The sequence below is a fragment of the Trachemys scripta genome, chromosome 1 (assembly GCF_013100865.1).
Source record: "Trachemys scripta elegans isolate TJP31775 chromosome 1, CAS_Tse_1.0, whole genome shotgun sequence".
NCBI lineage: Eukaryota > Metazoa > Chordata > Testudines > Emydidae > Trachemys > Trachemys scripta.
This window is the reverse complement of record NC_048298.1, coordinates 101,055,589-101,117,868: the sequence shown is the minus strand read 5'-3', so window position 1 is coordinate 101,117,868 and position 62,280 is coordinate 101,055,589. Positions and strand designations below refer to the sequence as shown.

Genomic DNA, 62,280 nt, shown 5'->3' with positions numbered 1-62,280 from the left:
AGAAGAGGGTTCTCACCATATTGTTATCCAGTAGAACATCAAGTCGGGATCCCTTAATTGCATTGCTCGCATAGTTTTATACCATCAATAACCACTCAAGCCATGAGCTTATCCAGGAAATCACTATACTACTTAGTTGGTTCAAGGCACTCCTGGCTCATATCCCATCTGAGTTATGCAGGTTGCTTGGAAGAGCTGCGAACTTGTTGTGAGTTATTGGGTTACCTAGAAAAGAACTAGCAGTCATGCAATAGCAAGATAGAATTCCATTGATAAGAGCTCATATTTTGCCACCAAAGCGCCAGTGTAGGAATTTTCACCTTGCGTTAAATTATTGCTGCTCTTTTCATGACTCATGGATGCCCCATGATCTGTTCTTCTGCTTCTCTTGCCCTGAGACAGCCTCTCCTTTCACTTTTAAAATGGAATAAGAAGTTGTTGCTGAGCTCTATGATGTATTGTTTTGCAGCTGCCTTTTGTAAGAAGCACTTTTCCCAAATAAAAAACAAACAAACAATTAAACAAGAAGTCTGTTCTTTCTTTAAGCTGAGTCTCTGTAGATCTCAGCCTCTCTTTGTATGCCCTTAGTGTAAACTAGTCTGGTTACTACTAATTACTGAGTCCTGTGCAATGCCATAGTCATGTTGCAGCATTACACAATTGTATCTTGTCAACAGCCTTATGCAAAACAGGAAATTCTATAATATATATAGAGAGAGAACATTTTATGAACAAAGACAGCTGAGACCACCAAACTATGAAAGTGCTTGGGATTACCACTGAGTGAAACAGAGGTAGTTTTCCTTCTCAGAGTTGAGTTCTAAGACTGGTTCAATTCTGTCAGTTTGTTCTGGGCTGTACATTTTATAACATGCACATCAAATATTGCTTGTGGTGTCAGTGGGTAATCAACGCCTGCTATAATACTTTGTACTTAGTACTGTTTATCCAGAGAACTCAAAGCACTACTGTAGGCTAACTACTTCCTGGTAGACCACACCCTTCTTTACGGGCCACTGTGTATATTACATTGTAAACCGCCTTCGTCACTGGGAAACGGGAGATATTTAAGTAAACAGCTGTGAAAATGTTTTCAAACTGACTGTGGGGGCAGGGGTGAAGGAAGAGGTGAGTACTGTTGAAACTGGTCTTAGACCAGGGGTTCTCAGACTGGGGGTCAGGACCCCTCAGGGTCTCGAGGTCATTACATGAGGGGTCACGAGCTGTCAACCTCCATCCCAAACCCCGCTTGCCTCCAGCATTTATAATGATGTTTAAATATATTTTTAAAAGGGTGTTTAATTTATTGGGGGGGGGTCACACTCAGAGCTTGCGATGTGAAAGGGGTTGCCAGTAAAAAAACAAACAAACAAAAAAAAAAAGTTTGAGACCCATGGTCTTAGACTATCCAGATATCTTATCCTGCACACAGACATTATGAGGTGGCTAGTAGAATGCACAGATCCCGAATAGGGGGGAGAAATGTGGGGGTGGTAGAGGCCAGGCAGAGTAGGGGAAAAGGATACAGAGCTAGGTGGGGGAGATGAAAGCATAGGAGAAATATGGAAGGATGCAGCGAGAGAGTAACAACAGTTTTGGAAGGAAATGGGAGAGGAAGGAAAAAGGGTTTGATGAAGAGAAAGCAGAGCCAAACATGATGGACACAGGAGCGGTGCCAGGGTTTTTGCCGCCATAGGCGGCAGCGCTCCTCTGAGCATTCAGGAGGCCTGGGGTCTTCGGCAGCGGGGGGTCCTTCCGCTCCATGTCTTCGGGGCACTTCAGCAGCGGGTCCCGGAGCGAGTGAAGGACCCGCCGCCAAATTTCCGCCGAAGATCCGGAGCAGAAGGACCCCCCACCGCTGAATTTCCGCCGAGGGTGGCAAAATGCCGCCCCTCAAATCCTGCCGCCCTAAGCAACCGCCAGCCCTGGATGGACAAATTAACTTTCCTGTAGAAAGCTAGGTGCCAAATCATTTACAAATGTGCACATAATGTTAAATAACAAAAATATGGCTCTGTAGGATATTTTGTGGGAGAGGAGGAAGTGTTGAGAGGGAAGGCGGAGAGGTAGCAGACTTGGCTGTGCAAAGGAAAGGAAAAGGGAGCCCAATGTTCTCTGTAGGGGTTAGGGATAGAATAGTATGCTTTATCTTCATTGAGAATAAGCTGTGTGCACTGAAAGATGTTGATTTTGGCTTTTGAATACTCATGCACCATTTGTTTCTGCATCTCACATCAGATGCAATTGGGCATTTGGGTCAATTTGGGTGCTCATTCATTGGTATATCAACAGAATCTAACTGGCCACAGACAGGTTCTTCTAGTACAGAATTCCAGCTCAATACAAGGTAGGCACTTCCTTTCTCTGATTTTTTTCTTATGAAATGTTCCTAAATTTTTTAAAATGTAAGCGATTGTGCCTGTTTTATTTTCCCAAGGGGGGAGGTGCCTTCCTATATCATTGCACAGCCTTTCCACTTGAACTTGGCTGGCTATGGGTCTGATTATTAATAAATAACTAGACTTGTTTAATCAATTCTGATTCTGACTTAATTCTGATGGGGCTAGCAATGCAACAGATTAAATCTTAGAAGAGGATATGTGAGCAGTATACAAAAAATAAATGGTATAATCAATCATTGGCTTCTATGTACGCTTTCTCAGCATACAAGAGTAAGAGGAAGTTCAATAAGATTGAAAGGCAACAGATTTTGAAATAGTAAGCGGAAATGTTTGTAAACAAAATTGATCTGTGAAATGTGCTACTACAGTGGGTTTTTTTGGTTTGTTTTTTTCAAACTTTAGATTCTGAAATAGATGAGACTAATAACATCCACAGTAATTCAGGATAAAAATGTATAAAAGATGTATAAACTCTCATGCTTCAAGGCATAATCCTGCCAATGAAAACTTGGAATTAGAAAATCTTCTCTCACAGCCATGTTCCTTCTTCTGACATCTTGGATTAGCCCTTGCTAAATTTCACCTCTGCTAAAGAATTATGTGATGGAAATTTACATTGGTTCACTTGACTTTTGTATCTTGTGGTAGTGCAATGGGTCCCCACAACCCATCCCACGTAATATTAAGTTGTTCATATGTGCTCACACAACACTCCTTCAGCTGTTGCATTGTGGGTAAATATTCCAGCATAGGTCCTGGTGCAGTGTTCCCTCTAATTTTTTACATCCATATGAGGAAGGAATTTTGTTATGTCCATCAATATGGAGGTGATGTGTGGTGGGGGTGGGGTTTGGAGTACAGGAAGGGGCTCAGGGCTAGGGCAGAGGGTGGGGTGTGGGGGGATGAGGGCTCTGGAATAGGATGCAGGCTCTGTGGTGGGGCTGGGGATGAAGGGTTCGGGGTGTGGGAGGGGGCTCAGGGCTGGGGCAGAGGGTTGGGGTGGGGGTGTGTGGCTAGGGATGAGGGGCTTGGGGTGCAGGCTGCGGCAGGGGGAGAGAACTCCCCCCAGCCCTCTCTCGCCGCAGCAGCTCGAGGCCGTGTGAGAGGCGCCTCTCCCAGCTGCGGCAGCTCCAGCAGGGCTGCACTGCGCTTGGCTGGGCCAGGGAAGGGGTTCCTCTCCCCAGCCGTGGCAGCTCTGGTGGGGCGGGGCTCCTCACCCCGGCAGCTCTGGTGGGATGGGGCTGGGTTGGGCCAGGGGTGGGGGGCGCTTCTCCCGCCTGCATGGCCCTTGCTAGCCTGCTGGCTGTGTGGCCACGCAGCTTACAGGGAATTTAGATCCTGGGAGCAGGATTATTTGCCACAGTGGGACAGGTGCTATATATTTTTTTAAATAGCATTTTAACATGTTAACTTATCATGCATTTTGTAAAATGAAAGGATACTGCATAGCAATATCCTTTTCTTTTTAAGCAATAATCCTTAAATGGGCATGAGTTTTATAAGTAGCAATGCATACATACAATGACCAGCACTGCAATAGCTCAAACCTGGAAAAATCAGAATGGGAGTTAAGGCAAAGAGTAGTGACTCCAGAGATTGCTGGAGCCTTGTGGGATTGTGCTGTAAGGACCACTTGCAACTGCAATGCCCGTTCTTTCAGACTAATTGCATAAGAATGGTGTAGTGACCTCAAGCATGGACATAATTGTGGTGAATCTTCTTCCAAGCAAGTAAAATTGCAACAGGTATGGCACAGCTTTTGTGTGAACATGAGCTGAATCACGCTCAATTCCTGGAATACTCTGCAGTAAACTAATCTTAATTCTGGGCCAAGGTCCCTAGATTTTTTTTGGACGCTTTTGGTGTGGCAGATGAAATTATATGGCAGCGATATTTAAATTTAAAAAAAACCCCACTGATTTATTAAATAAAATTGACAATGCAGTCACTAGAGCCTTGGCTTGCTGAACATAGCTTGTCCTTTGCAGTCAACCTGGGTTCGGTGTCCAATTAATAATGGTTCAGTTTCATACTACAGCCAACATTGATGCAGGCAGGTGTAATGTAGTACAACCTTAACTAGAGCTACCTTGTAAACACTTCTTCCAGGAAGTGGTCAATATTGCTATTTTAAATCTCATTATAGGTAGTGTTTACTCTGTTTATATCGTGTTTTAGAAAAAACATATTACTGCCTAGTAATGCAAGATTAAAATATTGATTTCCAGTGAGATTTAGGCTCCTAAATTCCTTTTGGAAAGGGAATTAAGATTCTAACTCACTTAAGTGCCTTTAAAAGAATGGACCCTTAGGCTCTCCTAAGGGGAACTTTCTACCCAGTTTTAAACCAGTTCAGTTAAAACAGAGCAGTTATATAGAACTGGGTTTTGGTGGCCTAACCTGTTTGTACTGAAAATCTCAAGATCGATGATGCTCTATGCTACAGGTGTAACCAGTTTGTTAATTTCCCCGTGTAAACAGACCCTAAAAGCTCGAGGCCCCTGTCTATATGGGGATATAGAATTGTTTGTCATCATTCCACGTAGAACCTTTCTCGGTAACATTTGAACTCTCCTGTTGACTGGTCTTACCTGACTCTTGCAGTTGGAAGAACAGTTGGTGTTTCTTGTAATATTTTATGTTTGACAGCCCCAGTTCCTACAGAGATTACATGAGACTCTAACTTTCATTCTAAACCCCACCTCTTTCCCCACCTCAAAATAAGTTCTGTCCCTCATTGTTGTGGAAAAAAATCTTGAAAACATAAGTGTACCCTAAACATTCAAAAGCCAAAAGGCAAGTAAAACCCCCCCACATTTAATACTTGTGGCTTTTAAGCCAATCATATTTTGAGGCCCTGACTCATTTTTAAATGTTCAGCATTGGCCATACTGCAGTTGATCTGTTACGGACACCACTGATAACCATAGGCTTGTCTCAAACAGTCTCAGCTGACACCAGTGTAAAGGTCTGATGTTAGTGAGTGTAACAGCTATTTGAAACTAGTTTTATGGTATTTTAAAGGTGTTTTTTAGCAAAAATAAGCTCCGTCCATCTTTTCAGTAGCTAAGAGGGCTTTTAACTGGAGGACATGAAATACCAGCAAGCTTGTGAAATGGCACCATGAATGTCTAGCCTCATTTTCTACCCGCTTCTTAATGGAGATGTTAACCAGATTTACAGCTGGTAGGAGTGGGAAGTGGAACAAATACAAAAAATCCTAGAGCAGTTTAAAAGAAAAATCACCTTGCCTTGGCCCAGGCTATATACCCCTGTGCTTTTTAGGGAGATGTGCTAAATAGAGTTAAGTTGTTCAAATTTGGCAGATAGGTATTTTTCTTCTGGTGGCTGCCATTTTGTGTCCCAGAATCTAAGCTTCCATTTTCAATAGTTTCTCACTGTTATTGCTTAATTTACACTGGAAAATACTCTGTAATCATTAATATTGCCTAGGATACTAGAGCTTGTGCATTAGCACTCCTATTGCACTTTTCTGTGCATTCACACACAGGAATGTAGCAAAGTGTTGTTAAACACATTGCCCCTTGGGCTCTGACCCAGCATGATTACTTTATTTAAGGGCTTGGGAGAGATTTCAAAAGGGAGTCTATGAGTGGGGGTTCAGTGGAATTGTGGGAGATTGGGATTAAACTCCTAGAAGTCCCAGGGAAGAGTAGCCTTTTTCTTCATATCATCCCAAAATGGAGGCTAAGCTGAATCCTCAGTGGTAGGATTATCTGCTTGAGCTACTGAAGAGTTGCCAAGAGTCCCCCAGCAAGAGTTGGCAGGCACTCACTGCATGCAAAAAGGCTCCGCTCCCTCCTCTACGAGGTAGAGGGAAGGGGACCTGTGCCAGGTGAAGCAACAACTGCAGACCAGTGAGTGTTCTTCACATGGAACAATGCTGCAGAACCTCTTGATGAGAAGAGAGACCACCCTTGACAGCTTTATTGCCTCAAGCAAAGCAAGTAGCAGTAGCCCTGGGGAAGCTACCTACACTGGACAATTACTGGTTAGTGGAATATCAGGTTGGGGAAGTCACAGTAGGTCCAGTAGTACTGGAGGTATGCAGGGACATGTAATTAACCTAGCAAATGGACTGACAAGCATTGAGGGGCTTCTCTAACAGTCCTGCAGCCTTTGGTGGTAGGTACCCAGGCTCCAGCCACTCTATCAGCACGAGAAGTATTAGGAAAGGCTACTTATGGTAACTTTTGTGGACTGGCTTATCAGTCTTGGCTATCTAAACAAATAGGCCAGCTAACATGCACAAAGGTAAATGGTTTTTGGTTGTTTGTATTTTATTAAGGCTGTTTTAGGAGGGAAAGTTACTTTCAAGCAGGGATGATATAATTGGATGCTCACATAAGTGGGACTTGGTTTGCATGCAGAGCATGGGGGAATGCTTTAATTAAAAACAAAACACCCACCTCCAGTCCCTGCCTTTACACTGTTAAGTAATGTCAGATGAGCAAGCATCAATCACTGTACCAGCCCAAAAACTCAAGTGATTTTTGGATTGTTAAAACCAGGGCTTTGGAGCAGAGCCCAGAGCTGCAGGTTTTTGCCTGGAGCTGGAGCGAAGCACAGCTCCACAGCCATGGTTAAAATGCCACATTACAGCAGAGGGAGCAGCACTACCTCTCTGTTCAACTAAGTCTGCATTTGATCCTAGGCCCCTAGTCACCAAGAAGTTAAATAGGAGGGAATGGAAAAGAGGAATAAGTGACTAAAGGGGCTGGATAGACTGAAGGCACATGTTTGGTGTAACCAAGTGACAACCAACATAGGCTATAACTTTCCATTAGGCATATCTAGCCAGGGGGCATAGAAGTACGCAGACAAGTATTGGGCTGACAAGGTAAATGTAGGCTAAATAGCATGTGGTAAATGTGAGTGCCCTGGCTGTAGCCAGTAGTGGGACTCCCCCATTACTTCAGCTCTTAGTTCATAGAGCAGCATGGCAGATAAACATAGCTGTTAACGTGCCTAATGTTAAACACGAGAAGAAACTGGGCCAGAGGAAGTTTCGTTGTGTTTAAATATATGCCCAACGAACCACAAGCCTTCAATCTAAAAGTCAATGTTTAACATTCTTTATGAAAAGGCTTGTCTGATCAAGCACAAAAGAGATTCTACCACCTGTTATTCAAAAGCAGAGGGAAAAAATGTGATCCTTAAGATACCAAAGGCAGTTTACCAAACCTACCACACCTACTTCTAGGGCTCCTGTGCATTATGACCAGGTCTGTATTTTATTGTAATAAAGTGGGAATTCTAGCTTGTAATTCACCGGTGACAGCATAACTAAAGAGGCATTTGAGTAGAGTACAGAGGGACACAGCCAAGGTTTTTTAGGGCCATGCTTTGAGTATCCCTCAGGCAATCTCCTCAGAAAGGGTTAAACTGGTATTGTCTCACCTCCCCCAACCACTAGTTTGATATTATGGAGTTAAAGGAACAGCTTCCTGGAGCCTTCCAATAAACTGAGTAGAAGACCTATGCAAGCAGAAGCTTTTGTCAGGAATGGTAAAAATGTGTCCACTGTTAACACAACTGCCCATTTTAACAGCTCTCCCCTCAAATTTCTCATTAGAAATCTCCCAAAGCAGTGAAGAAATTCTGGATTTGCAGAGAATACTTTTGAAAGGTCATGACAGGAAAAACACGCCCCCTTGCTAAAGATAAGCTTCACAATACAAAAGTTTGATTGAAACCAGTATTGGGGCCAGCTTTTGGTGGCCAATGTCTTACTGAAAAATGCAACCCAATAGCAGCACTAAGGGCATCCCCATCCTGTTTCATTACTGAAAATCAATTACCGGTACTTAGAGAGCCATTCTACCTGTCTAAGCAGCTGTACAGCAGCCTGAAAGCTATCTCTGAGTTCTAAGACTAAACTATGGTGTCATTTCCACAACCTGAACAGCAACTGTTTTAGATAGGCTTTTGACTAAAAATCATCCCTTCGGTTTAAGCAAGGGATTAGTAAGAAATAATAGGGAGTCTCATCTCTCATTTGAATTCTGGCCATTACTATTGGCTTGGAAGGGGTTTCACTAGAGAGTCTATATCACAACAGCAACCACCAAAATGTGGCCCTGGTACCAGTCAGTGTCAGCAGAAAGACCAAAGAAGAAGACTGAAGGCAGTTCTCACCCACTGAAGTTGGGAAAAAAGTCCTGGGGGTACCCCTAGGCCCACTGGCATACCAGTCAGATTGTTCTGGCTGCTATGCAAGCAATAGGGATGGAAGCTAAGTTGTCTGGCAAAGGGAGGAAGATAGATGTGGCAGCATTGTCTACTTGATTACAATACCAGTAGTAAGTTATGGCGTGGTATCTGCAACAGATCTGCCATCAGCATCTCCCTGAATGGAAATCTGAACACTGGAGTAATGCAAGCCAAACGGCCATGAACAAAAAAGTGTAAGTACACGTGTCACACATTGTAAAGCTATTTATGAAGACCAAAGAATTTGACCTACAGCAGGTTGTGTATCCTGACCTAAAGGAAACATTCAGCACAAAACCTGGTTACAGTCAGCCTCTGGCACAGCCAGAAGACTCTATTCAGAGAGTTTATCCAAAGGCAGTTGCTTCCATTTAGGAGTAAGAGTCTTCACAGTTCTTTGCAGGCTAGCAGCGCCTAGTCTTCTCCTCTCAGCTCCAAGTCTTTGCTTAAGTACCAACAGCTGCCATGTTCAAGGCAAGCCAGCACTTTTGACCATTGCAACATCTATCTCCTGGAGAGAGTTACAGGTCAAAACAGCAAGGCAGTGATACATTAGAATGATGGTTGAGGCCAAACAGGAAACGTATGAAGTCATCAGCCACACCTTCACAGCTCTTATGATTGAGACATCTCATCAGCAAGAGCACTGGGACTTCTCTACATTTGGACTAACAATCACTGGCCTGGAGTCCAGATAGATGCTGTTTGGAGGATGCCCTCCATGAAGCTGCAAGGTGTTGCGGGCTATCAGCTCCTTTGCCATTAATGTAAACACCTCATCTACATTCTGGGCCTCTTTGGCTGAAGTCTCCAACACAGCCAATAGCCCATGCTTCTCTGCCAGTGTACAGGCATCTTCAAAAAGGACTTGGCGGTTCTCCGCTACATCCGATTTGTTCCCTTTAAATAAAAAAAAGCTTCCATTAATGGTCTGCATTCTAATGTATGAATGCAAACAATGCAATTGGTTAGTTTCCCCAATGTTTTTTTAATATTTATTTTTAAAGGGATTTTGTGCCAAGGAATAAAATTATGCCAAACAAGATTTCTAGTGAGCAGAACACTAAAACCAAGAAAGTTTCATGCATGGAAACTACAGCAACTTTTTGGGGCCTGTGGTGAAGGTTACCAAATTCATGCTGCAAATTGTTAATACATTTTCTTGCTTCTAGACTTGCTGAAGGGAAATGGTGCAGGAGCACTGACTTGGAAAGAATTAGATTCACCTACCACTTTGTAACTTCTTAGAGGTTTGCTGAGTTAGAGAATTCAGTTCAATATAGGTGTTATTTCTAATGTGGCTATTTTTTCTTTCTAGGTAGGTTAGCTGTTAAAGGGATATCACACACAAAATGCCAAGAGGACCTTGTGCACAATATAGCTCCTTATAAAACATGTTTCCATATGTTCCAAATATCTGTGTTAATTTTCTCACCAGTATCAAACATCCATTCAGAAAACTATTAATGGAAGCCATATATATTCTGGTACTACCAAATTAATTTGGCCTATATCTTTAGGTGGATGCTGAGATCTCAACAATACTGGGATATTGCTGGACTAATTCAGGTCTCCTAGGGGAAAATAGAAACATTTATAGCCTCAGCCTGTGGTAAGGGAATACCTTCCCAGCTTTGGATATTAACAAGATCCAGTATTACAATTAAGGAGTTTTGGGGTAAAGTCAGAAGGTACATGAAACCTATCACTGTTGGCCAGCTTTATATAGGCTACAATTTAAATATAAATAAGCAGCAACTTTGCATATGCAAATAGAACTGTTATGCAGTCAATTAGTATAAATCAAAATCTAGTCCAAAACCAGAAGGCACCTCTAGCTAATAATAGTGTCATTAAACATCAATTTCACTGTACACACACAAACCAATGAAAAATGTTTCCATTGATAATAGAAATCAAAGTAGGAAAAACACTGCTTGAGAAATTAGAGTTTGAGTTAAGGCTATTTAATTTATTTTTATATATAATGTGTGTTTTAATGGTTATAAAGTTGCATATCCATCTTATAAAACAGGTTTTCTTCCCCTGCCTGAACTTCCATATTCTCCTGGCATGTACGATATTTTACTAGTGATAACTTTCAAATTGCTCAAGGATGTTGAAACTTGTCTTTTCAGCAAATTCAAAATGTATACTGTCAGGAGTCAATCTTTTTCTAGAGGGGCTTTATAAAAAAACCTACACCCCAGCTTTATAGTGTATCTGTTTATTTTCTTACATCTCTCCTCTCTGTCCCCCCTCCCCCCCTATTTCAAATGTTAAAGGGTAGGAATCAAATTATTTTGCATTAAAAATTTACACCAGAATGAATTAATATATAACTGAATAGATGGGAAAGATTCAGTAGACAGTCTGAGTAGCAAGTAAAAGCTAAGCAGTACCAACCTTTCAAATACAGTCAATGTTTTATTCTGAGACACTGAATCTATACTGGACATTTTCTAAAGAGTTTAGGGCTTTCTTCATTTGTTTGTTGAGCATAATAGATTGTGTTTCCATTTCAGGAAAGAAATAATAAACAGACTAAGGGCTATAGAGTTCAAGTGATGCCTATTCCCTTGTTCACACCAAGATCTACAACTCCATGCAAGTCAGAACTTGTTTTTCACGTCATGTCTTCAGAAGACTACTAGGAAGGACTTACCTAATTCTTCATAAATAGGAGTATAGTATTTTAAAGTGTGTTAGCACAGGCTCAGACCCCACAGCTACCAGGCTTGGGGGTCCAGCCTTGCCAAGGTATGGGGCCAAGTCAGTTTGTTGTTCTGCAGCTTGTATAAATATGCCGCTCTCAGCACAGTGCTGATAACAGAACAGGCAAAAGCGGCAGGCTCTCACTTTGCCAGCTCAACCCTCTTTCCTGTGGCTGAGAGCAACAATAACTACAACTTCTGATTGCAGGAGGGAGGGACGGGAGGAATAACCCAGCTTCCCATCAACCACTCTCCTTGTCTGTGAGGAAAGAAAGGGAGAGACACAGGCAGCAGCCTTCCTGCTCTGGAAGAGGGTCCCCATTGCTAACCTGTTTCCACTTAGGATCAGCCGCCCTGGGCAGTAGAAGCAAGTGCACGTCAGTAGAACGGACACAAGAAGGCGAACATATGGAATATCAAAGAGGGGTTTGAGATGGGTGCATTTTTGCCCATTGACAACTTGTTATGCTCGTGCGTATTGGAACCATTGGGCCAAATTCATCATTTCTGAAAGTGAGCCCATATCCGGTGACCTCAAGAGAGTTGCAGTAAGCTTTTTCTATTATAATGGGGCAAAAACAAGGAATAGGATATGAATACTTGATATTGCTTGGTTCTGCAGTATAGACAGGAATGGGACATTTTCTTTCAAAAACATATAGCTCAAGTTACTACACTCATTCTGTTCTCTGTATTTTGAAAAATTCATGTAACTAGAGTCTGAGATGAAGTGTGGGGAAGGGGGGGGAGGTTAAGGTTATGTATCAAAAATAAGCTAAAATAGAAAAAAAGTTTGACTTACCAATTAACATCAGGACTAAGTTAGCAGCTCCATATTTTTCAATTTCATTAATCCAATGAGGAATAGATTCAAATGTGGACCTCCTGGTAAGGTCATAAGCAAGGATGGCACCATGGGCACTGCGATAGTAACTCTGAGTTATCGTCCGGAAGCGCTCCTGGCCCGCTGTGTCCCACACCTGGATCTGCAGAAGAAAAAGAAAAAAGTAGTAATGCCAGTGAAGTCTAGTGAATGCCACTTCAGAGTTTGCACTGGAATTTAAGGTGCCACCGGACTCGTTGTTGTTTTTGTGGATACAGACTAACACGGCTACCCTCTGATACTTGACATTGGAATTTATGATATTCAATACTACTAGGCCTTATCTACACTCAGGGTATGGCCACCCTAGAGATCTTCTAGCAGCGCAGCTCCACCGATGCAGCTACAACGTTGTAAGCTCTGTAGTGCAGATGCTCTAGGCTGATGGGAGAGCTCTCTCCCGTCGACTTAATTAATCCACCCCCCCAATGAACAGCAGCAGTTATGTCCGTGGGAGAAGCTCCCCTGCCAACATAGTGCTGCGCACACCGGTGCTTAGGTCAGTGTAATTGGGTCACTCAGGGCGTTGGCTTATTTACACCCTGAGCGACATAAGTTTTGATGATATATATGGGAGTGTAGACATAGCCTAAGGCTACAGCCACTTTAGTGAACCTACTGACAAGATGGTTTGGTTTTGCCTGTGTAGATGTGACAAACTATGTTATAACCAAGGTGCAGCATAGTTATAACACAATTCAGGCTGGTCTATGCAGACAGAACCAAACCATGCTATAATGTGGCTTGGACATTATTCTGGAGGAATTATTTTCCCTAACTGGTTTGTAACTGTATTATAGAGAGGGCGAACATGTTGTGTCCTTAGGAGTGGGAGGGAAGAAAAGAGACAGTATCTTGTGCAACCAAGGTATGGAAAAGGATGAAATCCATCAGTCTATTCTATCACCAAATACTCGGAGCGGAGCTGGGAGGAAGCTCAAAATATGCGCTAGCTAAGTTTTTCTATTGTGCCAATCATCACAGTATCCCAGTTCTTCAGCTTTCCTCAGAGTTGAGTGCGCTGCCATTCAAGGAATTGCAGATCTTGGGGAGAGCAAAGACCCAAATTCATGTCTCCCACTTGATCACTGGATTCAGCTTCTAGGGTGCTATCCTCTTCACCACAGAAGTTAGGGGGAGAGGCCCACGCCCAAACCAGCCTTCAAATAGCTCATCTATTTCCATCAGGGGTTAATCCTCAAGATTATAATTTTTTTTAAATGTACATACAAGTCAAAATACATGCGCAAATAATGCAGACAGACAGCACTCAGGTTTTACCCTGCTGTTCCTTTGGAGCACACTAGAATACTATATTTACATCTAGGGGGGCAAGTTCTTCCCTGGTCTTCAGCAGAATTACTAAGGATGAGTCCAGCTCATTTTACCAGGCACACAAGGCATAATGAGCAATTTGGAGGCCAAGGGGAAATCTGGGCAGAGATGGGAACAAAACCCATGTGTATGTAGCCTGTGCTTGAACTAGGAGACACAGTTTCCCCCATCCATGGCGGTTGACAGGAACAGGGATGGCCCACCCCACCTGCAAGTTAGCACTCACTTGTTGTGACCTGGCTCAGAGGGCATAAGCGGTATTCGAGCTGTAGCCCTCCAGAGGGGGTATCTTCTCATCACAAGAGGAGCCCACCCGTGGGTTCAAGAGGCAGCGTGCACTCAGCTTTGCCCAGGGCTGGAACAACAGGCAGGGCTTGCTGCAGGTAAGTTTCGGGCAGGTGCGGGGGGGGGGGGGGGGGGGGGGGGGTCCCTTGCAGCACAGCGCAGATCCACCGCGGGCTACAACATCGCTCAGTTTCCTAGTCATTGCAACCTATTTCTTCCTGCCCCGTCCTCGGGTGCAGGCAGCTAGTTTGTCCCGCGCAGGGCACATGAGCAGAGGGAGGACTCGTCTCCTCCCCGCCCCCCCCGTGCTGATCAGGATGTTTAGTCCGAACTGTCCCCTGCTCTGGGTCACCACCGAGCCTGCGACAGCCACTAACCTTCACCTTCTTGCCATCGATCTCCAGCGAGCGCACGGTGAAGTCCACCCCGATGGTGTTCTGCTGCTTCTCGTGGTACTGCCCCGACTTGAAGCGGTGCACCACGCAGGTCTTCCCCACGTTGGAGTCTCCGATCAGGATGATCTTGAACAAGTAGTCGAAGGCTTCCTCCGACCCGGAGCTGGAGAAGGGCATCATCCTCCTCCCCCCCTTAGCTCAGCCTCTCCCCCCTGGGAGGGAGAACAGAGACGGCATTCAAAGCCCCGGAGCATGGCCACCCGTGTTGCACGCGGGTCGAGAATTGCTGCGTGCGGCCTCCCACACAGGTCATATAAGCCGCAGAGCGCTTGGGCAGCGGGCAGATGCAGAGCCGCTGGCACGTGCGGGCCACTCCTCTCCCCCAGAGCAAGGAGCCGCCTTGCGGATGAGCAGCCTTTCCCTCTCCCTCTCCTCCCCGCCAAAGGCTTCTGCCTCCTCTTTCGGGAGTCACTTTGGGGGAGAGTTTAATTAGAGCTGCGTGCCCTTGTAGACAAGCGAAAAAACACTCGCCTGGCCTCCCCTCCCACTGCATTGCAAAGTGGCTTAAACACGAAGAAAGAAAGACAGACAAACAACCCCACACTCTTTCCGGAAGGCGCAGCTTCACCTCCAAATCAGAGTGTGCTGAAGCCACGTGTCTCCCCTGCACCCTTTCCTTCATTGAATTGAGTCCATCTTAGCTTGTTTGCTTTCACAACTTCTACACGGCTTTAGCGCCGGCCGGCCGCTCTGCCTTCTCCAAGGGGACCAAGCGCGGCTGAGAGTTACCGAGGCAGTTAGCCTCACGCAGCCATAAGCGCCCAAGCCAAATGCGCCGCGCCTCCCTTCCCCCGCCTAGGTTTACTCACCTGTTACTCACCTCTGTCTCGTACCTGTGTGAACAGGTATCGCTAGCTCTCTTTGTACCCTCGCCCGCCCCTTCTGGCCTTTTCCTCACTGGCTGCTGGGAAACGTAGTTCGGAGACAGGGAGAGCTACTTAATGCCGCGTCTCTAGCCACCCCCTAACGCTCCCTTAGAAACGTGCTAAGTGCCAGAGCAGTGGTAGCTAGCAACCCAGTGTGGAAGCGGGCCCCCTGCCCAGTCTCCCCCTCCCCCGGAATATTTCTTTGTGGACTAGGGGCAGGACCGCCTCCAGGTTTTTTGCCACCCCCAAAAAAATAAAAAAAAGCGGAGTGACGCTCCCGCAACAAAACAAAAAAAGGGCCAGAGTGCTGCCTCAAAGGGCCGGAGTGCCGCCCCTTGAAAAGTGCTGCCCCAAGCACATGCTTGGGACGCTGGTGCCTAGAGCCGGCCCTGACTACGGGAAGAATAATTGGAAATGAGCTCAGTAAATGCTCATAAAACAGCCCCTATTTGCTTCCGTTGGAGATCTCTTATCTCCCTCCAGAATGCATCAGAGTCTTCTTAAATAACCAGGGTGTCTCCACGTGGAGGGGTCAATGAAATCATTAGCTCAGAGGGTCGCCGGGGTGGTGTGTTTATTACAAGAGGGGCCACGGTAAAAGAGGAAAACTCCGGGTGGCATGTAGACCCGGCGGGACGTGCTGAGCAGCAGAAGGGCGCCGGGGGTTGATGGTGCAGAATGGGAACCCGGGCTTCGCCTGTGCCTGGGAACGGGCTCGATGGGGCTGCCAGGGGCGCACGTTGTTACTTGGCTAGCTGTTTCTGCGGTGCCTGGCCCTGAAGTTGTCTCTCACATGATGTCATTATCCTCTGGAAACTGGCTTGGGGCTTCCCCTTTCCCCCCCACAGCTGCCAGCTGGGAAGCTAATGTGCGCAGATCTCCCGTGGCAATAGTTATTGTGTCACATTAACTGGGTTTCCCTTGAACCTGCCCCCGGAAGTTTGTCCAGCTAGCAGCCCTCCCAGTCTACAGTGGTCCTGGGGTTTTATCATCCCTCCCTTACCCTGTGTAAGTACTTTGGGGGACCCCCAAAACCTGCCCCTGCTTTCTAAAAAGCTCCACAGGGGTCCAGTGTTAGGAGAAGGACTAAAAATAACAGTCCCATGGGTGACAGGTTTCAGAGTGGTAGCCGTGTTAGTCTGTATCAGCAAAAAGAACAAGGAGTCCTTGTGGCACCTTAGAGACTAACAAATTTATTTGAGCATAAGTTTTCGTGGGCTAAAACCCACTTCATCTGATGCAAATACAGTAGGAAGATACACAGAGGACATGAAAAAATGGGTGTTGCCATACCAATTATAATGAGAGTGCTCAGTTAAGGTGAGCTATTATCAGCAGGAGAAAAACACCCTTTTGTAGTGATAATCAGGATGGCCCATTTCCAACAGTTGTCAAGAAGGTGTAAGTAACAATAGGGGGAATATTAACATGGGGAAATAGTTTTACTTTGTGTAGGTTTCAGAGTAGCAGCCGTGTTAGTCTGTAGCCGCAAAAAGAACAGGAGTACTTGTGGCACCTTAGAGACTAACAAATTTATTAGAACATAAGCTTTCATGGACTACTTCTTATCAAACTGTCTGTACTGGGCTATCTTGATTATCACTTCAAAAATTTTTTTTCTCTTACTTAATTGGCCTCTCAGAGTTGGTAAGACAATTCCCACCTGTTCATGCTCTCTGTATGTGTGTATATATATCTCCTCAATATTTATTCCACTCTATATGCATCTGAAGAAGTGGGCTGTAGTCCACAAAAGTTTATGCTCTAATAAATTTGTTAGTCTCTAAGGTGCCACAAGTACTCCTGTTCTTTTTACTTTGTGTAATTACCCATCCACTCCCAGTCTTAATTAATGGAGATATCCCATCTCCTAGAACTGGAAGGGACCTTGAAAGGTCATCGAGTCCAGCCCCCTGCCTTCACTAGCAGGACCAAGTACTGATTTTGCCCCCAGATACCCAAGTGGCCCCCTCAAGGATTGAACTCACAACCCTGGGTTTAGCAGGCTAATACTCAAACCACTGAGCTATTCAAGCCTAATTTAATGACGTCCAGTTTGCAAATTAATTCCAATTCAGCAGTTTCTCATTGGAGTCTGTTTTTGAAGTTTTTTTGTTGGAGTGTTGCGACTTTGAGATCTGTAATCGAGTGACATGGGAGCTTGAAGTGTTCTCTGGCTGCTTTTTGAATGTTACAATTCTTGACGTCTGATGGGTGTGCACGGTGCGGGACGTGGGAGTGGCACTGGGAAGAAAATGCAGCAGCCGCCACAGCTCGCGGGCAGCGCGGCAACTCGCTAGCGTGACCGCTACGCTATTGCCCCAGTGCGGGGGGAACTCAGCCGGGCGGAGAGCGATTGAGCTGGACAAGGACTACAATTCCCAGCATGCACTAGCGAGGCGCGGGCGGCCTTCCCTCCCGGAAGAGGCGGGATCACGTGACTTCCTGTAGCTGGCCTGGGGATGCTGGCAGGTGAGCTGCGTTGACGTGGAAGGAGTCGGTGGGAAGCTTCTCAGCCCCTAAAAAGGGAGGTGAGCGCCGGGCTTGGCCTTGTGCCTGGGAAGGGAAGGGGGAGAGGTTCGCCCCTCCCCCGTTTCACTGCACTCAGGGAGTGGGTTGGGGGCGATCTGCCTGCAGCTGCCATGTGGCCCCTCTGCTTCCACCCGGGGCTGAGCCTCACTCGCTCTAGTAATGGACTTCTTTGCCCAGGCTGGGGGTATTGCCAGCTTTTCTCCCAGGTGCCATCTGGGAGCTACTAGCTCTTCTGCTACTCCAGAGACGTGGTCTCCTTTGTCTTCTCTTCAGCCAGAAGATCCTTGCTGTTTTTGTTAATATCAGTTGGGCTCCCCCTTGTTTCCTCGTGTGGGGTTTAGGGTCTGTATGGATCAGGAGTTGTCACTGTTTTCAGGCCTGGAAGAGTGGGTTTGGGGTCCTTGATTGGAAACAAAACTTGCATGTAGTCAGTAGTGTTTGCCATCTGAGAATTTCGAAATGCTTTGCGAACTGTAATGCTTCACGAGACCTCTCTGAGGTGTGGTGTTTTTTTTTTTTTTTTTTTAAAGGGCAATACTCCTGCTCCTAATGCACACGTTCAGAACCTTTGTGTGCAGAAATGCAGGCCCCCCGCTGCAGGTGTGAAACCAGAGGCAATTCAGTATCCTTTGGAATTTAGGCTAATAACCTCAGTGTTCTGCAGCAGACTGCTTTAACAGGAATAGTGCCACTGCTAGATGGTTATAGCTTATTGAAAAAGTTAATGAAATGGCAAGTAATGATGCTATGCAAATACTGGTAATCAAACTCAACAATCACTTTTTACTAAAATTCCTTAGCATTGGCTCTTTCAATTAAGATTTTTTTTCCAGTAAACTCATTTGTTAAAATAGTCAAGAAGAGTGAACACAATCAAAAGAAAGTGTTCAAATTTTTGAGTGAATTCACTGACTCTGTAGCATTTATTCTTCTCTACTTAAGAGTCAGTGTTGATATGTGAAGAAATCTCTCCCTTTGGAATAACAGTTAAAGCAATTAGAAAATTTGGATGTGTTAAAAATTGAAAATAGTCTGGCTTTAGAGCTGACCTGCAAATGGCTTTAGAGAGATCTGCTCTTGTACCCTTTTTTGTTCTTTATAATGTGGAGAGAGAGTCTGAAAAGAGGATTTTTTTTAAGCTTTTCTTCTAGTTTTTCACCTTAAAAATATCAAGAATATTAATTTGGGTCTTCCCTAGCTGGTTTGGAGGATCACTGGCTGGTATGAGGAATGTTTATGAGCTCTTAATACCTTAATTGAAGTGGGGGAGGAGGGTGTTGAGCCTTTAACAAAGGCTTATTCAGAATGTTAATTGGTTGAAGTTAAATAGGTATAAACAAACTGACAAGACAGTTTTAAACAGTCTTAACTAAGACCTTCCCCTCTTAAAGGCTTAACTTTCACTTATTGGGTTCCTGTCACTTCATTTGTTCTCTTGTCGTCACAGTATCTTCTAGCCTAGACAGGGCATTAATTCCTAATGTGTAAAAGTCAGGGGAAAAATTGTTTTAAAAATAAACAAAAAAAAAACAAAAAAAAACTCAGGCTTCTTTTATAAAGCATAAAATATGTTTTCCTTGCCATATCCCTGCAGGTCACCTTCAGGAAATGTAGCTGGGATTGAAAAGCTTCAGAGAAAGGCACCTTAGATACAATAAAGATATGTGCTCTATAAATACTGTAGAGGCCATAGGGTCAAAACTGTGGCTAGATATTGAAAAGGGTGGGGCAACTCTCACAAGTAAGATTTGCATTGGTGTATGCTAAAGCAGTGTCAAGTAACGCTCATGTTTCAGACTGTAAGCTGGAGTAGTCAATAGATGGACTTGGGGCCAAATCTGGTCCGCCAGATGCTTTTGAATGGACCCTGAAATCTTTTTATTTACTTATTGTTATGTTGTTTTTTATTTTCTCTGAAGTCTGGATCTTGATTATACATTGACCAAGAAATTTGGACCTTGACAAAAAAATAGACTATCCCTGTAAGCTGATCACATCCGGAGGGATTTTTTTTCCCCCTCTCGGTACCATTGGCAGATTGCCTTATGGGGTGCTTAGGTTTCCTCTAAAGAACTGGGTATTTTTCATTGCTTGGTGGCTAGGGAGGGGTGGATGGACAAAGATGTCAGGATATCTAATTTGATGCAGCAATCATTTGATTCTGTATAGCAAATCATATGCTCCTATAGTTGTGTTGAGGGAGGCAGCAGGATCCAGTGGATAGGGTGCTGAACGGGGACTCAGAGCCAAGACTAGAAACCAAGTCTCCAGTCACTGAGACCTTGGGCTAGTAGCTTCCTCTGTGCCTCTGTTTCCCCATCTGTAAAATGGGGCCAATGATACGGACTTCCCTTGTAAAGTGCTTTGAGATGTGCTGATAAATGAAATATAAGAACTAGCAACTATATAATTTATTCCCAGTGTACTGGGAAGCAGGAAACCTGTTTTTTTTGCCCATCAGTAAAATGAGGATAATACTGCTTAACTGTCACAGAAATGCTGAGTCTTAAATCATTAATGTTTGAACACTTTTTGAGATCCTTGAGGGAAGGGACTGTAACAGTGTAAATGCTGTTATAACTAAGGCTGGCCAGAAAATAAGACTTGTTTCATGAAACACTTCAAGGTTTCAATATTTGTCTTTGTTACAATATGGAATGAACACCTATTGAATGATTTTGTGAAAAAATGAGAGACCAAGACTCGCCCAATAGTCTGGTTTGAACCAGAGTCTCACATTCTAGGTGAGTGCTCTCACTGTCAGGCTAATGGCTATTCTGAGGTACATGTACACTCTGTATCCTTCCATGTCCCCAACCAGCCCTAGTTATAACCCGTAGCTAGATTTGCAGTCAAAAGATGGTTGTCCCTGTTTATTTCTCTTCTTCTACTATTCCCAGGGTAGGTGCTTTGCCTATTTAAAGAAACGAACCAACCCTGGAACACTTTGCCACTTAACATTCATCAGCAGTTAGTGGTGTGACAGACCCAGACCAGTGGGGTACAGGAGTCTGGTAGAGGGCAAATATACTGGTCACTGGATGAGTAGTTTTCTGTTCCCTGACTGACCAGAGAAGGGGCTGCACTAGAGTGATCAGGAACCTGCTAGAACCAGTTAAGGCAGGTAGGCTAATTAGGACACCTGGAGCCAATTAAGAAGAAGCTGCTAGAATCAATTAAGGCAGGCTAATCAGGGCACCTGGGTTTTAAAAGGAGCTCACTTCAGTTTGTAGTGTGAAAGTGTGAGGAGCTGGGAGCAAGAGGCGCAAGGAGCTGAGAGTGAGAGGGTGTGCTGCTGGAGGACTGAGGAGCACAAGCGTTATCAGACACCAGGAGGAAGGTCCTGTGGTGAGAATAAGGAAGGTATTTGGAGGAAGCCATGGGGAAGTAGCCCAGGGAGTTGTAGCTGTCATGCAGCTGTTACAGGAGGCACTATAGACAGCTGCAGTCCACAGGGCCCTGGGCTGGAACCCGGAGTAGAGGGCGGGCCCGGGTTCCCCCTCAAACCTCCCAATTGACCTGGACTGTGGGTTCTTCCAGAGGGAAAGGTCTCTGGGCTGTTCCCCAACTCACATGGTGAATCTCTGAGGCAAGAAACTCCGCCAATAAGTGCAGGACCCACCAAGATAGAGGAGGAACTTTGTCACACTGGTGTCAGGAGTGGGATCGTGGGGTGCACAGCACGGCAGAAGAAGGAGGGTGATTTAAAAAAAAAAAAAAGGAAGAGGGTTTATTTTGTTTCACCACCATGGATGACATAGTGCGGGCACTGATACAAGCTACGGCGGCCCAGCAGGAGGCTACCCGTGTCCAGGCAGCTGCCCAACAGGAGGCAGTGTGGCTGCAGCAAGAGACTAATCACCTGCTGATGGACTAGGCTGCTCAAGACCGAGCTATGTTGTGGGAACTGGTGAACCAGGTAAAGTCCCTTACAGAGCTGAATCATGGCCATGGTGGGACGCGGCTCATACGGGCCAGCCATTGGCTGCAGAAAATGACATGGGAGGATGATGTAGAGGCATACCTTCTGGCCTTTGAGAGGACAGCCCTATGGGAGGCCTGGCCTTGAGATCAGTGGTCTGGTATCCTTGCCCCATTCCTGTGTGGGGAGGCCCAGAAGGCCTCCCATGATCTGCGTGAAGAGGCTGCGGCAGACTACCCCCAGCTGAAAGCAGAGATCCTGGCCAGATCTGGGGTAACGACAGCAGTGCGGGCCCAGCAGTATCACGGGCCCACCAGGAAGACAAAACCCCACGGTCCCAATTGTATGACCTCATCCATCTCGCACGAAAGTGGTTGCAAACAGAGTTCCGGAGTCCGGAAGAGATACTAGCGGTTCTGGTCATCGACTGATACATGAAGGGACTCCCACCAGACCTTCATGCCTGGGTAAGCCAGAACGAACCCTCCACCTATGATGAGGTTGTCGCCCTGGTAGAGAGGTGAAGGACAGCGAGGGAGCTGACCCGACCAGTTAAGGAAGAAGCACCCCGGGTTAAACTAGCAGCACCAAACCCTAAAGTCCGGGTGGTTGGGCCACCAGGAGGGCCCAGGTGGAAAAAGAGAGAGGCTGAAGGCCCATCAGAGGCCACAAAGAGTCGGAGCACTGAGGGAGAAGAGGATCGTGATGTTAGACTGCCCAAACCAAGATACCGGGGAACGCCTAGGGCTTCATACAGATGTTATGCCTGCGGGGAGTGGGGACACATAGCTGCACAGTGTCCCAATGCTGAGGAGCCTATGCAGTGTAACTTGGGGAGCTGGGCAGATCCATGCTCCCTAATCCACCTTGTGGGGGGTCTCACTAACCCCACATATGTATACCAGACCAGTGAAACTAAATGGGGTAGGGACCACGGCACTGGTTGATTCGGGGAGTGCTATCACGCTTATCTCAGGGAAGCTCCTGAAGCGTAGATAGCTGCTACAGGCTAAACATACAGGGATAACGTGTCCATGTGACAGTTAGCTACTACCCCACCATCCCAGTAAAAATTGAGATCCAAGGGAACACTACTGAGGTAGCAGCAGCTGTAGACCCTAAACTCCGATCCCCGGTGCTCATAGGGAGGGACTTCCCAGGGTTTGGAAACTTACTCCCAGTAGGGGGATTGGAGAAAGATGGGGGCGCAAAAATTGGTGAGGCATCCACAGCAGACTGTCAACCCCCAATCTTCTCTGAAATATCCCCAGATTTGTTCTCCACTCCCAGACAGGGTAGAAAGACAAAAAGGGAAAGAAGGGCAGCTAAGGCCTTGGGAACCCGAATACTGGCCCAAAGCCAGAGGGTCACTCTTGTAGGTAGGCGGATCCGCGCAGCTGAAAAGGAGGCCACACAGGAGGGAGAAGCACCTGAGTCTGACTCCCACCCTAATGCTTCTGAACCAGTAGAGGCAACAGAGACTGGGCCCCTAGATCTTGGGCAGATTAGCCCCGGGAGAGGAAATTTTGGACAGGACCAGGCAGAAGACCCAAGGTATGACAACATTAGGAAGGAGGTGACTGAAATAGATGGGGTCCCCGTGGAAGGAAAAACCCAGGGACGAGGACCCTACTTCATAATGAAGAAGGATCTCTTATACCGGGTTGCACCAGTACAGGGGCAGAAGGTACAGCAGATCCTAGTACCTCAAAAACACCAGAACGCTGTATTAAGTCTTGCTCATAGTCATCTTTTTGGGGGGCATTTGGGGGTAGAGAAGACCCTGGTACGAGTCCTACGATGGTTCTTCTGGCCCGGAGTACATGAAGTGCGGCGGTACTGTGCCTCCACAGAAGAACCTGTGGAGTAACCATGGGATGGGGGTTCCCATAAACATTTTGCTTTTCTGCCTTAGGGTTCAATTGAGAAGCAATGCAGCAGCCAGTAACCCAGAGAAGAGGGAGGGAGAGAACACTCACCACCCAGTCTAAGTGCCCCAAATTGAATTGTGTGGCTGAAAATTTGAGATGTGTCCACTTTATTTTAGTCCTGTCAAACATGCGAAGCATCACAAAGGCATCTGCACATGTGAAGGGAGACAGAGGAATTCTGTTTCTCCTGTCCCGCTAAGCTCTCTTTGGTAAACTGGCTCATGGCCCGAAGGAGGAATGTTTCCATAACTGGAATTCAGAATGTCTGCTGGGTTTCAGGGCTGTTTAGAAAACCATTCAGTAGGAGCAGTGTTACAAATTTGATTTGGCTAGCCAGTGTTGACAGTCACAAGTCTCCCCACCCATGCAGTGTTTTAAATGTTTGTATAGCACAGTGTACTGACACTTTTTTTTTTTACTTGCATAAAATACACTGTGGGAGGGCAAGGGAGTGTTAACTAGCTGGAAATTGGCTGGTAATACCAGTAGCTAGTGATAATATTCCCAGAGCCAACTGTATAGCAGGATCCAGGCTATGCTCTTTAGGGAACAGTTCAGCCCTGGTGGGGCGGAGGGGATGTATTAGAGTAGTAGTTGCCGACTGGTCAATCCCGGAGACTCTCCCAGTTGATCATGATCTCCGGCTGCTAAAAGTAAAAGCCCTGCTGTGCTGCTGCTAAGGCAAGCTCCCTGTCTATCCTGGCCCCACGCCTTTCCTGGAAGCGGCCAGCAGGTCCCCGCGGCCCAGGGGGTAGGGGCAGGGATCTCTGTGTGCTGCTCCTGCCTGCAAGCACCACCCCTGCAGCTTCCATTGGGCGAGAATGGGGAACTGTGGCTAATGGGAGCTGTTGGGGGGGGGGGCCTGCAGAGGGGCAGCGTGCAGAGCCACATGCTCCTCCCCCACGGGATGCAGGGATGCGTTGGCCCCTTCCAGGGGTGGTATGGGGCAGGCAGGGAGCCTGCCTTCAGCCCACTGCGCCGCCGGGAGCTGACTGAGGTATATGCTGCCTGGTGGGAGCCCGCACCCCAGCCCTGAGCCCCCTCCAAGACCCAGCACCCCGTACCCCCTCCTGCAACCCATACCCCCTCCTGCACTCCAATACTCTGCCCTGCACCCAAACTCCCTCCCAGAGCTTGTACCCTCACCTCCTCCTGCACCCCCAACCTCCTGCCCTAGGCTCAGCCTGGAGCCCCCTCCCATACTCAAAATCCTTCGGCCTCAGCCCAGAGCCTGCTCCCGAACCCCAACCCCAGCCTGGTGAAAGTGAGTGAGGGTCAGGGAGAACAAGGGAGGGAGGGAGGGAGGATGGAGTGAGCAGGGCGGGGCTTTGGGGAAGGGGTGGGGTAGATCCTGGGTTGCACTTAAATTCAAAAAGTGATCTTGTGCATAAAAAGGTTGGAGACCACTGTGTTAGAGCTAGTAGATGTTAATTAACAATAACTTCATGGTTGACTTTGCAGCTGGGAGTAAAGGGGGTCTTACACTAGGGAGTCTGTCTCACCCTTCATAGCTTCTAGAGACCAAGCACCAGGGGCTCCTTGCATTCTTCTATTCCCAACCCCCAGCTCCCTGTGCCCCACCTTCCCATCCCCTCTATTTCATGTGCCCCTCGCAACTTCCTCACTGGCAGCAGCTCTGTGTGCGCACCCCTTCCCTCCCTGTGCTAGGTGCTTTGTGTGACCCCCTTGGCCCACACCAAGTTCCCCCATGAAGGAGTTGTATGTCCCATTGTTTTCCCCATTACAGGATTCCCACAGGCTCATCTGTCAGAGGGGATGTCTCCTCTGTAGTGCCTCCTGCTGGCCTAGCAAGGTCCTGCAGACATATTTTCCTTAATTTCCTCCACTGGGGCTTTCAGAAATAACCCATTCGCCTCCAGAAGCTTTCCACAATATACAGTATATCTCTTGGGTTTGGTTTATACAGCTTTCCCCAAAAGCACCCCTTTCGTGTCAGGGGTCTTCCCAGCCTTCCTCCTAGGGACTGGGGTTTTCCATCAGACAGTGCCCTGTGTTTCTTACCTCAGGACAGCTATGACTTTCCAGCGGCTCCTTCAGCTGGTCCCGGTCTCTAAGTAGCCCACCATGGTTCAGCGAGTAGACTGCCTCCTCCTGCTGGTGTCTGAGCTGAGTCAGGATGTATACATACAGCCCTCTTTCCCAGAGCTGGCCCTTGGTTGCTTGGGAGAAAGGGGAGCTGTCTTGCCCCCTTAAAGGAATAACAGTACAGATTTTCCCCAAACACAAACTGTTCCCCCAGGACCACTGCCCCCTTCCCAACACCTGCCTTTGTCATTTTCCTAGACCCTTCTGTTCTAAACCTTAAAGGGACACATTACAGGATGGGTGGGATGACCCTTAGGCTCTACTGTCCTTAAGGGTTCAGATCCCACATCACACAGGTCCAGGGCAGGGGCTCTGTGTGTGCCCTGCGTCCCTTTCTTTTCTCCCATTCCAAGGTCACCTAATCTCTCTACTTGCCAAGGGTGCCCTGTGCCCCATTCCCCCTCCATTCCCACTTTCTTCCCCATGCCAGGGCCTCTGTGTAGCCCCTATTCTAGAGTCCCCCATTCTTCCCATGGCATGTGTTCTGTGTCCCCCATTCCTCCTCTCTGCATAATAGGGTCCCTTATTCTCCCCCAAGGTAAGGGCTCTATGTGAACCATCTTTTCCCTCCCCCCATTTGCCCTGCCTCCGTACCAGGTCCCCCAGTCTCTCCCTTGACAGCTCTGGCTGCCCCATTCACATCTTCACCCCCATAACAGGGGCTGTGTACATGCTCCCCCTCCTTATTCTTCTCGGTGAGATAAATCAGGGTATCAGCATGTTAAAACTCTTTTGGGAGAATGGGGGGGTGTTATGCAAGAAGCCGTTGGAGGGTGCCATTAAGCAGTTTTTTGATCTAAAGATAATGGCAGAGGTGCTTGAAGCTGTGGCTGTGCTAATCAAATGGCAGGGGCTCCAAGCTTGGCCAGTGACAAGGTTGGAAGGAACCTCTTGAGTCTAGCCCAGTGGTTTTCAAACTTTTTTTCTGGGAACCCAGTTGAAGAAAATTGTTGATGCCCATGACCCAATAGAGCTGGGGATGAGGGGTTTGGGGCGTCGAGGGGCTCAGGGCTGGGGCAGAAGGTTGGGGTGAGGGCTGCACAGTGGGTCCAGGAATGAGGGGTTCAGGGTGTAGGAGGGGGCTCTGGGCTGGTGCACGGGGTTGGGATATGGGAGGAGGTCAGTGCTCTGGGCTGGGGGTGCAGGCTCTGGGGTGGGGCCAGGGATGAGGGGTTTGGGGTGCAGGAAGCGGTTCCAGGTTTCGGGGGGTTCAGGGCTGCGGCAGGGGATTGGGGCGCGGACTTACCTCTGGCGGTTCCCAGTCAGCAGCGCAGCCGGGGTGCAGAGGCAGGCTTCCTGCCTGTCCTGGCATCACAGACTGCGCTGCACCCCGGAAGCGGCCAGCAGCTGGTCCGGTTCCTAGGCAGAGGCATGCAAGTGGCTTTGCGCGACTATCTCCCACAGGCACCGCCACCCCAGTTCCCATTGGCCGGTTCCCAGCCAATGGGAGTGTATAGCCAGTGCTCGGGGCGGGGGCAGCGCGCGGAGCCCTGTGGCTCCCCTGCCTAGAGGGCAGCGCAGTGTTGGAAAAGGGGCGCAGCGCAGTGTTGGAAAAGGTAGGCACTAGCCTGCCTTAGCTGGGTAGCACTGCTGACGGGACTTTTAACAGCCCGGTCAGCGGTGCTGACTAGAGCAAGGCGACCCAGTACTGGGTCACGACCCACAGTTTGAAAAACATTGGTCTAGTCCATTCCCCTGGTTTTTAGCAAGCACTGCATACTCCTTTCTTGCTGTGGTTTTGCTGATCTAGCTGTAAGTCTCTAAATAAAATGTTACACTTTTTGACTTGACCTTAGTGTCAGAACCCTTTCACTAACAATACCTTACATTGATAGAAGGTTGGGCAGGTCTGAACATCCGTCTACAGATGGGGATGGTGAGGTGCAGAGAAGTTAAGTGGCTTGCTCCATGTCATACATCATGATAGGGGCCAAGATGGGACTAGAATATAGGGCACAGGACTAGTAGGCAGGAGGCCCATCTACTGGATCTCATCACCCCATAATTTCTAAGCTAAGGTTCCCCTTTTCCAGCTGTTTCCCCCCCTTTTCCAACTACGTCCACTCTCTTTTGTATATGATCTCTTGTTAACATCTTATTGGCAAAGGAAGAGACATTTAAATTAAAAATCTCACACTTGACTCCAGCAGATGCTGGCAAGAGACAGATACGTGAATGTGAACTATTGCTTTAAGATCACCGTGTGTGTCAGCCATATAACAGTAGCAAGTAAGACTCTTATGATCAGTCTGTATGGTGCAAAGAGTGTTCATTCACTGAGCATTTTGCAAGCTAAGTTGGACAAATATGAATAGGGGATGGATGACAATTCAGGGAGTGGGGAGAGACCCCCTGGGGAGTTTGTCCGCTGATGGGCCCCCTTTAAGAACCTAGACAGACAGACGACATAGGAAGGGCATGTGAAAGAAGTGGGACTATGAAGGTGCTTGGTGCATGAGAGAGACTATTCCAGGCATTACTGGTGCCAGGAAAGGAGAAGCTGATGAGATGGGCACAGAGATGTGCAGAACGTTGAAGGTGAGGTTAGAGACTTGAACTTCACTGGGAACAAGTGGAATAGCATTGTACCCCTTGCTGTGTTCCAGCTACTTGCTGAACATTGTTTTATAAATGAGCTTTTCTTCAAAATTTCCCCCCCTTTTTTCCTTTTAAGTGAGAAGAAATATGACCTAAACTAACTTCCAGCCTTTGAGGCCAAGGGCCGGAAGGAGGGCGAGGCCAGAAGTATGGCTGTGCCTAGGAATTTGCGAAGGCAGCCTGCGGATGGGTCCCTTGTGTCCCATTGCACTCATCACCACATTGCTGTGTTCCTGCTTACCTTCTTCAGGTAGGTTGGCCGCTCCTGGATCTGCGTGACATTCATCCAGTTGAATTTGGGGGGTGGAGGGAAAGGAAGGGAGGATAATGAGAAGATCTGACCATTGGTTTTATAAAAGGCCAAGTAGTAATAGTGATGTGTGGAGGGAGGGAGGCACAGTATCAGTAATGTTGTGCCGGGGTTTCCTGTGCATTCAAATAACAAAATGCATATTCCCTGTGTGAATACTGACATAAATCAGTGGTTTTCAGCCTATGGTCCATGGACCCTGGAAGGACTGCAGGCTATATCTAAGGGATCCACAGAAGGTTGTTTTTACCATAGAGTAGTGGTCTTCAGGCCCAGCTAAGACCCTATTTTTTGGTGGAAGTTGAAATACCTTAATGTGCAGTTAGATACTCTGGTTGTTAGTGTGGAGAGGAATGCGGCTGTGATCTGTGGACCCTGGAGGTCTGCAGACTTATGTCTAGGATTTTCAAAGGGGACTGCAGCTCCATTCAATTTATTAGGGTTCCGCAAATGGAAAAAAAGTTGAAAACCACTGACATAAATAGTACTCGTGATGAAGGACTTCATCGACCTGTCCATCTGCCTGCATGCAGAGTTATACTACGGAAGAGTGGAAGCAAGTGGAGCCTTCCAAAACCAGAGGAAAATAAAAAATCCCAACAATGAGCACACCGTGCTGTTGGTAGCTTCTTTCGCTTCTCTGCATTCTACACACAGTGATTCATGCAGAGTTCTGGAGGAGAGAGGATATCTGATGTGTCTTTAGATGAGAACCTATGGTGGTGATTAGCTGGGCAAGTGTTTTCGTGTGTGTGTGTGTGTGTGTGTGTGTGTTAAGTGTATAACCATTGGTGGACATTTCATCTCCCTCCAAATTGAGATGTCGATCACACTCCTAGGCCTGGCATTCCTCCCCACACTAACAACAATCAGAGTATGTAACTGCAAATTAGGGTGCTTCCACTCCCACCAAAAAATAAAGAATAGGTTCTTGGCTTGGCCCTGAGGCAAACTGTGTATGGAATTTTGGGTCCCTTTCGCTTTCTACTCCAGTGAAGATCTGTCAAACCTATGTGTGTTCACTCTCTGTCTTGCAGTTACTCCCTGCTCCATGCTTCCAGAAAGACATTCAGCAATGTCAAGGTCAGCATTTCCAGCCAATGGACTCCTTCCGACATAAATACCACGGCCCTGGAGCTCCAGCCGTATGAGGTGAGAACAGTCAGGACTATCAACCTAGCTGGCAAGTTTTAATACAGACACACGAATGCTAGTTCATGAATGGCCCAACTCAGACACTGGTGCGAGAGAGATTATTTTTTGCCAGAGATACCGCTTGCTACTTGAGTACTTGGATAGGTGGGAGTCTCAGGTGACTTAAAACAGTAGATCCCACACTATAGTCTCTGGACCACCAGTGGTCAGCAGAGCCTTTCGTAGTCAGCCACAGAGTGAAACTTTCTGAGAAGCTGGGGAGTCATGGTGTTGGGATGGAACTGGGTCCACAGAAACATCTGTGTATGGTAATCAGCAGAATGCAAAAGATGGAAAAACCACTGACTGTAGCTTCAGGTGCCTGTGTGTGAAATGAGTAATGAGCAATGGAGGGAATTGCATCTCAGAAGCAGAGGTGTTAGTAACATCATGGATATGGTTTTGTCAATGGTAGTGCTTTTATCTTCTTCTGGAAAGGACGGCTGACGTGGGAGGGAAGAAAACTGCTACAATCCAAGCTCATTATGTGTAGCGGCCAAGATATTCCTAACAGGATGCCTAAAACTAGGCTGATATGTCCACATTTAAACACTTGAGTAAGTGACTGGATTTTCAGAAATGCAGACCTGTCAACAGCTCCCACTGCCTTTAAAATCCCAGTTCCTTTGTCGTGAATGAGAGTGTAGTCTTGTGGTCAGTAGGACCAGGATTTGACCTTATGGAAGTCAATGTATTGTACTTGCTTACATACAGTTGTACTGGATTTCCACGAGGGGTAAATGAGCACAGAACATGGCCTATTCTACAAGGCCTACCTGAGTGTGAGGAGGTAGCCCTGAGCCAGCTAAATATTTACTATGATAGGTGTGGGGTTTTTAGAGCAGCTGGCTGGTTAGGCCAGCAGAGAGAGGAATTTCAACTCTCTTCTTCCTCAGATTGCACATTTCCTAGGCTCCTATTTTGAGAATCCCGCATTGGAAAAAAAATACTTGTTTTCCCTTCCTTACTAACAAGTAATTCCCATTAAAGCGCAACACAAGTGGGATAGATCTACTTGTATTGGGAATGCAAGAACTGCCCTATTGGATTGGACCCGTGGTCCATCTGGTCCAGTATCCTGTCTCCAACAGTGGCCAGCACCAGATACTTTAGAGGAAGGTGCAAGAAGCCTTGTATATAACCTGCACAAAAGGAAAACTTCTTCTTAGCCCCATGAGTTAGAGTTTGGATATTACCCTTCCAAACCTCTTGGGTGGTGTTGTTTCTTTAAATCCTTGCTACTGTAACTCTGAATGTTCTTGTTATCCATAGGAATGTCTGTTCCTTTGTTGAATTCTTGGCTAACGGATAAATCATAAAAATCATAGAAATATAGGACTGGAAGGGACGTCAATAGGTATCTAGTCCAGTCCGCTGCACTGAGGCTGGACTAAGTATTATCTAGACCTGTGGTTTTCAACCTTATTTCATTTGCGGACTCTTAAAAAATTTCAAATGGAGGTGCAGCCCCTTTGGAAATCTTAGATATAATTTGCAGACCCTCGGGGCTCTGCGGACCATAGGTTGAAAACCACTGATTTAGACCATCCCTGACAGATGATTGTCTAACGTGTACTTAACCTCCAATGATGGAGATTACACAACCATCTTAGGTACTTTGTTCCAGTGATTAACTACCCTGACAAGAAGTTTTTCCCAATGTCTAACCTAAATCTGCCTTGCTGCAATTTAATTTCATTACTACTTGTCCTTTCCTCAGAAATTAAGGAAAACAATGTATCACCCTCCTCTTTATAACAACCTTTTATATACTTAAATATGTATATATATTATGTCCCCCCCCCCCCCCTCAGTCTTCTCTTCTCCAGACTTAACAAACCCAGTTTTTTCAATCTTTCCTAGTAGATCATGTTTTCTAGACCTTTAATGATTTTTGTTGCTCTCCTCTATACTTTTTCCAATTTGTCTACATCTTTCCCAAAGTGTGGTGTTCAGAACTGGACACAGTATTCCAGCTGAGGCCTTATCAGTGCTGAGTTGAGTGGAAGAATTCCTTCTCGTGTCTTGCTTACAACAATTCCAGGTGCAATCCAGACCCCTGAGGGGTTGTCACCTCCTGCCGTGCAACCTTGGGTGCCTCACAATGCTTTGCTGTTGTGGCTTCCAACCGGGACCACTCTCAAACAACTAAACAGCATTCAGGTCACACCCTAAGTGTGTGTATAGCTACAGCCCTGGTCCAGCAACTCTGACCCCAGTAGCCTGTCAGCAACACACCAGCCACACTCAGGCTTCTACGAGCCTTGGTTTATATGTGCAGGGTGACCTCAACACCCTCCCAGTCCTGAATTTTCCCAAAAACTTGTGTTCTGCACTGTCCAGCCCTCTCCTGGGCAGTTCAGAAATTAGAGGTTTGTTGCACCTGTAAGGGGTCATTATACAACAGTTTGCTACTTTAACTGGAGTTCCTGAAACAGTTCAGTTTACACACAGCACTGGATTAGTTTTGATTTAAAAAAATAAAACACGTTTGTTTAACTACAAAGAGAGAGATTTTAAGTGAGTACAGATATAGGGTATTAAAGTCAGAAATGGTTACAAAAAAAATAAAGATAAAATGCTTCCTAGTAGCTAAGACTTAACAAACTAGACTTGGCTCCAGGTAAAATCTTTACCACGTGTTCCAAGCAACATAACTGACCAAATTCTCAAGGCAGGGTTTGCTCCCACACTCCAAAGGGGTGGCTCCTTTGTCATCTTAGGTGAAAGAGTGCAAGAGAGAAAGAAAGATAGAATCCCTGGGGTGTTTTTGTCCCTCACTTTTGTAGCCCAGTCACCCTTTGAAATGTATTTTCATGAGAGTTACCCTAGATAAAGTTCCTTCCCCCTTTGAAGACCGAGACATGGAATCTTGTGGTGAAAAAGGTTCCATGTTGTTTGTTAAAATGCAGATCAATCTTTTCCTGCCCCCCTTCGTTGCCAAAGAATGGCCACTTGACCAGTGATTGCCAATCAGCTTTGATGACACCCGGCTAGAGCTGTCAGCTTGTCCTTTGTCATTGAGAAACAGGATTTTCCCAGACTTGTCTGGTAAATGGATTTCAGTCATAATTTCAGTTTATGTCCATAACTCTTAATATACACATTTTATAGATATACATTTCAACATGATACTATTGACCCATGAGTTACTACTTTTCAAATATCATCTCATGAGGAATATTGTATACAAAGATTATTACAGTGGTGTGAATATAGGGGTTCATTCAGTCACATCATCTCAGACTGATGTTCCAGTGTTTTTGCAACAGTATTATAATTTTGACTCATATTTAGTTTGTGATCTCCTATAACCCTTAGATCCTTTTCTGCAATACTCCTTCCTAGGCAATCATTTCCCATTTTGTATTTATGCGATTGATTGTTCCTTCCTAAGTGTAGTATTTTGCATTTGTCCTTATTGAATTTCATCCTGTTTATTTCAGACCATTTCTCCAGTTTAAGATCATTTTGAATTCTAATCTTGTCCTCCAAAGCACTTGCAACCCCTCCAGCTTGGATACCTTTGTGTAATAAGTGTAAAATGTAAAGCATAAAATTTTGGAGTGTAATCTGTCTGGATCGGGACCTTAGGTTTTTATTATGTTATAGTAAAGGGTCTAGCACACCTGTGGGTGATGTAAAATGAAGTATTGTGGATGTATATTCTACCTATAAATTGGTATTTATTTAACCACTTATTCCCAATATGCTCAGCATTCTGAGCTAGCAATATAGTTTATTAATAGACTGACAGATGGATACTACTGACCTCTAGTGGCAGCAATAATTTTCTTCAGTGGCTTTACCTTTATTATTGCATCTCTTTTTTACACACTGCATTTTTTGGAAAACATAACTAAATAGAAGCCACATCTGTCAGCTGCTGCCTGGTCAGCTGAATAAGGCTAGCTGTGACGAGTACTTGGGTAGAAGGCACTCCAAATACAGCCAGGCCTGTCCTGACTGTAGGCAGTGAGATGTGTGGAAGCACAGCTATCATTTACTATTACAATAGTGCTTAAGGGCCCCAATCATAAATCAGAGCACCATTTTGCAAATGCATAATTTAAAGGTGGTCCCTACCTTGAAGAACTTGATCTATGGCAAAAACTAAAATGGAGTTGATGAAAGTTGAGCATAGGAAATGTCACCTTTAAGGTTGATTTCTCCCCCACCCCCCCCCTTTATTAATTCCTTCTACTCTTCCTTCAAATCCATCCTCAAAGCTTGCTACTTTCAGCTCGTGTTCTGTCACTAATCTCATCTCTGGGACTACTGATTCTCTCCCTGTGTCAGATGACTGAAAATAAAATTGAACTCCAGTTTAAACATAAAATTGGAACAAAATAAGTGATCTGAATTCTCTGTAAATATCACTCCCAAGAACAGTGTATCTTTTCCCCCTGATTCCTCTGTTCTCCTGGTCATTTCCTGTTATGTTATCCATTTTATGTAGATGGCAAGATCCTGAGAGCACAGGCATTATATATAAAGCAGCATGTAGATCAGCAACATTGTTACCATAAATATTAATTGCAGTGTTTCTCACTCCTGGTGTGCTAGAAGTTAGTTGAGGTCTCTAGCAGGAAAAAAGTGCTTTTCATAGAATTTGAAGTCAAAGTTGATCCTGACTCAATCAATTAGCTAAAGCATGTCAGGGATGGGATGTTACTAGAGCCAGGTATTTCTTGAGTATTGTAGATGAGATCTGTCTCTTTGGAAGACTCATGATGCAATTGCTTCTCTTTGTAGCTCTGGAACAGTAGCCATTTATTTCCCAATGCAGAAGAAGCCACTCTTTTCCTGGGGATGTTGGACACTATCTTTCTCTTTTCCTATGCCGTGGTGAGTAAAACTTAATCACAGCTGCCAAAGTTTGGGTGGGAAGGATGGTGAGGATAACCCATCATGTTTGAGGGTGGAGGGACGGGATCTGCTCTCTGCTCCTGGCTAACACTAAGGGTTTGGGAAGTGAACAGATTCCCTTTGGCTACATTATTTTTGCCCTCACACCATACTGGATATGTTACATCTTTTAAGGGGTCTGCAAATAGGTTTAAGAGAGATCCATCTACTTCAGAATTACATGCTGAATGCTCCAAATAGCAATGGTGAAAGGCTGTCAGCATATAATCTGCTTTTAATTTACCCTCTCTGTCCTCACAACCTCTTTCAGGTCTCCTAGAATCCATTACAGTCTCCAACACCATACATTAGCGGCATGTCACATCCACCACAAAGTCTGACATAACAAGGAGCCAGACAATAGAGGAATTTGTGGAGGAGGGCTGTAGGATCAAATAAATGCCTTTTGTACTGGTATGTTGCACAGATTTAGGGAGGCTTTTTCAAGTGGTTTTGTATCATGCAGGGTAACAAACACTCTGCAAAAGACACTTATTGGGCACTTCCCCTAATACTCTGGCTCCTTACTGAAGTCTGCTGTAGTAATGATATGACATCATCTGCATGTGGGTACATCATAGAATATCAGGGTTGGAAGGGACCTCAGAGAGGTCATCTAGTCCAACCCCCTGCTCAAATTCCCCTGCTGGAATGTCTCACAGGTGCATGGCAATTTGCACTTCAGGAGGCTTGAAAGGACTGTGGAAGATAGGGAGCCTATATTTAAAGTAGAATATTTGCTGGTACATTTACCCTTGCTGTTTGGGACACTTATTAGATCACTCTAAAGTGGATGGCACTTTCTTAACCTTTTAAGTCATATTTCTAAAATTAGGCAAATTTCTTTGCCTGTGTTATTAGTAACACCTTAGATTATTAAAGCTGAATTTTTAGAAATCTAAGCTTTCACTATTCTGTTTGCTTTGTGTTTATCTACAGTTGAACACCAAAAACAGACTTGTAATTTTTGCTTCTGTTCATAGTCCAATCAGTGTCACTTTCTGGATCTAGTACACTAGCACAATGTTGCCATGTTTGCATTGCAAATGTAGCAGGAGAGCCTCTGTCGAAACAAAGTCATTGTGATTGAAATTTCAGGAGCATAAGTTAATGGAAACACTTCTGTTTGTATTAGATCTTGTAAAAACAAACACCGCCACCAGACTTCTACACACCTGCACTTGGGGTCAGATTTGAGCTCCCAGCATTCCTTCAACTCTTCTTACAGATCATGTTGAAAACAAATGTAAACTATGTGGCTTTGCTTAACATACTCATCTGTGTTCTTAGGGTCTCTTTGTCAGTGGCATAGTTGGGGATCGCCTGAATTTACGATGGGTCTTGTCTTTCGGCATGTGCTCCTCTGCTTTAGTGGTAAGTTGAAAAATGTCTGTTTTGGTGAAGCGTGATTACTGTGATTTAGAAACTCTCCTTCCCTCTAAAACACTTGGTTCTTGTTTTTGTTTAGAGTAGAATGGCAGAATTTATCTGACCCTAGCCTGTGGGTGCAGGGGTTGGCATAATAATAATACTTGCTCTACACCCCAGTGCTTCCTAAGTAGTGTTATTAGGGGAGTGCCATGCTAAGCTGTTCAGAATGCCTCATTTTTATTTTATTTTTTGAACTTTGTGGCAAAAATAGTTTGTTTATGGAGTTTGGCATTGGGCCAGACTTACTGTTTTGTATCATGACTAGAGTCTGAGGCCTACAGAAGAGCACTTCCAACCCCCCTAAAGCCTCTGTGGCAGTATTCATTTGTATAAGGCTAGTGGAGACGTTTCTTCAAACATAGATGTTGTGATCTACTAAGATATGAACAAGATTTGCTTGATTTGGAGGAGCCCAAATCTGGGCCTACACATTCTCTTCTTCAGTCTGTTTTCTGTGTGTATCAGGACTGTTTTTTAAAAATGGCTTTCCTTCCAAATCCTTCCTTTCATTTCTCTTACAAGAAAACACTAACATTAATAAACTAGTATTAACTTACATGATTTTGCAGCTGGTGGTGGGCGAAATAAATCAGAAGGGAATATCTGTAAGGAAAGATTTCTTCAGTTTCAAGCTTCCATGGATAAACACTGAATGTATTTTATCTTATTGGGTTTTTAATCATTAACATTACATGGCTATGCCCATACCTTAATTCATCACAATGACTGGGAGACCTATTGGTGGATTATTACATTTCGCGAATATGGATAAAAACACCTGCATAAATCAAGTATATTGCATCACAAAGCATGCTTTGTTTATCCTGGATAGTGTAGGTTAGGGCTAAAGTTTTTGTCAGTCCCACATGATATTCTTATAAGCAAACTAGGGAAATACGGTTTTGATTAAATTATTGTAAGATGGGTGCACAACTGGTTGAAAAATCATATTCAGAGAATAGTTATCAGTGGTTCACTGTCAAACTGGTTCCCTGTCCAGAGGGAGCAACAAAAGTGGTGTAGAAAACATGGCCTATGAGGAAAGGTTGAAAGAACTTGGCATGTTTAGGGCATGTCTACACTACAAGTGCTACAGCAGCAGCTACGCTGTTGTGGTATAGATTCTTGCTACAGCGATGGAAGGGGTTTTTCCATTGCTGCAGTTAATCCACTCCCTCAAGAGGTCAACAGAAGAATTCTTCCATTGACCCAGTGATACCAGTACTGGGGCTAGGGTCATCTTAACTGTGTGTCTCAGGGGTCTGAATTTTTCACATCCATGAGCCGCGTAGCTAAATCGACCTAAGATTTAGGTACAGACCAGACCTTAATCTAGAGAAGACTGGGGGTCTGAGAGGGACTGTTAGGCCTAGTCCACACTAACCCCCCCCACTTCGAACTAAGATACGCAACTTCAGCTATGTGAATAACGTAGCTGAAGTCGAAGTACCTTAGTTCGAACTTACCGTGGGTCCAGATGCAGCAGGCAGGCTCCCCCGTTGATGCCGCATACTCCTGTCGCTGAGCAGGAGTACCGGCGTCGACGGCGAGCACTTCCGGGATCGATTTATCGCGTCTAGACAAGACGCGATAAATCGATCCCAGAAGATCGATTGCTTACCGCTGGACCCAGAGGTAAGTATAGACCTACCCTAAATCTTCAAATATGTAAAAGTAGTTATAAAGAGGACAGCGATCAATTTTTGTTCTTCATGTTCATTGAGGGCAGGACAAGAAGTAATCCGTTTACTTTACAGCAAGGGGGATTTAGGGTAGATATTAGGAAAAACTTTCTAACTAAAAGGATAGTTAAGATCTGGAATAGATTACCTGGGGAGGCTTTTGAGAACAGGTGAACCAAGCACCTTAATCCTGCCGCAGTGTGGGAGGATAGAGGTTCCTTTCAGCTGTACACTGCTGAGATTCTATGCTTATGCTCCCTAGTGTTCTAGTAAAAGTACAGTCATCATCTGTTATATTGGTGACAATTTTGTAATTCGAGACCTGACTATAGCATTCTTTGCTATTAAGTGTTTGCTGATAAAGACCGTGAAACCACTGTAGGTTTTTTTTGCAGGGGTTTATGCATCAGTAAAGTGGGAATTAGTGAGACTTTCCTGTATTTCAATATTGTTGCATATTTAATTTGACAGGTGTTTTGTCCATCAATCTTTGATTCAAGTTTTATTTTTGTAAATTAATGGCAACCACTACTTCTAGGGTGGGCTGTAACTAAGCTGGGTACCACACGTGGGAGGGAGGCATGTTTAGATGCTGCAGGACATGCTGTTGGTGACTCAGCAGGTGGTGCTGTTACCTCTGAGTCATTACTGAACATTGGCTGAGCATGGTATTAGGAACACCTGAGCTTTTAGAGATGCTGTCACTTGAATGAAATGTAAAACATAGGCCTTGAACCTCTTCCTCTCGTTCTTTTTTTTTTCCTTTCAATTTTGCATTGACACTTCTGGTCAGTCTGGAAGATTTGTAGCAGGATCACAATTTTCCTCTTTCCCCACAGGAGTTTGTATTCGGCACTCTCACAGAATGGCTGCATTTCTACAACAAATGGTTCTACTGCTGCCTCTGGGTTGTGAATGGCTTGCTGCAGTCCACTGGCTGGCCCTGTGTTGTTGCCATCATGGGCAACTGGTTTGGAAAAGCTGGGTACTTGGTATTTCTCCTTGGTTTAGTAGCTTATCTGTGATGCAGAACAGCAGTCTTGACTGAATTCCCAAACCAAAACAATTCTCTGGCAAATCCTGCTAAATGATAAAATACTTACCTATTGTAACCTGAGCATTGACAAGCAGTAAATGAATAGTGAATGACAGAAATCTTACCCGTCCCAAATAAACAATAAACAAACTACTCTTATCAGATATAAAATACAGTAATGCATATTTCTTCACTACATAACAGCTTTAACTCTGACAAAATAGTTTTCATTTTGGGTCAGATTAAGGCTGTTGTATTGTGCCGAAACTTGCATTACTTTTTGTACTTTTTCCCCCTTGTAAAATGGGGATAATGATATTGACCTCCCTTTGTAAAGTGCTTTGAGATCAAGGGATCAAAAATGTTCTATAAGAGCTGGGTATCATTATTATACGTTTTTTGCTCTTTGTTGATTTGGCCATTGGCATATATAAAACTCAGTTTGAACACACAATTGCAGTGACTGTGAGCACACACAAAGTGCACAGCTGAATTATTGGAAAATCTGGCCCATAAAGTGTTATCATTAAATTTAAGGTTTCAAACATCTCTGAAGCTGTTTCAGAACACCTAAGGTAGGGCAACAGCAGGTGACATTCATAAGGGCTAGATAGAAACTTTGACCTGTTGTAGAATCAGAATTTGTCAGATTTACGTGGATAAATGTATCATGTCTCATGTGGGCTGGATCTGGTCTGATGTCTTGACACCACTGACCTCGACCTTAGTTTGACTCAAGTGAAACAGAATGGGACATGATAGACAAATTTGTCTATTATGAGCTGATTATTTTACAGAATATTTTATTTTAAATGAAGCTACTTCTATGTGGAGAATTTAATACTATTACATGTCAGTTAAAGCCAGTTCTAACTCTCTATCTTCTCTCTCTCTCTCTCTCCCCTCCTTCCCCCCCTCCCCCTCCATTTTGCTGTGCTTTCTCAGGAGGGGTTTTGTTTTTGGACTCTGGAGTGCCTGTGCATCAGTGGGGAACATTCTGGGAGCATTCCTCGCCTCCTGTGTTCTGCAGTATGGCTATGAGGTGAGTAGTTGCTGTCTGGCTTGGAGTTATGCGTAGGGGCTGTCTTATCCCGGGGAGTCTTTCCCTGTCTCTGGCCCACTGAGACCAGGTGAGCAGATAAATGACGTGTTTTTCTTCTTTCGCATGTCTATGGGGGAACTGTGTTCCCTATATCTTTGTGGCAACAGGTGATAGACAGAGCATAGTAATCCTCTCCTTTCCTTCTCAACTTGAGAGAGTACAGAATATTGCATGAGATTTGGAGGGGCTCTGTCCCTTTAAAACTTACCCATCTGTGGGGGAGACACACTTGGTCCCTTTAAAACTTACCCATTTCTGCTGACCCCCTATGTCATGGTCACCTACCATCTTTCTGACTTGGAGAGGACAAAGTGCTGTTTGGAGCCAAATCTAATGCTGCACGTCAGCTGGCTGACAGACACTGCTGTTAAGCAGTGGTGAGGCATGGACAGGGCCGGATTAACCTATAGGCTAAGAAGGCTATAGCCTTAGGCCCTCCTATTTTTAGGCCTTACTTTAGGCCCTAATTTTTAGACCCTACTGTAGGCCCTCCATTCCATACTGAAGTAACAGCTGAGCGACGGTAGCGGGGGCCATCGGGAAATTTTTTCATCTCATTAGATATTGCTTTGTACAGATTAAATCCATCAAGATTGTGACTTCTATTTATGGTGGTTGTGATTTTGTCTTTGTGGGCTAAGTAAGTGTTTGTGGGCCCAAGCAATATAGAACTTTGTACTCAGTAGGCCTACACTGGACAATAGAAACCATGTCGAAGAAAGGAGGATGGCAGAAATTGAAGGAGGCCAAAGAAAGACGGCAAAGACAAGATGTAGTACTGAAAGGTATTCCTTCGCTCCTAACGTTTTTTCCTCCTACTAAGTCTGGTGGTGAGGAAGTCCAGGCGAATACCAGCCCAAGTGAACCTGCTGTTCCTGCGCTTGATGAAAAGGAGCAGCCTCCTGTGACCTCTCTAGCTGCAGTCTCACCCCACCCCTCTCAAGACTTTCCCAGTGATAGTAATAAAAAAAAATCCTTCTCCAGCCATCCAGGCGCGTGGGACGTGACTTCTTAAGATCTCATTGCATATTGGACTGAGAAGGGCTCACAGAAATGCCAGAATCTAGATGCTGACTTGTGATTGACAAAGCGAGAGTACACCAATCAGAATCCTTATCTGGCCAAACCAATGTTTGAATATGCGAAGCCTAACAAACAGACTGGCAAGCGAGAATGGCTCATCTATTCGCCTTTTAAGAAGAAAGTGTACTGTTTTTATTGTCGCCTGTTTTTTGAAGTGGGGAATGTTCTGCAAAGGCTTCAGTGGTTGGACGAATACTGCATACATTACCAATCATACAATGAATGAGAAGCATACAGTGTCAGTTAGCAGCTACCATGCCCAGTAGAAAGTTAGTGGCAGAATTGATACCCAAATGGAAAACCAGTTTTTGGAAGGTTGTGCTTATTGGAAGAACGTTCCCAGACGCATAGTTGAAACCATAGTTTTTCTTGCTGAGTGTGGTCTGCCATTCCGTGGCTCAGGTGAGAGTGTTGGATCGAAACACAATGGCAGTTACCTTGGCGTTCTAGAGCTAATCGCTAAGTTTGACCCTTTCTTAACTCAGCACATCAATGAACATGCAAATTATGGAAAAGGCCATGCATCATATCTATCAAAGACTATTTGTGATGAATTCATTGCACTGCTGGCAAAGAAGATACTATCAGCCATTGTAGATGAGATTGAAGATGTGGGATATTTTTCAGTGTCTGTTGACTCAACACCGGATGTATCACATGTAGATTAGCTGACTGTCATCTTGCATTATGTGCTATCCAGCGGACCATTTGAGCATTTCATGACTTTCATAAACATCACCAACCACACGGGAGAAACGTGCCTTGTACCTACTTGATTTCCTCACCCAAAATGGGATTGACATCCGCCTTTGTCGTGGCCAAAGCTATGATAATGCAAGTAATATGAGTGGCAAATATTCAGGGATGCAGGCAAAGATAAAAGAACGCAATGCTTTTGTTGATTACCTATCATGTGCTGCTCACTCACTCAACCTTATTGGCCAGTCTGCCATGGATTGTTGTGTTGAAGCTGTTTCTTTTTTTGGTTTTGTCCAAGAATTGTACAGTTTTTTTTTTCTCTGCATCAACCAGTCGTTGGATGATTCTTAGAGATTCACTACCAAAGGGATACTCAGTATCCAAATCACTCTCAGGGACACGGTGGAGTGCCAATGCTGAAGCTGTGAATGCAGTTGTTCTGGGAAACCCTAACATCCTTGAAGAGCTAGAGAGAATCAAGGATGATTAATCTAAAAAATCAGCAATAAGAAAAGATGCGAAGATCCTGAGTGATGCAATGTGCACTTTGGAAACTGGTATTTTGTGGTCTGGAATGATATACTTCAGCCATTCAGCAGGTGCAGTCTAAGCTTGCAAAGTGCTCAAATTGACCTTTCCACTGCTGTAAGCCTAATGAGGAGTCTTGGAACTGTTCTTCAACAAATGCAGGATAGTTTTGATGAGTATGAAATTCAGGGGGCTGCAAGGATTGCTAACCATGAGTATAAGTCAGCCAAATGCTGCAAAAGACAGAAGATATGCAACCATGCTACTGCCCACTCAGTCAGTGACAAGGAGGCCTTCAGAGCTAATACCTTCATCACAATCATTGACAAACTGAAGAGTTCATCAGAACATCGGATCAAGGCTTACGAAAATATTGACAAAACCTTTAGTGTACTGACAAATTTTTCACTTCACCAAGTTTTTCATTTCAAGTTCTGAAGTCAGGGAAGGTATCAAATGTCTGGGTACTTCTGACACAGACGATCTCCCAATAGATTTTACTAAATAATTTCTTCAATTTGTTTAATTCGCATCACTCTCAAATATAGAGAGAAAAGGTGACAAAAGCAAATCGTATTTGTACATACTGAGTTATCACTGAATCCAATGTGATAGAATGTTTCCCAAATGTTGAAATTTCATTATGCCTGTATTTGTCACTAATGATCACTAGCTGTAGTGGAGAATGTTCCTTCTCTCTTCTAACCAGGGTCAAAAATGTCCTCCGATCCACCATGACTCAAGAGCATCTCAGTGCTTTGTCCCTTTTGAGAATTGAGAACGAAATCGTCAGGTCTTTGAATTTTGATGACATCGTTCATAACTTTCCCACTGCTAAAGCTGGGGGGGGGGGGGAATTTTGTTTGAAGAATTGAGTGTAGTGAGAGTAGAATAAACTTGTTAATTTTACATAAATAATATGTAAATACATATGTAGATAAATGTTTGATGACTTCATAATTTTTTTGCAATATGTAATTCATACTTAGACCCTTCCCTCCCATTAGCCTTAGCCCTCATAACCTTAATCCGGCCCTGGGCACGGACATCCATCAGGGTGTGGGATGGGCATGCCGCTGCTTCAGGGAGCATTTAACAAGGATTAGCAATTAATATGGCTTCTTATAGAAATAGACCCAAATTATGATATAGTTAAGGTAGAAAAACAGCTTTCATTATAACCACCTGTTTTCAGCCACTCTCAGCTTCCCAAAACATCCACCTTTTGGGCTAGAATTGTCTATTCTTGACTTCCTCCTGGAGGTAAAAACTTTTTGAAAGTTTGAGTAAAATACCTTCAGCTGTTCTTGTGTTAGGGACCAGTAAAAATTTCCCTTCCTACTACATATTTTTATATATACTTTTAAAGAGGTTAGGCTGAAATTTGAAATGTAGTTCTCACTGTGGAGTTCGTGCTTTCCTTCTCTTTTGGGGACGGGATATAAAAATAATCAGTGCTAAGGTCAATCTGACTGTGCTCAGTGAGCATCTTGTAAGATTTTTAGCAGAGTCTAAGAAAGCTGGGCCTTTGTTCTGACATCCCTGTACCTGCCTGGCTTGAGCAGGTGCAATCTGGTGCTTGAGAACAATAGTATTGTACTTAAAAACAAAACTCCTCCCCCAACTGCCGGTCATCACTTGAGTAAAAATAGTTCCTTCAGGAAGACCTATTTATTGATTTTGAGTTCTATAGGATAAAAGAGCTGCTCTCCCGTGCTCTAGGTGTTCTTGACAAAGTTACAACTTGATCTCCAGCACTTCTCCACCCCACAATGGCCAAGCAACAAAAAGATGTTAAACCCACCGTATCACCAAAAGCCAGGGAGAAAATAAAAGGGTTTTGTATTGTGGCTTAAAGGCCAGACGTGAGCTGTTTTGGACCAAGTTGGGGAAGAGTTCCAAAGTCAAGGACCCTTCACAGAGAACCCCCTGTTGGCAGCCTTTTCTCTCTAATACCGAAGGGGCTCCAGCTCGAGCATGTCCACTGACTGCAAATCCGGTCTTCACCTTTTGGACAATACAACCTGATTTTAGGATGTTCTCTCCTTGTCTGCCCACCCCTGCCCCTTGTAAAGCAATATTATATAGCTAGTGACCTGAGAACAAGGCAGTATTTATGGACTAAATACACACATCTCCAATAGTCACTCTCATGGAAATCTTAAATGCAGCAGAGTGTAACGGGAGAAATGTTCATGCGCTCTGCTCAGGAGCCTGAAGATCCTTATTGCACAAACTTGAAAAATAGTATAGAAATACAATAGCTTATTATTTTAATTTATTCCCCTCTGCCAACAGGAAGCTAAGCTCCAGGAACATTTGTTAGGGTTCACCCTTCTGAATGGTAGATGCCTGTACGTACTCTGCTTTGTAACCACAAAGAGCAGCGAGGTGCTAGCTCTGGCCATTACTGTAAGATGAAATGTTCATTATCTGCCTGCATTAAAGGGAAAGTGAATAATATCTGGTGTTTGGTATCTAAGCTCCTTCCCCGCCATCATGTGTTCCATTCCAGTGCTCCCCCTCCAGCATGGTAAACAGCATAGAGTCTACTCTGGAGGGAGGGGTGACTGTGTTTCTAGGTTTTATGGAGTTAGTCTATGTTGGTATGGCTTACTCTCACACAGAGATGGGGTACAGAGTGTGATTGAAAGTGGTTGGAAAAATAGAAATGAATGTTGAATTTAGAATGAGATGCCAAAGAGCAATGTGAAAGGTAGTTCTTTTATTCTCTTCTCTCCAGTATGCCTTCCTGGTGACAGCATCGGTGCAGTTTGCTGGAGGAATCATTGTCTTCTTTGGACTTTTGATTTCCCCGAAAGAAGTGGGTAAGTAAAAGAGGTCTATGTCATCTTAAACCCTAGTCGGCAAGCAGGTTTGCAGCTCCCTCATGTGGCATTAAAAATGTGGTTAACATTGTCACGTCACTTCAAAAGCCCAACTCCCGCTGCCAAAAGTTCATGTCACCGACACAGTTCTAAACTTGCCTGGAAGCCCGGTAGTGGCTACCTGAGTGAACGTTTTCCTGGCCTGCAACACGCTAGGTGCGGACAACATTATTCATGTGGACAGAGGGTCAAAGAAGGGTCTGACTAGTGTGCAAAGCGTATTCCTTAGAATGCACCCAGTTCCCAAGTGTCCTTCCTATGGAACTAGGTGTTTTTCTAAGAGTTAATAGAGGAACATGCAAGTGATTTCCATGGGAGTAAATTGTGTTGAGCAGTAGTTTTAGAATCCTCTCCATCCCATGAGGGGAAACAATGCTTTGGGTTTGCAAAACTCTGCCTGCTGATTAAGGCTTGGCATATGGGCTCTGAAGGGGGCATAGGCCTTATCTGAGAAGATGGTTGGCAAGGCAGAGTCTCCAGTGTGAGTAGAAAAGAGATCTTCAGGGCATTGTCAGGGACATGGTGGAGTCTCCCAAGTTTTTGGGGAGGTTGCAGAGGAGGTAACTGTTGAAGTGTTGGAATGTACATAAGGATGTCCTCCAGGTCAGATAACGTTAGACCGCTTCTAGCAAATCCACCATACAGAGTCTTCCTGTTAGTTCTTCTGTCAGAACTGCTGCTGGTACACTGTGAGCATCCATGTTCAAATACTGCCTGAGGTGATATGTGCAGGACCCACGCACAGGGAGTCTAGCCACTAAATAGGGGGAAATGCACTAATTTGTTGTGTCTTCCAACTAATGGCCAGACACTCAGAACAGACAAAGCCGACGCCAGGATCAGACAGAATACTTTCAAGAGCGCTAGAAGACAAGGGGTAGTTTCTACTGGCGACTCTGCAGAACACCATCTAGAAGAGTTTCTAAGCCAAAGGAAGATGGAGGTATGGGAGAGCAAGTGGGGTGTCAGAAGGGAGAAATGCTTAAAAGGAGTGAGCATGGGTTTTGTGTGGGGAAAGAATGGTGTTGTCCTTTGTTACTCGTGTACATTCTCATGTGTTCTAGGTCTCCCTGAGCTTGGAGAAGAACAGGAGGGCAGTGCTGAAGAAGATGCAAACAAACCCTTAATCAGCAATAATGAGGAGGATGAGGATGATCAAAATTACTCTATTCAAGCACCTGATACTAGCAACCAGCCCAAGGCCATTGGCTTTTTCCAAGCTTGTCGTCTACCAGGTGTTCTACTGGTAAGGGCTCAGCATTGTTGTTTGCGATGATTTACAGTTTTAAATTTTTTATTAAAGCTAATGTTAAAAAATATATATATCATACACAAGTTAGGAAAAGAGTGTCTGTACATCTGGGTGTAGTGCTTAGATTATCCACAAATATAAAGTTAGTTTTTAAAAGTCATAACATGCATAGAGTGCATAATCGGCAATAGTCCAAATTTAGGTAAATAGATTTAACAGTACAGTTTAGATATTAGAATCCGAATACTCGGGTACGTTACTCATAAAAAGTGGTAAAGAGATTTGGTTGTGGAAAACAAAATATATCAGTGAGTGGTGATTGTCCCTCAGTAATTGAAAATTAGGTTGGTTGTCCATTTAGAAAATACAATCCACGAGGTAAGTATTTTACTTTCCTGACTGCGCATCTCATCGTTAGTCCAGCTCGTTCCTCCTGGTATTGCTGATGTCCAGTGAAGAATACAGATCGCACAATCATCACTCCGAGAGCTAGAACCATGCTGGAGAGGACTCTGAAGGATGCCATCCGCTGCCAATACGTGGAAAACCTGAAACAGAAGCCAGACCAGGGCAGGGCATTCGAGGTGATGTGCAAGTGGGATGCCAGCAACCACTTCCTCGCCAGGGGCAGCTTCACTCGTTTTGCCGACTGGCGGTTCATCCACCATGCCTGGCTCAACTATGTCCTGGTCAATGGAGCCCTCCGCCATGGGAATCAGGACAAGTGATGCAGGAAGTGTAGCTACGCTAATGAGACGCTACCCCATGTCTTGTGTAGCTGCAAGCCCCATTCGAGAGCTTGGCGGCTGTGAGACAACACCAGAACCATCCCACCACCCGTGAGGAAGGTTGCCATGAACTCTGCCATCCCCGGAACCAACAGCCAATGGTGACCGGACATCGTCGTCATCACCAACGAGGACCGGAAGAAGATAATCATGGTAGATGTCACAGTGCCCTTCGAGAACACGACCCCGGCCTTCCATGATGCCCAAGCTCGAAAGGTAGAGAAATACGGCCCTCTGGCCGAAACCTTGAGAGCTAAGGGTTACCAGGTTCAGACGCATACACTGATTGTTGGAGCCTTGGGCGCGTGGGATGTAACGAGTGAGTGCTGAGAGAACATGGAATCGGTCAACGCTATGCTCGGCTGATGCGGCAGCTTGTGGTGTCAGACGCCATCACGTGGTCGAGGGACATCTACATAGAACACATCACTGAACACACACAAACTGTGAACACACACAAACTGTCTTAAAAGAACATTGTTAAGATTGCAAAATCAAGCACTCAAAAGTTAGGAAATGCCAGGATTAAGGTTATCTTAGCAACCAGAATTGACTGCTGCCCAGGCGGATGGGCAGATATGGAAGTGAGGGGGACACAAAATTAATTAGAATGTTGAGGCTTTGGGAGAAGCTGGGAACTCCACACCATCAGGCAACCAGCGAGAGGTCCTTCAGTGAGGGCCGAAATTACCTTTCCCTATAACTTTGGGGAAACAAACACGCATGCGGCAGGCAAGGGGAGTACAAAAATCAAGACAGAGCAAAAGCCACACACAATTTTTGTTGTTGTTGGTTGTTGTCAAGTCATGATTTTGAGGGCTCTGAGTCATACATGTCAAACTTTTGGGGTTGGCAATATTGCCCTTGTGTGTATGCATTATGGTAATCTTTAATTACATGATTGCACTTTTTCCCCACAGGACACCTGTGTCATTCAGTGCACAGGATGGATAGCGCTCAATTAATGAGCAGCTATTCAATATTTTGTTTTATCCTTGTTCAATGTATGGCCCCCAGTCTTATTTGCTACACACTATTCAAACCCTGCTCAGAATACAGAATTTTTAATTCCCTCCTGGGCTTTTCGATGGTGCTCATCACTACAGTATCTGAATGCTTAACAAATAGTAATTTATATTCATAACAACCATATGAGGTGAGGGGTGGTATTATCCTCATTTTACAGATGGGGAACTGAGGCATAGAGAGATTGAGATCAAAGTGCCCACTAATTTTGGGTACCCAATTTGAGATGCCTAGGGTCTGATATTTTTTATTTCAGAGTACTTAGCAGTATATGTTCAAAGCACGGACTTCAATTGCAGCTGAGTGTGCTCTTCACTTCTGCAAATACAACTCCCCTCCGCCCCCCCGGCTTGTAACATGGCAGATATTCACAGGAATAGCAAAAGGGCCATCCCTGATCCTGACACAAATGCCCCCCTCTGTGAAGCATCAACTTCCTGTTCCAAGTGTGGGGCACTAGAACTTTTCAAAGAAATAGTCAGAAATGTTTTTAACGTGGGGAGGACAGTGTGAGAGTAGCCTTAAGCTGACTCACCACTCTGGGCACTTGGTAAACATCCCCACATGGGACAAGTTAGGGAGATACACCTCTACCCCAATATAACATGAAATTGGATATAACGCGGTAAAGCAGTGATCCGGGGGGGACTGCGCACTCCAGTGGATCAAAGCAAGTTTGATATAACGCAGTAAAATTTGTTGGCTCCTGAGGACAGCGTTATATCGGAATAGAGGTGTAATTGGTTAAGGACTGAATGATTAATCAATTAACCAGGTGGCTCAGCACACCGGCTGAGGACAGCTAAAAGCCAGACAGGAAGAGGGGAGGGATAAGTTGGAAGGGCCAGAGAAGCCCAAGATCTCTTCTCTCTCACCCTGTGCCTAGGGAGAATGTATGAACCCTCAGATGTGGGGAACTTGTTCTGGTTTATTTACAGTGTGATTAGAGCCCTTTTAGTTGGACTTGTCACTAGCTGTGTGTGAGGGCTGTTTGCAGACAGGAATCTAGGGTGAAGGAACCCTGCCCCATGTCAATGGGCAAAAGAACCTTGTTCTCAGAAATGGCTAAACAATTTTGGCTTAAACTTAAAGGCAAAACCCCACTAACCTGAGGGGCACACCTGGCATGGAAAACTTCACTCCCAATGTTAAAGTTTGGTAAAGTTATAAACAACTGAAGACAGGGTTTTATACTGAGACATGTTTGATGACGTTAATGGGTCTGGCAGCACTGCCTATGCTTACAGCAGCATCCAACGGACGGCCACAGTGAGAGTAGGGCTGCCATTGGATGGGGTGCTGTACAGACACCTCAGTCACTGAGGAATTCCATGTATACAGCTTGGTGAAGTGATGACTAAGGGGAACAGAACCACCTTGAGCTGTGTAAAGGCCATACAGGAAGAGGACTAATTTTTTGGTGGGGTTGGGGGACGTTCTGGGAGAAATGGGATAAAACGGTGAATGAAATGGAAGCTGAATATTAGAAAAAAGTTTTGGATGGTGGAATAACTCCCCAAGGAAGTAGTGGAAGTCCCCTCACTTGAACCCTGTAAAATTAGGTTGGTCAGAGCACTAACAAATACATTGGAGGAACAATCCTGCGTGGCCAGGGCAAAGGACTGGAAGATCAAATCGATCATCTATCCTGTGGTGTTCCAGAATTACTTCAGTGTACTAATGGGGCCTTGTGAGCAGCTTGGATGTGAGACTGGAAAGTGAATGTGGATCCCTGAATACAAACAAGGATAACTTCCAAGAGATAGATACACTTATAAAGCAAATCAACTATATTCCTACTCTGGTTTTCCTCAGTTTTTTTCCCCTTCTCCAACTGAACAAGTGCAATGGAACTGTCTTTACACTGACAGCCTTCCTCTCAGGTCTCTGAAGATTGAGAATGGCTAATCTCTCAAGCAATCCAGTCGACCATTCTGAAGTGCTGTGTAATGATAAGCAGTGGGCTCAGTAAGGCCCAGGTCTGCTCTTCCTGAAGAACTTTTGCTGACTTCAGTGGGAATCCTGCCCAGGAGGGAGGTAGTGTTGGGCCCTCTAAGATAGGAGGCTTAAAGGGAGGCAAGCCTCCATTATTCCGCTTGCTAATCAAACGCCTGCTGAAGAAATCTGTGTGTTCGGAGGTATTTATTTTATATCAAAATGTCTTTGGCACTAATCACTGTATCATCTATGTCTCTTACCATATTAAAACAAGTCAATAATTACACACCCACAATCTATCCTCTTGGGTACCTTAAAAAGTTACGGCACTTGCCACTCAGCGCTGGAACTCTGCAAACATGGCTCCCTTCTACTGTGACAGTGATGATCAGCCAAAGACCTGACAAAATAAGCATACCTTACGCCTACCCTGACAGCAGCTGAACTGGTTCTCTGGGCTGCCCGAGGGGAGGTATTTGCACTGAGAGAGCCCTCCTACAAGCTAAGGCAGGTTCACTCCCCAGAACCATCGCAAGAGCACCACAAACAGTCTCAGCTGTAGAGAGACGTGGTGCTCTCAAGCATGCCTAAAGCTTGTGTCTGGAGCTCTGGGATACAAACCTTTGGGTATTACGAGGAGTTCTTTGTAGGGTGTTTTGAGTATGTAGCAGTATTCTGAATGGCACATAGTGATGCAGATAAAATGTGCTTGCCATAGACTTTCTCAACATAGTGCACAAATAATTAAGGGCCCCTGGCTTGCTTAGTGTCACATGGTTAACTTCCTCCGATCTAGGAGATGAACTGATTGTTTTCCTCTTTAGAAGCTTGTGCTTCAAGTGAAGCTGCTGGAAGAATTGGTGTTTCAACCCATTGTGTCCAATGAAAAGAACACTCAAAATAGACATCCTGGTTGATTTTTCTCCCCCCCCCCCACTCTGTCCCTTTGATGTTCAGCATGGGCTTTCCTGACATTGCATTCTCATGTGAAATGCAGAAGCACTTACCATGGGAGCTTCAGCTGGGGGCTTATTGGAAGGAGGAGGAGTTGCTGCTTGTGTTTTTCTAATGCTAACTGCTTGCTGGTTTTTTGGCTATTTTTGTCTTAGTATTCCCTGGCCTATGCCTGCTTGAAACTAGTGAATTACTCCTTCTTCTTCTGGCTGCCGTTCTACCTCAGCAACAACTTTGGATGGAAGGAGGCTGAAGCTGACCAGCTTTCAATTTGGTACGATGTGGGAGGAATCATAGGTAGGTACAGCAAGCAAACAACTTCTTTTTTTGGTTGCCCAGCTCTTAGGTCTCTTGCTCTTTAACATGAAGGAACCACATGGGCTCAGTTTACTGAATGTGCCCAGCATGCAAGGCCTGGTTACGTACACTGCTGCTCTGGCTGCGTTGTAAAACATAGGAGTAGTGAGTACCTCTAGAAAGCTCACAGATTGTTTAAAGGGGTACTACCCTATTAGTACACTTCAGCAATAAGAGTTTTTCATCACTTGCTATGAACACGAGAGTATCCCACTCGGTCAGATGTCCCCCAGGTTTCCTGTCCTACTCCCCACTGGAATCCCTGAGCGAGAGGGTAGGCCTAGATTAGGGGTACACTCTACCCTAGCAACCGTCCCCACGTTGCTGCAAACAAAGGGCTCAGTTCAGCTGGGGTAAGCAGGCACAATTCCATTGTCTTCAATGGAGCCAAGTGTAGTTGTGCTTGTTTATGCCAGTGGTAAAATCTGTACCTGTGCCTCCTAGCCAGAACAAAGAAAGCCTCTCTTTATGGCTTGAGCTCTGCTCTCTCATCTTCACTGTTTCTTGGCTGGGTAAGTAGTCCACTCTGATTTCCTGCAAGACACTCCTGTTCTGATCTGTTCTGGGTCTGCTTTGCTGCCTCTATGGCCTTGTTTATACTAGGACTATTCCCTAATGCATTATCAGCAGTGCAGCTGCACTGGTGATTGCAATGATGGGTATGCTAATGTAGACAAAGCTGCCAGCACTGTAACCCTTGTGATGTTAGATCTGCTCTGAGCAGGGTTAGGCAACAAAGTGTTAAAAGTGTCACTGGGGTGCCTAGAATCGGTTATGTGCTAGTTCTCCCACCAGCGGAGCAGAGCCATTAATAGGAACAGTAGGAAACTCTAGGAGACAGCCACGCTGTGTTACATTGCGCAGACCTAAACTGAGATTACAGGAAGGGTGTGTGGGGAAAGGAACAAACAGCAGAAGCACTGACTGGCTAAACGCAGAGAGAGCAAGACATAGTAATCGATCCTCACTACTGTGTCCTGAGTACCCTGATTTAATATTCCCTTGACTGTGTCTCAGGTGGCAGTGAGAGTTTTGTCCACAATAGAGATGCCAGAGGTAAAGATAAAAGAACAGAATTCAGTAAGTGCAGCAGTGTGTGTGTTACATATGTTAATTGGAAGGGCACAATGAGCTTTCATTTTATTTTTGCAGGTGGGACAATCCAAGGCTTGATTTCCGATATGCTACAGAAGCGAGCTCCAGTGCTAGTGATCAGCTTGCTTCTGGCTATAGGGTCTCTCTTTGGATACAGTCGTGAGTATATTTTGCATTATTGTGGGTAAGAGGGGGGACCTTTTGGGCCAGATGGATGGACACTTGCCAGTTTCTATGCCTTGAGCCTGTTTCTGGTTCAGGATATTGCCCTTCAGAGTATATTTCTAGGCCAGTCACACTCTGCACGGTTGTATTGTGCCAAGAGATCATGGCACCTGTGAAGAAGTCTTTCTTCAGATTCTGGTTAACGATGGGGAAAGATGTGGGCTGAGTGCTTGGGTTTCTTTGTGCCAGTGAGGAAGCTGGTATTAGATGTGCTCCTTTGGCTGCATTTCTGGCATTGCCAACGTATCAGAGTTAAACCCGTAAAGCAGTAATGCAAAGGTGCAAACATCTTGAAAGAGGAAAAGCCAATGGGTTGGGGGGGGGAGGTGGCGCGGGGGCAAAGAGTGAGAGATGATCTAGGAAAGGATGAGAAGTCAGAAGCTTTTAGACTTCACACCATTTACAGAAGCACTCTAGCATCTGGCAACCAATGGGATTTGGAAACAGTCTGTTAGGACAACTAATTAAAGGACACATCTAGGCTCAGTAAAACAGTGGACTTGGGAGCCATCATAAGGTTGAAGATATCACATCTCCATGTATGTTCTCTGGCCGCACCAAGGGAATCCTTTAGTTGGGTGACCTTTGGCAGATTACTTGATCATTCTTTGCCTCCGTCTTCCCATCTGTAAAACGGGGGATGATGAAGCTTATCTCCTTTGTAAAGTGCTTTGAGATCTACACATGAAAAGTTCTGTATAAGAGCTAGATATAATTATTTCTTATTTTAACAACACTCCTCTTTTCTGTCTGCCCCCTGGCAGGTTCTCCAAACAGCAAACCTATCAATGCGTTCATCATGGCCATTACAGGTATGTCATATAAACGCCACTTTCACCCCAATACTGTGTAGACAGAAAAGAAACAATGACACTGCTGTAAAACCTTGTTAATGTATTCAGGTGTGCTGCCTTCTCAGCCAAATGCCATGGCTGCAACAGGAGTGACCATGAAGGCCCAACTTTTTTTTTTTTTATTATTTTTTTTTTAATTTTAAAAGAACACTGTTTTAAGAAGCTTTCACAGAGGTGTAGAATAAGGAATTATGCTGCAAACTAGAACAGCTCAGATGGCAAGTGTCGCTTGCGTTCTTTATACCAAGAGAAGCTGTAAGCTTCCTCAGCCACTAACGGTGCATACCAGGGAGCTTCCCTGGCAGCACCCCATGATGAGGACTCTATATTAACCAGCGTGAGTGAGGGTTCTTGGTTTCAAACGCACATGTTTTAGGGGCTTCTGGGAATTTCCCCCAACTTCCTCCCTTAAACGCAGAGAGAAGCACATCACAACCGCTGTGAGGGATAACTAAACCCTCTGGGAGCGAAGCATTCTTCCCCTTACTGCAACCTGTTCCCATAACTGAGACTTCCAGAACATCCCCAGCCCTTGACATTTGGGTGGCAGAAAATTCCTGCCCTGTGAAACTCTCGGGTTGCGCCAATGGCAGCCTCTTTGCAGTGCTATCATTGGAAGATGGTCTTTTGGTGCTTTCAGGGTTTTTCATTGGAGGCCCATCTAACATGATCAGCTCTGCGATTTCCGCTGACCTGGGACGTCAAGAATTGGTCAAAGGGAACAGTGAGGCTCTGGCAACAGTCACAGGAATTGTGGACGGAACTGGGAGCATTGGAGCTGCAGTGGGCCAGGTGAGATTACGAGAGTGGAACTGGGGAATTAGGGAATGTTCATTTAAAATTCTACGTGGAAGTGACACGGGGGCTGGGAAAAAAGCTTCCAACCCCAGCTGAAATGTTTCCATTCGCCTTTTTTTTATTTCCAGTGGAAACAGTGTTTTTTAACAAACAAACCTTCTCTGCAGAGTTTGTAATGCAAATATTGTGGCAACAAACTTTGAGAATGAAAGGGGATTTAGACACTTCCATAACCTGAGCTGTTGAGATATGGAAAACATTTGCACTCCATAAATAGTGAAAAGAAAATTGGATTTTTAAATTATTTTCAGTTTTTAAATAAGGTGGTGTTAGCAGCCCTGATGAAGAAATGTATTTATGAAATATTGTTTTTAAGATGAATGTCCTCTTTACATAGAACATAAGAATTTATGTTAGACTAATTCGAGTCTAACCTAGGGCAGACTTCACAACCTGTAAGACTGGTATCACTTGCTTTCATCTTCCATGCTGTGTGCCGTTGTAGGAATTGACTGAACAGAAGCTGAGGCAATAGGAACATACTTGTTATGCAGGAACAAAATTCATGCACATGAAAGAACATAGTGCTGATTTTTGGGTTGGACAGGTCCTGTGATGTAACTGGCCCCATACTACTAGAGAGAGTGTAACATCATGAAATACCAAGATGTATGTTGGAGTGGAGTCCACACCCCCATTTCCCAAAGGAATTTGGGTTCATAATTGGCACTTGTGGGAATATTCCTGTGCATATCAGCAGTGCTGATTGCAGGCAGAGAAGAACTTGCTAACTACTGACTGAGGTGGTTCTCCCCAGTAAATGAAATGTTCATTCTTTCTCTGAGATGCTGTCTTAGTTTTCCACTTTTAACAGGCTGCTAACACCTTTCAAATCTTATTTGGAAACAAATTTCCCAGTGTCATGCTTCCTGTATCTTCCCCTTTCCACACATGTACCACTTCTTAAGGAGAGTATCATGGAAAGTGGGTCTCTCTTTCTGAAAAGTTCTGCCTGTCACTGCTTCCCTATCTGGACTTGCAGTCATATCAGTGGGAATGGCTGCAGTGTCACTCCAGGTGGGGGAATAAGCAGCAGAAGCACCAGGAGCGCTTCCAAAATGAAGATCCTGTTTTTGTGCCATTGTGCTCAGTAATAGAGAGGTTCAGAGGAGCTTTAAACAGAGTTGTATTCAAATACTGTATATAAGGGATCATTTCTGCCTTTACTTGAAGCTTGCAACGCCCTGTTGAGCTCAGGATGTAAATCAGTGCAGAAGCCTGAGCATCTTATCTGCATAACAGAGTGTTGGAAAGGGTTAACTAGCTAATGCTTGTATAGCTGCTGAAAATGCATGTCCTTTTTAAGTTGTACATCTTCCTAGAGTGATCAGCTTTTCTGAGGGTATTTACATTCACTTACGTAAGTGTATGTTCTGTGCAATAAAATCCTCTGTTCAGTCTAGTCAAATTGTCACCCCTTGAAGCTGTAATTAGTTTTTCTCCTCACTGAACATCGTTACCTATAAAGCTTCAGGCTGGTATCTCTATTTCACCTATCTTGTATGGATTTATATAGAAGGATTAAGGCAGCAAGTCTCCCATTATGCCAGGCAAGGAGCCGCTAGATACTGAAAGAGAGAATTTGTGATTTGCTTTTTTTTTTCTTTTTTCTTCCCCTCTTCGATAAAGGTTCACAAACTCAGGGAGATGCAAATGAAAGGGTGACACCAGAAAAACACCCCTCACAGTTGTGCACATGTTGATGATCTAAATATTGTATTTTGTTTCTTTACAGTATCTAGTTTCTTTGATCCAGGACAATCTGGGATGGATGTGGGTTTTCTATTTCTTCATTCTTATGGTAAGAGGTCTTTTCTTCTTTAGCTTTTTCTCCCGTGTTGAGTCTGAAAAGAATTTCTGAACCCTAGAATAATAAACAAATAAATAATAGGACTTTTTTGTGAGAGCTTTAATGACTTTCGCACCTTAAACTGTTTCTGCCACAGCCATTAATTATAATGCTGTTCCCAGAGCTGGTGTATGGCTGGGGCACACCAGGAAGTGATCTAAATCAGCCATGGTAATATCAGTTCCTTCCACCAATCAAAAAACGGATGTTGAATTATTATTGCCAAATGAACAAGAATAGATTTTTAAAGCAGGTTTTCTAAGTGATAGAAAGTGAAGCACTTGACATTGCCCCTTTAAAAATTCTTGTATTTGGTGTGCAATATTCATTTTGGTTGAATTTCACTCTAATTTCCAAGTTAAGGTTCTGCCCCCTCCAACTCCACTGCGTGCAAGTGCATTGTCACATGGCTTCCAGTGTTTCTAAGGAGCTGATGTAACATAAGAACAGCCATACTAGGTCAGACCAAAGGTCCATCAAGCCCACTATCCTGTCCTCTAACAGTGGTCAATGGCAGGTGCCCCAAAGGGAATGAACAGACAGGTTATCATCAAGTGATCCATGCCCTGTCACCCAGTCCCAGCTTCTGGCAAAGAAAGGCTAGGGACACCATTCCTGTACATCCTGGCTAATAGGTCCATCAATGGCTATCTTCCATGAATCTATCTAGCTCCCTTTTGAACATTGTTATAGTATTGGCCTTCACAACACCCTCTGGCAAGGAGTTCCAGAGGTTGACAGTGCGTTGTGTGAAAAAATACTTTCTAGTGTTTGTTTTAAATCTGCTACCTATTAATTTCCTTTGGTGGCCCCTTGTTCTTCTATTATTGGAAGGAGGAAATAACACTTCCTTATTTACTTTCTCCACACCACTCATGATTTTATAGACCTCTATCATATCCCCCCTTAGTCGCCTCTTTTCCAAGCTGAAAAGTCCCAATCTTATTAAACTTTCCTCGTACGGAAGCCATCCCATACCCCTAATCATTTTTGTTGCCCTTTTCTAAACCTTTTCCAATTCCAATATATCTTTTTTGAGACGGGGCCACCACATCTGCACGCAGTTGAGCTGGTAATTTGTGCAGTCCTTTCTTTTGGGTTGGTGGGAGGGATGATCAGACATGGAGGGACCAAAATGAAAATGTTCTATAGGGCTGGCCCAGTATGGTGGAAGCACAGTGCATTTGTCTAGGAGATCAGAGTTCACACCCTGAGCTGTTCAGGTTAGTAGTGGCTGGGAGTGTTGCATAATCCACCTGCATCTCCTTTAGGGCTAGGACTGGGGTGATGCCTTGCTTTGCTCTGTGATTCCTTTTTGAACAACTGAACAAGCTATTTGATAGGCTCCAGAGAGAGCAGTGCAAAGCCATTGAGTAGAGGGAAGAGCCTTAGCTTATTCTGTAACTTTCCTGAAAGTCTAAAGCCCACTTTTGTCCTTCTGATAGGCAAACTTTGACTTTCCTGTTTCACTTCCAGCTTTCTGTGCTTACAAATGCCTCTAAAATGTGTTGGAGGGAAGATGCAGCGGCATGTACATGTGCTAATTGTCCTTCATGTTGTTTCTTTCCACAGACAAGTTCAACAATCCTGTTCATCTCACCCTTACTAGTGAGGGAAATTAGATTGCTCCTGCATGAGAGACGCTTGCGTATGCGGACTGGGTGACTGCCACTTCCCTTCAGCGGGACTGTTCAAGGAAAATCAACAACTGGGAGACAAATCAAAATTCTGGGAGGTTTGTTTGTTTTCTTTTCTCCCCCTCCTGCCCGGCAAGTTTGGACTAATTCAGAATGTGCCACAAGGTTTTGCAGAACAGCCTTTGAGAACTTGCTGTTGGGATACCAAATACCCAAATGGATTGAGGCCATCTGCAACATGGAGCTGCTGTTCCAAGATAGAGGAATTAATCAGTTTGGCTCTAGTCCTACCGGAGCCTTTCAAGTCAGCAAGTGCGCTCTTTCCTCCTGGTTTGTGGTTCCATTCCCATAACCTTTACTGATTATTTCTGGATGTCGTGACAAGTGTCAGATATTGAAAACTGAAGATGGGGAATCAATCTTACAGTGAATGGTGAGACCTCGTTATGCTGGGGAAACCGTACAGCCCACTTCATGAATATTCTGAAGTTCCTTCTTGCTTTGGTTTAGAAGAATGGGCAAAAAGTTTCTTTGGAATCGGATGCATTTGTGCTGTCCAGGTGTCCTGAAAATACCTTTGCTAAATCTATACACAGATTAATCTCCACTATCCTTGGTTAATAACCCTCCCATATACAGATAATTTCTCCATCAGAAGCTAACTCCATGCTTGATCTATTTATTATTGTTGTTGCGAAACCTTGCAATTTCTGAATATTTAAGTAGCCAATTACTGTAGAATGGGGGGATAATCATTTTAACACTAATTTTCAAGGATTGCAATAAACTTTATAGATCTAACAGCGGCCACTTAGATGGCTTTGAGGATTGGGACTGGGATACAGATTCTTTTACCAGATCAGTTGTGACCTGAAGTCATTGCTCTCTGCATTTGATGGCTATTTGGGTGACACTCCTTGAAAGAAGCTGGTGTCATCGGTTCTGTTCTCTGTGGACAGTTGGCCATTTATCCTTCCTCAGCACAGCAGACCCAGGATTGAATGAAGTGAGTCTGAACTATTCCTCTGCCTTTATATGTGATGCTTCTGGGTTAGGATTGAGGCACGTTAGTGGGGTAGTGTGACGAAACTGACATTGCATTGCCCAGGCTTTATTGACGTGATTGACAGACAGAAACCTTCAGGCTCCAGGGCTGTCAGTCTGATAACTCCTAAGAAAAATAGATGTAAGCCAGCTACAAAAGTATGTAATTATATTCTATGCTTAACACCGTTGCATCTGAGCACCTTCCCATAGTGCATTAAGCAAGTGACTAACATCTGTCACATGTTTGTTAATGAAGTTATTTGAATCATTTTACAACCTCTCAGCTGCTTTTTATATTTTTTTTTCTGTCTGTTGCCACGGGTGACTTTTCTTGTATTCACATAGACACTTTTTAACCAACAAGATTTCTGATCAAATATTCAATCCAATTAATTGTTGCTGCCTGGATGGAAAAATTCGTAGGTAACTGAGAATTTGAAAAAAAAGGAACTTTTTAAAATAGAAAAACTGCCTTTTTTTTTAAACTTAGTGTACAGTGATTTTTTTTAAATGTCTGAATGTAAATGTTTAATCATGTGATTAATATGGGAAATGGTTAGTGCCTTATTGTATTGAATTGTTGGTCAGAGATTGTTTGCTGATCCTGCAGTGCCAACTGTTTTCACAGCTTCACTTACTGGGAAAACATGGTTGCTCTATTTCTTCTTTGGTTTCTGAAAGTCCTCCTTCTTTGTCTGAGATGTTTTCTGCTTTTAGATCTCTTCCTCTCTGCTTTTAGTTAACCTTCAGACAGTCCAGTGGTTGGGGAGAAGGCACAGTTAATCATATAAGGGACCTATGTTATTGTCTCCTCTTCCCACCCTTATTCCAATTTTTGCCATTTTAATTCGGGATGATCCTGAGGAGATGCTGTTCGGGGACCTACCCTTGTGCCCTCAACTCATTGGGGCACTTAGCTTAGTATTCAGATCCCAAACCAGTCCTTAGTCTATTTCCAAATGGAAGTGAACTCCTTGAAATTCATGTTGGAAATTGTTGGTGGCACTGTTTGCCCAGTCTGTTCATGTGTCTGAGAATGGAGGTTTTGGATTCCAGGCTTTTGTTGACTGTCGAGGTGCCAAGTAAGTTCTGACGGAAATGAAGATTGCAGCCTTCGGAGCAAATCACTTCATGTCAAATTGGTTGCAAACTCCATCTGCACTCTAAGCTACAGAGTATGTGCAACTGTTCAAAGGGTATTTGGAGCACGGCATATTTATTGCTAATACTTGATTGGCTGTGCATTCCACCCAAGTCTTAATATATTTATTTTTACACTAGACCCTTTTGGCTGGTGTATTTCCTCAAGCAGTGGTGATGAGAAATGTTTTGATTCTGATAATGTCAAATCAATGTCATCTGAATAAATCATTATTTTTGGTGAACTCATGTGGAATTCTTTTGTGTGCTTTATTCCACTCCACCCCACCGTTCTAAAATCATAAAGTTCACCAAACAGAACTCTTCCTCCTTTTATATATAGGTCCCAGTTACAGGTGTAATAGTGTTGTTGCAGTTGTTTTCCTAGTAATTAGTTCTGAAGAGCTGGGCCTATACAGCCCTTGCCTGCTATGTATGCCTGTTTCTCCTCGGTGTTCTCACTTCCTAACTCTTGCGAACACTTACAACAAATCCCCATCCCAACCAGAAAGAGGCGACATGTTGCTGTTTGTCAGTTTGGCACACTTCCTGATCAATTTCATAAGAAGCTTTGTGAGACTACCAGAGGCACTGAGAACAGTGTGATTAATGGTCTCTGAGAAGCCACACACACCTGGTTTTCCCCCCCCCCCCCCCCGAATATAGAAGTCATATGCTGCTCATTCAGTATTAAACACGACATGCTTGCTATCCTTGCTCGGCACCCTCTTTGTTCATTTATCTGAGCACAAACCTGAACTCGCCCTGGCGCCTGTCTTTAGATGGACACAGTGGGGAGCTTTTTAATTGTGTTCTCGTTTCGTAGCACTCTGTACATTCAGATTTGGGTGAGACATTGGCTTTCTTGAGCCACCCAGAGATCATGGTCATGTGCCTGGCCCCTCACTACATACAAGAAAACTATTTAGCAGGAATTTTTCTGGGAAGTAGTGATTATCTCATTTCTTGCCCTGCTTCCATGTTTCTGTGAATGACTAGAATCAGAATATCCTAGCCTCTAGGTACTTGAAGAAAACTTGCTTTCATTTTAATGGCTATTTGAACAAGATAATGCTAAACAACCTCAATCCCGCTATTCCCCCTCCCCACCAAAAAAGCCCACCCACCACTATGATCATGACCATGATCTCTGGAACCTATCATTTGAGCAAGGAGAGAGGCAGAAATATTGGTTGATTTTTAGAGTTTAAAATCATAGAATAGCAAAATACCTAAAATGCTCCCCAGGTGTCTGGGCGTTACCCAGAATGTGACCGATCTAGGGAGTAATCGAGTTCGTGGGGAACAAATTAAAAGGATGTGCACTGGCTACCCCTTTGCACCGCCCCCTACAATACTTTCCCATTTTAAATTACACTTGTCTGGTAGACCCCTTTCAAGCATCTTGAATAGTGGAATGTCATGCCATAGATACTAAGCTAGTCAGTCTTGATCCTGCTAGTAAAGCTCATGCACTGGAATGCCCTGGGTCTGTGTGATCAGACCCTGCACATCTCTTAGCTGGATATCATCTGCCATTGCCATCTCCAGTAGTGGTAGGAACCCGATTTTGCCTTAACCATAGAGGACCTATAAAGATAGTTTGTAATGTATTTTTTCTCCTGAGTTTTTGGGGAGAACCTTTGCTCTAAAGGAGAAAGTGCACTTTCAATACTCTCCTTCTCCCCATGCATCCATTTCCCCTTACATCTCCCTCCCCCATCCCCAATTAAAACATCTGATCCTTTTTAAATTGCCTACTGTTCTCTGAAAACCTGAAATACAAGCAAGATTTACAATTCCTAGATACTTCTGTGGTGGTTGGATTCCTGGTGTGACCAAGTATGCTGGATGTGCGACCTTTCTCTGTCACCTAAGCTTAGGATAGATTAATCTATATGGTTACTACAATATTGAGTAAGAATTGGGAAACTGATTCTGAATGTTCTCTTGGACTCCCATGAAGCCAATGCTTCTCCCAAGAGTCCATGTGACTATTGATTCCACAGTCTCTGCGATTTGGCAAATGCCCTTTGAGGATGCCAAAAGAAGACGTGCCAGGGGTGCCTATGAAAACCATTGCAACTGTGAGATCCAACATTTTCATCAAAGACCCCTGATGTTAAGGGACTCGGT

The 62,280-nt window shown here is 44.7% G+C and overlaps 2 protein-coding genes across 3 annotated transcripts; one reads left to right on the top strand and one right to left on the bottom strand.

Annotated features, from left to right (window-relative positions):
• Positions 1–8,664: 8,664 nt before the first annotated feature.
• On the bottom strand, positions 8,665–15,186 carry RAB19 (RAB19, member RAS oncogene family). Its single transcript, XM_034779299.1, has 4 exons — positions 15,118–15,186; positions 14,231–14,460; positions 12,153–12,336; positions 8,665–9,536 (listed from the first exon to the last, which is right to left on the bottom strand). The coding sequence occupies exons 2-4, from the start codon at positions 14,426–14,428 to the stop codon at positions 9,271–9,273; spliced, it is 648 nt and encodes a 215-aa protein (XP_034635190.1). The 5' UTR covers positions 14,429–14,460; positions 15,118–15,186; the 3' UTR covers positions 8,665–9,270.
• A 2,403-nt stretch (positions 15,187–17,589) lies between these two features.
• SLC37A3 (solute carrier family 37 member 3) lies at positions 17,590–60,393 on the top strand. Of its 2 annotated transcripts, none has more exons than XM_034779287.1 (15): positions 17,590–17,646; positions 28,340–28,513; positions 29,611–29,725; positions 34,523–34,615; positions 35,966–36,049; positions 38,628–38,773; positions 39,770–39,866; positions 44,980–45,064; positions 46,189–46,370; positions 51,238–51,379; positions 52,592–52,693; positions 53,524–53,571; positions 54,254–54,405; positions 56,207–56,272; positions 57,893–60,393. In XM_034779287.1, the coding sequence occupies exons 2-15, from the start codon at positions 28,413–28,415 to the stop codon at positions 57,983–57,985; spliced, it is 1,506 nt and encodes a 501-aa protein (XP_034635178.1). In that variant the 5' UTR covers positions 17,590–17,646; positions 28,340–28,412; the 3' UTR covers positions 57,986–60,393. The 2 variants fall into 2 exon arrangements, with proteins under 2 accessions (XP_034635178.1, XP_034635170.1); XM_034779279.1 differs by having other exon boundaries at positions 17,607–17,705.
• Positions 60,394–62,280: the final 1,887 nt, after the last annotated feature.

Excerpts from the sequence above, each read along its gene's own strand:
- SLC37A3 (XM_034779287.1), top strand. The coding sequence starts at position 28,413 with ATGGCTGTGCCTAGGAATTTGCGAAGGCAGCCTGCGGATGGGTCCCTT. Across the intron at positions 28,514-29,610 it reads TTCCTGCTTACCTTCTTCAG|TTACTCCCTGCTCCATGCTT; the intron begins GTAGGTTGGCCG and ends TCTGTCTTGCAG. Across the intron at positions 46,371-51,237 it reads GTCTACCAGGTGTTCTACTG|TATTCCCTGGCCTATGCCTG; the intron begins GTAAGGGCTCAG and ends TTTTTGTCTTAG.
- RAB19 (XM_034779299.1), bottom strand. The coding sequence starts at position 14,428 with ATGATGCCCTTCTCCAGCTCCGGGTCGGAGGAAGCCTTCGACTACTTG. Across the intron at positions 12,337-14,230 it reads TCGATGGCAAGAAGGTGAAG|ATCCAGGTGTGGGACACAGC; the intron begins GTTAGTGGCTGT and ends TTTCTTCTGCAG. Across the intron at positions 9,537-12,152 it reads CTTAGTCCTGATGTTAATTG|GGAACAAATCGGATGTAGCG; the intron begins GTAAGTCAAACT and ends TTTTATTTAAAG.